Genomic DNA, 63,267 nt, shown 5'->3' on the forward strand with positions numbered 1-63,267 from the left:
GTGACTTACAGTTTTTTTCAGTTGCTAACACACAAACATCTCACATAAAGCCTAATTATTTAAACTCTCACTCAAAGAGCAAAACCTGAGCTCAAATCTCCAAAACTCTAAACACATTTTCAGCTCTGCACCCAATTTGCAATTCAACTTGGCACTTTTTGAAAAACACTGCACACAGTTCACTAAGTAAGACACAGAAATCTGACATATTCACTTGTTTGCCATTTTCAAAAAACTGCCATTAAAAATGCTACACACATGAACCAATCACCAATACACATGCCAAATGAACATATCCACCAAACTGCTTTATTGTTGACTCATCAATCAGGATGTAAGCACTAGAAAAAGGCTTCTTGTAAGAAATGTATAAAAACAACAATGGATATATGGACAGCAACTGTGATATTCATATAGTGACATTCCTTTTTTTGCTATGTTTTGAGTAGCTAAGTCCTGAAGCAACAAACTTGTTTTGCCATAAAACAAAGTAATTATTAGTTTTTGTCAATTAATTCAACATTGATTCACTACTGTAACTCAACCCCTTTCATTCTGCTCTGACAAGTTCATACTGTCTAAAAAGCTGCAGGTTAAGGGTAGCTTTGCTATATCTAAACAAAACAAAAAATTGCTTGCAAATGTATGTTTTCAAAGTTTCCAACAATGCAAACACAACACTTTGCCGCTCCCGTGTCAGTTGTCTGTGGTTCAGGGAACTAATTGGTACCCGGTTGACACTTTCCAAGATGAAGCCTGAGCACCCCTTGAATGTGTAGCTGCAACCAGAGGTCAAAACTCATCTGGCATGGCGTGGAGTATCCAGCTAGCTTTGTTGTTATCGAAGTAGTGGTTATTCACGGCATTGAGTTCAAATGGGTGGATACTGAAGGGCCAGAACCCGTACAGATGCACGTTGGCACAGTGTTCGAGTGCTAGGCTAACCATCTTAAGGCCGGTGCTGAGAGCACCTTTGCGCTGGCCTCGGGAGCGCCAGAAGAGGGTCAGATTTCTTATGTAGTCAGGGTTTAAGAAAACAGGCCACATAGGACTTTCAAAGTCCTCAGCAGTGTATACGGCTCGCAGGCTTCTAGGAACGTCACGAGCAAAGGTGAAGGCAGGAAGAAGCAGACGGGACTTGCCGTAGATACGCAGGCTCTCAACAAATGGACGCCGACGCCCTTCTAGATCCCCGTACCTGAAAATAAAAAGCACACGTCAAGCAACAACACAAAGGGGAACATTTAAGGTTCAATGAGTTTTATCCAATTGCTTACTTTTTCCATATGATGGATGGGTTTGCTGTCACAACGTCAGTCTTCATGCCAACATCTTTTTCATAGCCTTTTCTCAAAGAAGGCAAGTTGCACCTGAAACGTTTAATTCTGTCAATCAATACCATCATCAGCCTTTCAGTCCCCTAATCTAGACAATGTTCTCACCTGATAACAAACTGAGCTGAATCGATCATCTCTCCACAGCTGCTGTTGCTCAGAATCCCTGAGTTCCCAACAACAGCACACATGTCCCATTTTTTATTTTGAAACAGATTTTCCTGGGATTAACACCAATCAAAAATGCATTACAATACAAGAAACATTTATACTGATAATAAGATTCTGTATGCAAAAAACAAGCGCTGTAGCCTCTCGTTATACCCATCCTTAACCATTAATAGTGAAAAGATTTTGTATTTTTCTTTAACCACTGACAACACACATTAGGATGACTCAACATGTAAACTGATATAATGTATTAATGAAGTAAATGTTATAATAAATATAATAAACGATTGTTGGAACACACAAGCACACTGCTCAGCAACCACATCCCCAGCCTACGTGATAGGGCACCTAAAATATGGGACGGAGCACATTTTCTGCACGTTGAACAGAAAGCACCTCCCATTCACCCTACATTTCTCAGCAGCCCGATTGGTTAAAGGACATTCTTAAATGCCATAATATAATTGAACAGTTATCAGGTACAATTAGAAACTTTTTTCCCCCTCTTCAAACTTATTTTTCAATTCCTTTTTTCTGACGATTGTGTCTCAATTAAGCACAAGGGGGACTGGATGGCAATCACACACTAGTGGACATTTAGGCTCTGAGGCTGCCCATCATCACCTGAGACTGACCAATAAACGTTGCATAGTGTAAAAAGAACGCTCTTCAATCCTGTCCAGAACATCAATCAAATCCAGTGGTTGGACCTAAATCTAGGAATGTAACTTAAATCCTAAAGAAGGTGAAAGATAGATGTGGAGAATTTCACAACATAAAAACGTCCTCCTATTACAGTTATTTTCAGTTGCTAACACACTCAAATAAATAACACTCAAAGAGCAAAACATCAGCTCAAATCTCCAAAACTCTAAACACATTTTCAGCTCTGCACCCAATTTGCAGTTGAACTTGGCACTTTTTGCAAAACACTGCACACGGTTCTCTAAGTAAGATACAGAAATCTGACATATTGGCTTGTGTGCCATTTTCCAAACACTGCCATTAAAAATGCTACACACATGAACCAATAAACAAATACACATGCCAAATGAACAAACACCAAACTGCTTCATTGTTGACTCATCAATCAGGATGTAAGCACTAGATAAAGGCTATCTTTACAACAACAATGGATATATGGATAGCAGCAAGAGGAAGAGGTAGAGGGAGGATAAGAGGTAGAGGGAGGATGAATTGAAGTCAGTTATTTGCAGCAAATGGTTGAAGCTGTATGATCGTCAGGCTTATAGGTGCTAGTTCTTCTGTATGTTGATGAGGAGCTGTGGCCAGACCCAGCTAGGTGGCGAGATGCAGCCTAAGCACTTTTCTTTCCTCTTTTTTTTGTAAAATATTTGTTGTATTAATTTTTCCTCAAAGTTTTCCTTTTCATTTACTTTATTTGACAGAGGCATCATTTGGGTTTACACGACTGTAACTATGTGCTGTGCATGAATGTTGCACACATTTGTTTTGGAGAAAAATAAAAGTATAACAACAGTATATTTGTGTTTCTGCACATATTTTTGTAGACTTGAATAATCTTTATATGCAGAATCTCTACAGACAGAACGCCATGAAAGATGAGTGTGCTTTAGATTGAGCACTATGGTGTGTAGTTGGTTGGACAAAGTGTCTTGTACTATAAATGAAGTGTGTGCCATTTGGTGCAAAAGTGTGGTTTTTGTAAGTGTTTATGTTAGCAAATGTAGTGTTCATTTTCACACATGAGTAACAACATACCTTTGAAAAGGTGCTGAAAATCTCCGGGGTCACTCGTAGGGTCTTTTTCCCTTCTAGAGAGAACAAAATATTTGATCCCACTGGAGTGTTGGCCTGGGTAATGATGGCACTGTCAAAACCATGGCACTCACTTCTCAGCTGAGAGCTGGGGGATTACAAGGACTTTGTTTAAAACCGTAAACTTTAATCTAAAAAAATGTACATTAATTATCGACAAAATACAGTTATAGGCGGTTCTTGGGAGTTGAGTGAAATCTGTCTTCAAGTGAAGTCCCTCTGTTAAACCAAACACGACTTTAAAATGTCTTTTATTCAAACCGGGTGTTTGAAATGCGGTTAACAACAGATACTGTCATTATTTGGTCCATGGGCATCTGACTTGTGTTGCATATTTTGTTAAGATTATCGGGTGAAAGCAAATGGATTCAGTTGCTATTCTTTGTACCATATCTTTTAACTACCTTTTAAATTATATGTATTATACTTATACTGTCATCCCGGACTGTGACAATGTTTTAAATGTTCCTTACTTGTTCTGCATGGACAATGATTTGCATTTAAGCTTTACTTAAAGTGGACCTATCATGCTATATTTGAATAATATAGTGTAGGACCATACCTATATAAGGCATATTTATACATTTTTTTTCAAAATACCAAACAGATCATGCATTTTAGCCATGCCTCATTTTGCTCAATTTGACATTTTTTAGCTCTGTTTTAGCAAGGGCAGATTCTGTGAGAACAGCACCATCTACAGGCCTGGCATATGTACTACAGCGTCTCCAGCGCTTTCGAACGGCAATGGCCGTGGCTGTCTCCTCCTGATTGGTGGAGTTGGCCCAATAGCCGTAGCGCCACTGTCCTGACGTCAGGACAGTGTTCAAATCTGGATCAGTTTTTATCAGATCCGTTGCAGCCCCTTTTTTAGAGATTTGGGTATGGAGGAAAATAGAGAGGGTTGTGTTTTCTGACACTTGGTGAGTTCCCTGGAACACCGGGGACACATATTCATGTATAAAAGACGTACAAAAGTGCATTTTGCATGATAAAACATTTTAAAACATTTTTTTTAAAACATATATTAAAATGAATTACCTGAGTTTTTGGGAATTGTCTTTTTGCTTCTTCCAAGGTTTTGAGTAGCCGCCTCTTACTTTTTCGATGAGCGCCCTGTAACAAGCACGCACGCACGCACGCACGCACGCACGCACGCACGCACGCACGCACGCGCGCACGCGCGCACACACACACACACACACACACACACACACACACACACACACACACACACACACACACACACACACACACACACACACACACACACACACACAGTCAGGTGAATCGCCCATGTCGCGATAAAATGACTTGATCTGATGAAGGCATTAACAGAAAGGTCCCTTCAAGGAGAAGCATGAACGGTGTTTCCTCTCACCTGCATCCTGCACAGAGGTCAGAGGGCCATCGGGGGATTTTCTTGGGTGAAGGTGGTCCATGAGTTTCAATATTGCTGTGAAGCCAACAAGAAAGAAACTAGACAGGTGATTAAAGTTCTGATGTCATTGTTATGTATTGCTCTTCAGCGATCGATCCTCCCCCATGACAATATGAATGTGTGTGTGTGTGTGTGTGTGTGTGCGTGTGTGTGTGTGTGTGTGTGTGTGTGTGTGTGTGTGTGTAGGTTTGTGTAGGTTTGTGTAAGTGCGGCACAGCACCTATACAAACCAGTCGGTTTGGTTTCCCCTGTTTGAATGTATAGTTATAAATAGAATAGAATAGAATCTCTTCTGACAGCCATCATAAACACAAGGGTATAAAAAAAACATGGACAGCTGACGCGATATTCCAAAAAAGAAGTATTAAGAAAGTGTATCATCATCACATATAAAAAAATCCTCCCGACTCCTGCCTGTCATCTACAATCAGTACACATCTGCCGTCAAGATGTCTGAGAGCTTCCAGCTGAGTAACAAGTGATTATTGCCAAACATGTTTGTCCTAAATGTATACATATAGCAATTATGCAAATAGTTATTGAAAACCATACAACGTTGGTTAAAAATATATATCTCTGATATAGTCCAGTTTAAGTCTTGTTCAGTCAGACAACTCACGTGTTTCTTTAACATGTTTATTAGAAGCAGCATATAGTTGAGTTTGGCGTCTAGGCTCGGGCCTCATCACTCCACAGATATACATAGCACGATGAGTGATGATTAAATAACTAACCCCCCGAGCCTACAGGTGGAAGCTGGGGTGGAAGCTGGGGTGGTGGTGGGGCAGGCAAGCAGCAGCAACATGAAACACAGCAGCGGTAGCAATGTGAACGCAATAGCAGGGCACGAACGCAGCAGCAAGCAATGCATAGAGAGATATCTGGCAGGTTAAATAGAGCGGCATATTAAGGATACTCTGTTTAATTGGTTGTAGAGTGGCAAGGGGCGTTATGTATGAATGCAGCATAAGTGCTCGAGTTGACTGCCTGAACTAGCTCGCAGGCTTCGCCCCATTTATGGGAGATTCTGCCTAAATCCCAGTTCTCAGTCTTATGTTGTGTCCATCTGTAGGACGATAAACCACAGCATAAAATAGATTGTTTCATGTCAGTGTATCGTGCAAAATATCATTTTATTTCAGGTAGCTTGCTATGGGTGCTCCTGTTGTGCTTAGATTGCCCTTCGTGTCACTTACTTAGGCAAAATAAACTAAATCTGTCCCACCGGTTTTTGGAAAAAGAAATGAAATGCTTACCTGTTGTCCACAATCCAGAAGGCAGTGATCAGCAGGCTTCCCAAACAGAGGACAATGAACATCAAAGAGATGGATAACTTAATGTGCAATCCCTTCATCCCGATCTCTTCCTGCTAACACGCGTGTCCTCTCACCTTCTATCCACACACGCTTCTCTTCTAGATTCTTCTCTGCTTTCCCCTCAGTTTGTAGGCTGGCTTCTGTGTGTTGTTAAACAAGTTTCTGTCATTGGCCCACCCATATTTAGTTTTAGAGTTTTTTTGTGTATATATATTCACATATATATATATATATATATGCATATATGCACGCATATATATATATGCGTGCATATGTGTGTGTCTGTATATATTTATAAACTGTATATTATTTTCCATCATTCAATGGACAATGGAGTATTTGTACTTTTTTAATTTTTACCATCAAACATATGTTCATATATAAAGTGGGTAACTATACAAAACGAAGTGAGATAACTGTTTATGAATATCTGTTCAATTTTATTTAAACGTGTGTAACGCATGAAAGATAAATGAGTGTTTGAATAAAACTATTACATGTAAAAATGTATAGTGCAGTTTTTGTTTTCATTGCAATATTTTTTTTTTATATGTATCAATATATAGCCATACATGGTCCATGCATATATTGCAATATATTTAAAAATATAAGGACTACTTTCCCATATATGGAAATGTATGATCCAGTATATTGTATTATATTTACCAATATATTACAATATATTTTTGTTTCATAAGGTCTGGGTGGGGATTTAGTCCCTGTTGGGGGCAGGCGTTTCAGGGTTTCGCACCAAACTGCGCCCAAAGCAGCTGTTGACACCGCCAACAACTAGGGGACAGCAGGAGCGCCAGAGTGATTGATTGACGTTTGAATGAGAGAGAGTTAGACGGAGACGGAGTGTAAACCAAACTAGATAGCGAATATGGAGAAGGAAAATTATGTTTAATTACTTAAAGGTGGGATAGGTAATTCACTTCAGAAACACTTTTTGTTATATTCCATGGAATGCTCTTAACATCCCGATAGCAATGAATACATTAAATGCTTTGACAATAAATACATTAAAAAAATTCATCTGTGGAAGCCGTAGTACTGTAAAAAGCACGACAAGTTATTTTAGCCGGGCCGTCCATCTGTGCACAAACTTATCTCGTGCCCTCATTGGTCATGTGCGCGTTCGTGTGTATTGGAGGAAGGGCTCTGTCAGGAAGTCTGAAGGAAGGGGCATATTTCTTTCGGCTGCATAGTTTAAAATTCTAGCGCACTCAAGCTGGTTTCTCCATTCATACCTACCCTACCTTTAAAGAAACACACTTTGAGAGGAGGAGACTGGAGGGAAAGCTGAGAGTAAAAGAGCTCGGACCTGATCAGCCTGACATAGGCAGGAGTTAAGGACAGAGGAAGGCAGTATACGTGCTCTTTTTCAAGGACCTTGTTTAGCAAGAAGGCTAACTACCTGAAGCACACAAGTGCTATATTTTGCTTCCCCTGCCTCCTTTTTCAAGCCTCAGGATCAGACCAGTCTATGGACCAGACCCAGCATGGATTCAGACAGATGTGAGTGACTTACAGTTTTTTTTCAGTTGCTAACACACAAACATCTCACATAAAGCCTAATTATTTAAACTCTCACTCAAAGAGCAAAACCTGAGCTCAAATCTCCAAAACTCTAAACACATGTTCAGCTCTGCACCCAATTTGCAATTCAACTTGGCACTTTTTGAAAAACACTGCACACAGTTCACTAAGTAAGACACAGAAATCTGACATATTCACTTGTTTGCCATTTTCAAAAAACTGCCATTAAAAATGCTACACACATGAACCAATCACCAATACAATGCCAAATGAACATATCCACCAAACTGCTTTATTGTTGACTCATCAATCAGGATGTAAGCACTAGAAAAAGGCTTCTTGTAAGAAATGTATAAAAACAACAATGGATATATGGACAGCAACTGTGATATTCATATAGTGACATTCCTTTTTTTGCTATGTTTTGAGTAGCTAAGTCCTGAAGCAACAAACTTGTTTTGCCATAAAACAAAGTAATTATTAGTTTTTGTCAATTAATTCAACATTGATTCACTACTGTAACTCAACCCCTTTCATTCTGCTCTGACAAGTTCATACTGTCTAAAAGCTGCAGGTTAAGGGTAGCTTTGCTATATCTAAACAAAACAAAAAATTGCTTGCAAATGTATGTTTTCAAAGTTTCCAACAATGCAAACACAACACTTTGCCGCTCCCGTGTCAGTTGTCTGTGGTTCAGGGAACTAATTGGTACCCGGTTGACACTTTCCAAGATGAAGCCTGAGCACCCCTTGAATGTGTAGCTGCAACCAGAGGTCAAACTCATCTGGCATGGCGTGGAGTATCCAGCTAGCTTTGTTGTTATCGAAGTAGTGGTTATTCACGGCATTGAGTTCAAATGGGTGGATACTGAAGGGCCAGAACCCGTACAGATGCACGTTGGCACAGTGTTCGAGTGCTAGGCTAACCATCTTAAGGCCGGTGCTGAGAGCACCTTTGCGCTGGCCTCGGGAGCGCCAGAAGAGGGTCAGATTTCTTATGTAGTCAGGGTTTAAGAAAACAGGCCACATAGGACTTTCAAAGTCCTCAGCAGTGTATACGGCTCGCAGGCTTCTAGGAACGTCACGAGCAAAGGTGAAGGCAGGAAGAAGCAGACGGGACTTGCCGTAGATACGCAGGCTCTCAACAAATGGACGCCGACGCCTTTCTAGATCCCCGTACCTGAAAATAAAAAGCACACGTCAAGCAACAACACAAAGGGGAACATTTAAGGTTCAATGAGTTTTATCCAATTGCTTACTTTTTCCATATGATGGATGGGTTTGCTGTCACAACGTCAGTCTTCATGCCAACATCTTTTTCATAGCTTTTTCTCAAAGAAGGCAAGTTGCACCTGAAACGTTTAATTCTGTCAATCAATACCATCATCAGCCTTTCAGTCCCCTAATCTAGACAATGTTCTCACCTGATAACAAACTGAGCTGAATCGATCATCTCTCCACAGCTGCTGTTGCTCAGAATCCCTGAGTTCCCAACAACAGCACACGTGTCCCATTTTTTATTTTGAAACAGATTTTCCTGGGATTAACACCAATCAAAAATGCATTACAATACAAGAAACATTTATACTGATAATAAGATCCTGTATGTAAAAAACAAGGGCTGTAGCCTCTCGTTATACCCATCCTTAACCATTAATAGTGAAAAGATTTTGTATTTTTCTTTAACCACTGACAACACACATTAGGATGACTCAACATGTAAACTGATATAATGTATTAATGAAGTAAATGTTATAATAAATATAATAAACGATTGTTGGAACACACAAGCACACTGCTCAGCAACCACATCCCCAGCCTACGTGATGGGGCACCTAAAATATGGGACGGAGCACATTTTCTGCACGTTGAACAGAAAGCACCTCCCATTCACCCTACATTTCTCAGCAGCCCGATTGGTTAAAGGACATTCTTAAATGCCATAATATAATTGAACAGTTATCAGGTACAATTAGAAACTTTTTTCCCCCTCTTCAAACTTATTTTTCAATTCCTTTTTTCTGACGATTGTGTCTCAATTAAGCACAAGGGGGACTGGATGGCAATCACACACTAGTGGACATTTAGGCTCTGAGGCTGCCCATCATCACCTGAGACTGACCAATAAACGTTGCATAGTGTAAAAAGAACGCTCTTCAATCCTGTCCAGAACATCGATCAAATCCAGTGGTTGAACCTAAATCTAGGAATGTAACTTAAATCCTAAAGAAGGTGAAAGATAGATGTGGAGAATTTCACAACATAAAAACGTCCTCCTATTACAGTTATTTTCAGTTGCTAACACACTCAAATAAATAACACTCAAAGAGCAAAACATCAGCTCAAATCTCCAAAACTCTAAACACATTTTCAGCTCTGCACCCAATTTGCAGTTGAACTTGGCACTTTTTGCAAAACACTGCACACGGTTCTCTAAGTAAGATACAGAAATCTGACATATTGGCTTGTGTGCCATTTTCAAAAAACTGCCATTAAAAATGCTACACACATGAACCAATAAACAAATACACATTCCAAATGAACAAACACCAAACTGCTTCATTGTTGACTGATCAATCAGGATGTAAGTACTAGAAAAAGGCTACATACCTTTACAACAACAATGGATATATGGATAGCAGCAAGAGGAAGAGGTAGAGGGAGGATAAGAGGTAGAGGGAGGATGAATTGAAGTCAGTTATTTGCAGCAAATGGTTGAAGCTGTATGATCGTCAGGCCTATAGGTGCTTGTTCTTCTGTATGTTGATGAGGAGCTGTGGCCAGACCCAGCTAGGTGGCGAGATGCAGCCAAAGCACTTTTCTTTCCTCTTTTTTTTGTAAAATATTTTTTGTATTAATCTTTCCTCAAAGTTTTACTTTTCATTTACTTTATTGGACAGAGGCATCATTTGGGTTTACACGACTGTAACTATGTGCTGTGCATGAATGTTGCACACATTTGTTTTGGAGAAAAATAAAAGTATAACAACAGTATATTTGTGTTTCTGCACATATTTTTGTAGACTTGAATAATCTTTATATGCAGAATCTCTACAGACAGAACGCCATGAAAGATGAGTGTGCTTTAGATTGAGCACTATGGTGTGTAGTTGGTTGGACAAAGTGTCTTGTACTATAAATGAAGTGTGTGCCATTTGGTGCAAAAGTGTGGTTTTTGTAAGTGTTTATGTTAGCAAATGTAGTGTTCATTTTCACACATGAGTAACAACATACCTTTGAAAAGGTGCTGAAAATCTCCGGGGTCACTCGTAGGGTCTTTTTCCCTTCTAGAGAGAACAAAATATTTGATCCCACTGGAGTGTTGGCCTGTGTAATGATGGCACTGTCAAAACCATGGCACTCACTTCTCAGCTGAGAGCTGGGGGATTACAAGGACTTTGTTTAAAACCGTACATTTTAATCTAAAAAAATGTACATTAATTATCTACAAAATACAGTTATAGGCGGTTCTTCAGAGTTGAGTGAAATCTGTCTTCAAGTGAAGTCCCTCTGTTAAACCAAACACGACTTTAAAATGTCTTTTATTCAAACCAGGTGTTTGAAATGCGGTTAACAACAGATACTGTCATTATTTGGTCCATGGGCATCTGACTTGTGTTGCATATTTTGTTAAGATTATCGGGTGAAAGCAAATGGATTCAGTTGCTATTCTTTGTACCATATCTTTTAACTACCTTTTAAATTATATGTATTATACTTATACTGTCATCCCGGACTGTGACAATGTTTAAAATGTTCCTTACTTGTTCTGCATGGACAATGATTTGCATTTAAGCTTTACTTAAAGTGGACCTATCATGCTATATTTGAATAATATAGTGTAGGACCATACCTATATAAGGCATATTTATACTTTTTTTTTTTCAAAATACCAAACAGATCATGCGTTTTAGCCATGCCTCATTTTGCTCAATTTGACATTTTTTAGCTCTGTTTTTGCAAGGGCAGATTCTGTGAGAACAGCACCATCTACAGGCCTGACATATGTACTACAGCGCCTCCAGCGCTTTCGAACGGCAATGGCCGTGGCTGTCTCCTCCTGATTGGTGGAGTTGGCCCAATAGCCGTAGTGCCACTATCCTGACGTCAGGACAGTGTTCAAATCTGGATCAGTTTTTATCAGATCCGTTGCAGCCCCTTTTTTAGAGATTTGGGTATGGAGGAAAATAGAGAGGGTTGTGTTTTCTGACACTTGGTGACTTCCCTGGAACACCGGGGACACATATTCATGTATAAAAGACGTACAAAAGTGCATTTTGCATGATAGGTCCCCTTTAAAAATTTTTTTTTAAAACATATATTAAAATGAATTACCTGAGTTTTTGGGAAATGTCTTTTTGCTTCTTCCAAGGTTTTGAGTAGCCGCCTCTTACTTTTTCGATGAGCGCCCTGTAACAAACACACACACACACACACGTGCACACACACACACACACACACACACACACACACACACACACACACACACACACACACACACACACACACAAACACACACACACACACAGTCAGGTGAATCACCCATGTCGCGATAAAATGACTTGATCTGATGAAGGCATTAACAGAAAGGTCCCTTCAAGGAGAAGCATGGACGGTGTTTCCTCTCACCTGCATCCTGCACAGAGGTCAGAGGGCCATCGGGGGATTTTCTTGGGTGAAGGTGGTCCATGAGTTTCAATATTGCTGTGAAGCCAACAAGAAAGAAACTAGACAGGTGATTAAAGTTCTGATGTCATTGTTATGTATTGCTCTTCAGCGATCGATCCTCCCCCATGACAATATGAATGTGTGTGTGGTGTGTGTGTGTGTGTGTGTGTGTGTGTGTGTGTGTGTGTGTGTGTGTGTGTGTGTGTGTGTGTGGTGTGTGTGTGTGTGTGTGTGTGTGTGTGTGTGTGTGTGTGTGTGTGTGTGTGTGTGTGTGTCTGCATGTTAAATATTAACCCAGGTAGCAAGGTAAAGCTTCATTTGCACTCTGATCCAGAAAAGCACACAGACTGTGAGGAAACTCAGCTGTTGAAGGGTTAATGTTTCAGTTAAGGATACCATACTGTAGATTGATGTCTTCTCGTGCTCTGTAGAGAGAACAGGAGAATGCAGTTTGTTTTCCTCTGGCGGCATCCATGTCTCAGGCCGTCCAACCGGTGCTTCCAGAGTAAACATTTACCTTCTAGTTTCCCACACCCTGTACGTACCTGCTGCCTGATTCACGTACAACTCACCTCAATAGGGAGAAGTGTGTGTGTGGTGTGTGTGTGTGTGTGTGTGTGTGTGTGTGTGTGTGTGTGTGTGTGGTGTGTGTGTGTGGTGTGTGTGTGTGCTTGTGTGTGTGTGTGTGTGTGTGTGTGTGTGTGTGTGTGTTGTGTGTGTGTGTGTGTGTGTGGGTTTGTGTGTGTGTGTGTAGGTTTGGCACAGCACCTATACAAACCAGTCGGTTTGGTTTCCCCTGTTTGAATGTATAGTTATAAATAGAATAGAATAGAATCTCTTCTGACAGCCATCATAAACACAAGGGTATACAAAAAACATGGACAGCTGACGCGATATTCCAAAAAAGAAGTATTAAGAAAGTGTATCATCATCACATATATAAAAAAATCCTCCCGACTCCTGCCTGTCATCTACAATCAGTACACATCTGCCGTCAAGATGTCTGAGAGCTTCCAGCTGACTAACAAGTGATTATTGCCAAACCTGTTTGTCCTAAATGTATACATATAGCAATTATGCAAATAGTTATTGAAAACCATACAACGTTGGTTGAAAATATATATCTCTGATATAATCCAGTTTAAGTCTTGTTCAGTCAGACAACTCACGTGTTTCTTTAACATGTTTATTAGAAGCAGCATATAGTTGAGTTTGGCGTCTAGGCTCGGGCCTCATCACTCCACAGATATACATAGCACGATGAGTGATGATTAAATAACTAACCCCCCGAGCCTACAGGTGGAAGCTGGGGTGGAAGCTGGGGTGGTGGTGGTGCAGGCAAGCAGCAGCAACATGAAACACAGCAGCGGTAGCAATGTGAACGCAATAGCAGGGCACGAACGCAGCAGCAAGCAATGCATAGAGAGATATCTGGCAGGTTAAATAGAGCGGCATATTAAGGATACTCTGTTTAATTGGTTGTAGAGTGGCAAGGGGCGTTATGTATGAATGCAGCATAAGTGCTCGAGTTGACTGCCTGAACTAGCTCGCAGGCTTCGCCCCATTTATGGGAGATTCTGCCTAAATCCCAGTTCTCAGTCTTACTGTATGTTGTGTCCATCTGTAGGACTTTAAAACCACAGCATAAAATAGATTGTTTCATGTCAGTGTATCGTGAAAATATCATTTTATTTCAGGTAGCTTGCTATGTGCTCCTGTTGTGCTTAGATTGCCCTTCGTGTCACTTACTTAGGCAAAATAAACTAAATCTGTCCCACCGGTTTTGGAAAAAGAAATGAAATGCTTACCTGTTGTCCACAATCCAGAAGGCAGTGATCAGCAGGCTTCCCAAACAGAGGACAATGAACATCAAAGAGATGGATAACTTAATGTGCAGTCCCTTCATCCCGATCTCTTCCTGCTAACACGTGTGTCCTCTCACCTTCTATCCACACACGCTTCTCTTCTAGATTCTTCTCTGCTTTCCCCTCAGTTTGTAGGCTGGCTTCTGTGTCTTGTTAAACAAGTTTCTGTCATTGGCCCACCCATATTTAGTTTTACAGTTTTTTTGTGTATATATATTCACATATATATATATATGCATATATGCACGCATATATATATATGCGTGCATATGTGTGTGTCTGTATATATTTATAAACTGTATATTATTTTCCATCATTCAATGGACAATGGAGTATTTGTACTTTTTTAATATATACCATCAAACATATGTTCATATATAAAGTGGGTAACTATACAAAACGAAGTGAGATAACTGTTTATGAATATCTGTTCAATTTTATTTAAACTTGTGTAACTCATGAAAGATAAATGAGTGTTTGAATAAAACTATTACATATAAAAATGTATAGTGCAGTTTTTGTTTTCATTGCAATATTTTTTTTTTATATGTATCAATATATAGCCATACATGGTCCATGCATATATTGCAATATATTTAAAAATATAAGGACTACTTTCCCATATATGGAAATGTATGATCCAGTATATTGTATTATATTTACCAATATATTACAATATATTTTTGTTTCATAAGGTCTGGGTGGGGATTTAGTCCCTGTTGGGGGCAGGCGTTTCAGGGTTTCGCACCAAACTGCGCCCAAAGCAGCTGTTGACCCCGCCAACAACTAGGGGACAGCAAGAGCGCCAGAGTGATTGATTGACGTTTGAATGAGAGAGAGTTAGACGGAGACGGAGTGTAAACAAAACTATATAGCGAATATGGAGAAGGAAAATTATGTTTAATCACTTAAAGGTGGGATAGGTAATTCACTTCAGAAACACTTTTTGTTATATTCCATGGAATGCTCTTAACATCCCGATAGCAGTGAATACATTAAATGCTTTGACAATAAATACATTAAAAAAATTCATCTGTGGAAGCCGTAGTACTGTAAAAAGCACGACCAGTTATTTTAGCCGGCCCGGCTAAAATAACTGGATGGCCTACCTGCCTGTCTGCCTTCCATCTGTGCACAAACTTATCACGTGCCCTCATTGGTCATGTGCGCGTTCGTGTGTGTTGGAGGAGGGGCTCTGTAAGGAAGCCTGAAGGAAGGGGCATATTTCTTTTGGCTGCATAGTTTAAAATTGTAGCGCACTCGAGCTGGTTTCTCCATTCATACCTACCCTACCTTTAAAGAAACACACTTTGAGAGGAGGAGACTGGAGGGAAAGCTGAGAGTAAAAGAGCTCAGACCTGATCAGCCTGACAAAGGCAGGAGTTAAGGACAGAGGAAGGCAGTATACGTGCTCTTTTTCAAGGACCTTGTTTAGCAAGAAGGCTAACTACCTGTAGCACACAAGTGCTATATTTTGCTTCCCATGCCTCCTTTTTCAAGCCTCAGGATCAGACCAGTCTATGGACTAGACCCAGCATGGATTCAGACAGATGTGAGTGACTTACAGTTTTTTTCAGTTGCTAACACACAAACATCTCACATAAAGCCTAATTATTTAAACTCTCACTCAAAGAGCAAAACCTGAGCTCAAATCTCCAAAACTCTAAACACATTTTCAGCTCTGCACCCAATTTGCAGTTGAACTTGGCACTTTTTGCAAAACACTGCACACGGTTCTCTAAGTAAGACACAGAAATCTGACATATTCGCTTGTGTGCCATTTTCCACACTGCCATTAAAAATGCTACACACATGAACCAATAAACAAATACACATGCCAAATGAACAAACACCAAACTGCTGCATTGTTGACTCATCAATCAGGATGTAAGCACTAGAAAAAGGCTACATACCTTTACAACAACAATGGATATATGGATAGCAGCAAGAGGAAGAGGTAGAGGGAGGATAAGAGGTAGAGGGAGGATGAATTGAAGTCAGTTATTTGCAGCAAATGGTTGAAGCTGTATGATCGTCAGGCCTATAGGTGCTTGTTCTTCTGTATGTTGATGAGGAGCTGTGGCCAGACCCAGCTAGGTGGCGAGATGCAGCCTAAGCACTTTTCTTTCCTCTTTTTTTTGTAAAATATTTTTTGTATTCATTTTTCCTCAAAGTTTTACTTTTCATTTACTTTATTTGACAGAGGCATCATTTGGGTTTACACGACTGTAACTATGTGCTGTGCATGAATGTTGCACACATTTGTTTTGGAGAAAAATAAAAGTATAACAACAGTATATTTGTGTTTCTGCACATATTTTTGTAGACTTGAATAATCTTTATATGCAGAATCTCTACAGACAGAACGCCATGAAAGATGAGTGTGCTTTAGATTGAGCACTATGGTGTGTAGTTGGTTGGACAAAGTGTCTTGTACTATAAATGAAGTGTGTGCCATTTGGTGCAAAAGTGTGGTTTTTGTAAGTGTTTATGTTAGCAAATGTAGTGTTCATTTTCACACATGAGTAACAACATACCTTTGAAAAGGTGCTGAAAATCTCCGGGGTCACTCGTAGGGTCTTTTTCCCTTCTAGAGAGAACAAAATCTTTGATCCCACTGGAGTGTTGGCCTGTGTAATGATGGCACTGTCAAAACCATGGCACTCACTTCTCAGCTGAGAGCTGGGGGAATTACAAGGACTTTGTTTAAAACCGTACATTTTAATCTAAAAAAATGTACATTAATTATCTACAAAATACAGTTATAGGCGGTTCTACGGAGTTGAGTGAAATCTGTCTTCAAGTGAAGTCCCTCTGTTAAACCAAACACGACTTTAAAATGTCTTTTATTCAAACCAGGTGTTTGAAATGCGGTTAACAACAGATACTGTCATTATTTGGTCCATGGGCATCTGACTTGTGTTGCATATTTTGTTAAGATTATCGGGTGAAAGCAAATGGATTCAGTTGCTATTCTTTGTACCATATCTTTTAACTACCTTTTAAATTATATGTATTATACTTATACTGTCATCCCGGACTGTGACAATGTTTAAAATGTTCCTTACTTGTTCTGCATGGACAATGATTTGCATTTAAGCTTTACTTAAAACACTTTTTTAAAAAACATGTATTAAAATGAATTACCTGAGTTTTTGGCAATTGTCTTCTTGCTTCTTCCAAGGTTTTGAGTAGCCGCCTCTTACTTTTTCGATGAGCGCCCTGTAACAAACACACACACACACACGCGCACACACACACACACACACACACACACACACACACACACACACACACACACACACAGTCAGGTGAATCACCCATGTCGCAATAAAATGACTTGATCTGATGAAGGCATTAACAGAAAGGTCCCTTCAAGGAGAAGCATGGACGGTGTTTCCTCTCACCTGCATCCTGCACAGAGGTCAGAGGGCCATCGGGGGATTTTCTTGGGTGAAGGTGGTCCATGAGTTTCAATATTGCTGTGAAGCCAACAAGAAAGAAACTAGACAGGTGATTAAAGTTCTGATGTCATTGTTATGTATTGCTCTTCAGCGATCGATCCTCCCCCATGACAATATGAATGTGTGTGTGTGTGTGTGTGTGTGTGTGTGTGTGTGTGTGTGTGTGTGTGTGTGTGTGTGTGTGTGTGTGTGTGTGTGTGTGTGTGTGTGTGTGTGTAGGTTTGCGTAGGTTTGCGTAGGTTTGCGTAAGTGCGGCACAGCACCTATACAAACCAGTCGGTTTGGTTTCCCCTGTTTGAATGTATAGTTATAAATAGAATAGAATATAATCTCTTCTGAGCGATAATAAATACAAGGGTATAAAAAAAAACATGGACAGCTGACGCGATATTCCAAAAAAGAAGTATTAAGAAAGTGTATCATCATCACATATATAAAAAAATCCTCCCGACTCCTGCCTGTCATCTACAATCAGTACACATCTGCCGTCAAGATGTCTGAGAGCTTCCAGCTGAGTAACAAGTGATTATTGCCAAACCTGTTTGTCCTAAATGTATACATATAGCAATTATGCAAATAGTTATTGAAAACAATACAACGTTGGTTAAAAATATATATCTCTGATATAGTCCAGTTTAAGTCTTGTTCAGTCAGACAACTCACGTGTTTCTTTAACATGTTTATTAGAAGCAGCATATAGTTGAGTTTGGCGTCTAGGCTCGGGCATCATCACTCCACAGATATACATAGCACGATGAGTGATGATTAAATAACTTACCCCCCGAGCCTACAGGTGGAGGTGGGGTGGAAGCTGGGGTGGTGGTGGTGCAGGCAAGCAGCAGCAACATGAAACACAGCAGCGGTAGCAATGTGAACGCAATAGCAGGGCACGAACGCAGCAGCAGCAGCAAGCAATGCATAGAGAGATATCTGGCAGGTTAAATAGAACGGCATATTAAGGATACTCTGTTTAATTGGTTGTAGAGTGGCAAGGGGCGTTATGTATGAATGCAGCATAAGTGCTCGAGTTGACTGCCTGAACTAGCTCTCAGGCTTCGCCCCATTTATGGGAGATTCTGCCTAAATCCCAGTTCTCAGTCTTATGTTGTGTCCATCTGTAGGACTTTAAAACCACAGCATAAAATAGATTGTTTCATGTCAGTGTATCGTGCAAAATATCATTTTATTTCAGGTAGCTTGCTATGTGCTCCTGTTGTGCTTAGATTGCCCTTCGTGTCACTTACTTAGGCAAAATAAACTAAATCTGTCCCACCGGTTTTTGGAAAAAGAAATGAAATGCTTACCTGTTGTCCACAATCCTGTTGTACACATATATGCATATATATATGCATATATATATGCATATATGCACGCATATATATATGCACGCATATATGCACGCATATATATATGCACGCATATATATATGCACGCATATATATATGCACGCATATATATATGCATATATGCACGCATATATATATATATATGCATATATATACACATATATATATATATATCTATGCATATATATATGCATATATATATAGATGCATATAAATATATATATATATATATATATATATGTGTGCATATATATGCGCGCATTCAAGGCCAGGGTCGATCTCCTGTTTTCAATAACTCTTTGTCTCAGTGTCTGCACCTGGCTTTTGCTACATTTCTAATACAAGCTAAAACTTTCTTCAATGACTTTTCCCTTCGTTTTGTATCCAACCCATCAGAACCTGGGATTAGTGATTGTGTCTATGTATTCCATAGTCATAGCAACATCTCATGAGCACAATAAACATATAATGTAATAATAAGAATAGGTCTTTTAATGTTATATAACAATAGACTCCACAGTGTCCTACTCTAAACAATAAACAGTCCTTGTTATAATGACCGACGGAAACACAGATTAAAGTAGCTTGAAGTTAAAAATAGTTTTTTTTTTAATACATTAATGTAGCCTTTGTTTCTGCTAAAAGAGGTGTCAACCAGCTGGGGCAACAAGAAAATCCGCGAAATCGAGTGTGACTATTAAAAAATAATTAATTATTATATTAATATTGACAATAACAACCGACCGTCGGGGTAGCATTTGCTTGGCATTTCCGGGTATTTCTCCACTGGTTGGGCCATGTTAACAATACGGTGTAACTGTCACGTTTGAAGGGACGAAATCGTGACATCTTCACGTCTCCCAGCATGGTAAATCGTCACATGTTCACGTCTTGCCGTGATACCGGGTTGGTTATAATAGTCCACAAGTTCAGATGGGTTTTCAGAAAGTGTGTGGGGGGGAGGGGGAGACAGACAGACAGACAGACAGACAGACAGACAGACAGACATCTTGCAGGTAATGGAGGCAGTGATTGCTGAAGGTGAGATGGATTTGAGATTTCTGTAGGTTATTGTGCGTTTTTACTTTTGGGCGGGGATGGGGATGTTGATGTCCATGATGATGGCCTTGTGATCACAGTTGTGGAGATCGAGGCTGGACAGATGAGGGATGGTGAAACCAGTGGAGCAGATCAAGTCCAGGGTGTGACCACGGATGTGTGTTGGGAAGTTGATGTGTTGAGAGAATTTCCAGCAGAAAGCTGAGCGAGAATGTCAGAGAGGTCGGAGAGAAAGGAGGGGTTTGGCTTCGGGGGACGGTAGATGATGGCTGTGACCAGGGGAGTGGGACCAGAGAGTTTGAAGATCAGGTGTTCAAATGAAGAAACCTCAGGGATGGAGATTTTGGTAGTTTTTATTTCCTTTCTGAAAATAGCAGCTATACCACCACCCCTTGTGGGGCGAGGTTTGTCAATGCATGTGAATCCTGCTGGGGTGATTTGATTTAAAGAAAAATAGTCCTGGGGTTTTTGCCACGTTTCGGTCAGATACAGAAAGTCCAGGTTTTTGTCTTTAATGAATTCATTCAGAATGTGGCTTTTAATGTGGATGGAGCGTGTGTTGAGCAGGGCTGCTCTGAGGTGACGTTGCATTGGGAGGGGTTGTGTGGACCGGGGGAGTGGAAGGAGATTGGTCAGATTCACGTGTTGTTTGTTGTGATGGCGTAGTGTGGGCGTGCGACTCCTCTTGAGTTCTGTGGAAAGAGAAATAGTGTTAGATTTAAAAACATTACATTATATGCAATAGGCAATGGATAGGTTTTTGCTTTAAATGTAACGCCTGTAGAATAAGAAAAACATCTTCATTCAGATTGGTTCCCTAGGAGTCCTGTTTTATTATTTTACGAAACACAAAGAAAGCAATGGTGCTTGAGTTTTCACGTTTGAACGTCAAGAACATACCAACAGGAGAGAGTTTTTCCAGTTCCTGGTGAATTTGTTCCATCATGCTTGATATTGTAGTTCTCAGTGACCCAAAGGAGAATGAAGTGTCAACAGTTAAATGTTTCCAATCTCGAGATTCATCCAGGAATGTTTTAGGAAGACCCTGTAGGATAAATGTCACATTCTCAGTATAAACCTTTTAGTGTCCCCTGGATCTGGATATTGTCCGTGCATACTGACATCTAGCATTATAGAGGCCAAATGAATTGTTTAATGATAGAAAAATGCCAAAAGCTTGGATGTCTTACCTGCCAGTCGCCATTTTCTTCCAACTCATCAATGGTCTTCCTGATTTTGTCAATTTCCTTCTGCAGCTTTTTGACCAGATGTAGTCCTTCTCTACTCACTCTCTTTCTCCTAAAATAACATGCAGTAACAATAGGCAGTGTCATTTATTGATTACCTTAACATTGGTGCAGTTAATGTCATAAATCACTGCGATATTTACTGAGCCACACACCTCTCCTCCAGAGGTTGAAGGGCTTTCTTCCGAGAGTCCTCCACGACTTTCATCACCTCTGAGAAAACGCTGTTGATCTCCAGCCATTCGGCATCCAAGCCGCCCTGAAAAGAGTAACGGATGATGAGGATGTTGAAAAAAACCTTACTGAAAGGAGAAAATGTAAATAATCTGCTTCGGCTCACCTTGCAGGCTTTTACAGATGATGTGACTTCAGAAATCTTCTGTTCTCTTGTCTGAATTTTCTGCTGTAAATCAGCCCTTATCATGTCCTGCCTCATCTTGAGTAAAGACACAAAGTACTTTTATTAGAATGCATTATAAGGCCAATAAAAAGTCGCCTACCTGCAAACCAAGGTCATTCCCTTCAGACTAATCTGTGCTTTGCACTGTACAGTTGTAGAACAATGCAGAGTATTGCCCAGATGAAGAATTGCACTGGTTATGTAGTCGAAGTATAGAAGTTATGTCTCAAAGCTGTGTCAGAACTAATATTTCCACAAGTATCAATTCACTTTTAATATGTTGCAAATTACATTACAACGAACTTGAGAGGAATCAGCATATTGTGCCGACCTTTGACCACAGCACATTGCATGATGGGGCAGATAACTGGGCAAATACAGGGTCCATGCATCTGTAGACAGACACAGGACTAGTTGTTGATTAACTTAAGTGCAAATACAAACGTTTGGGGAATCAATGACACCACCTTTAGTGTTTTTGGTCAAAATAAGTTCCAGAAAGGAGTGAATAGGGATATGATTTATTTAGATGCAGACACAATGTTTTATGTTTTTTGTGCTGCATGTCATTAGTCATACCTGTAGTCTGTGTTCTGTTTATGTGCCTGACCATAATCCACTTAGAGTGTTTTTGTTAACATTTCTCTCGGCTGTCAATGATTAACGGATTGCCAGAAAATGCGGTCAATACTATTTTCTTATTGCAAAATAACCCTTTCATCAAAACTGATGTTAAACATTAACAGGTCCCTATAAACAACATAAAAGCAGCCAGAGGGATAACATCATTTAGAGTTCAGGGGACTGAGTGACGTTGTATCAATTTACAAAATGAGATTGACCATTGTGCTGATTGTGTCGCTGTTTAGTGGCTTAATTTTGGCCCAGGAAGGTGATAATGTAAGTGAGAAACTAAAGGCTATGGAAACCAGACTGGTGAACAGTGAAACCAGACTGGTGAACAGTGAAACCAGACTGGTGAACACTGAAACCAGACTGATGGACACTGAAAACAAGCTGAAGGACACTGAAAACAGGCTGAAGGACACTGAAAACAGGCTGAAGGACACTGATAACAGGCTGATGGGCACTGATAACAGGCTGATGGGCACTGATAACAGACTGAAGGAGAGTGAAAACCAGATTCTTGAACTGAAGAACAAAGGTAAAGTGAAACTTTAGTTCTGATTTAAAGACCTCACACGGTAGAATAATGTGTGGTGATGGGATTATCAAATGGAAAATTGTTGAAATGCTACGCTAAATTTAAATGATGATGAGATTACGATGTGTCTTTGTATAGAAAATAAGACGGTCATATTCAGTGCAGCAACAGGAGGAGGAGGGAATGCCATTGGACCCTTCAACACAGACACAACTTTAATCTACAGAACCTTGATCACAAATATTGGAGCCGCCTACAGTCCATCCACAGGTAAAACTACTTCCATCCTGTTTAGAGGTCTTAAAATGCATTGAATGACCACTGATGGTGTGTGACACCCTGTTGTTTCCACAGGTATCTTTACTGCCCCGGTTCCAGGTGTTTATTACTTTACCATCTTCTATCATGCTAGATGGAGCTATGGCACTCACTTACGGATCTACAAGAACAATGAATTGATGATATGGACACAAGATAACTCTTCAACCTCTGACACAGCTGATAATGGAGGAAACGCAGTGTTCCTGCAGCTTGTTCAAGGAGACCAGGTGTACGTGCAGCTGGCTGCAAGCACGCATGTTTGGGGAAGCGACCATCATACAACCTTCAGTGGTTTTCTGGTCACTGAAATGTGAGAATCTGTATCTCTGTAGTAATTCTTGAGGGTGGCTGACACAGTCTGAGCTCTCCAAACATCTATTAACATGACATGTTCAAATGTAATGAAACACAAAGCTGTTGCTCATACAATAAAGAGTCTGAAAATGCCTTCTTTAGTGAATGCTTTTTTAAGTTCGTTATGCCTGAACGTTCACAGTGACTTTTCTTCTTTTACCCAGGACATCTAAAGCAACTGTTAAATCCACTGCTTTAATATTTCCCTATATTACCCTATGCCCTGTAAGTAGTCCTTGGGTGCTGTGAAAGGCGCCCCCCAAATAAAATGTATTATTATTATTATAAGTGAAAGAATAACTTCATAGTATTTGCATCTCATTTTCCAGGCACTTATAGTCAAATCAGGCCTATATAGCTTGCATTAACCACACCCCGTATACCTGTTAGTACTAGAGTGAATGGGATTGAGCAACTTTTCATTTGTAAAAGGAACATTTGCTATTTGCTCTATATTTAACATGTTTGTTCTTGATTTATTCTATAAGTCTTGGCTTAATAAAAGCTACTAATTAACTCAAAGAGATTTAACACGCATATGAACCTCAAAAGGAGCATTACTCTACCATTTACCTACTTTTTAATCCTTGGTATGGTATGTATAATTTCCTGCTGATCCGTTGAGATTTTGAAATATTATAGCGGGAGGGTGTTTTATTATTGAGCAAAAGATCTACAAAACATTTTTTGAAAAGCCACTAATTCCAATATCGACACCACTACAGTTTAACTCTGTTGCATGTTGTATCTTTGTTATAACTAATTATTGTAAGCATCATTCCTTTTCTGAACAGCAAGAACACATACAAAAACACTCTAATTGTACCTCAACGGTATTACAGGTGACACCCTCTCTAGGTATATAAGCCTCATGTGTGTGGGTGTGTGGGCGTGTTAGATCACAAAAGCAAAAAGCATCCGGACTTACGGAACAAACTATTGCAGTAAGATAATACCCTGTCTAAAACACAGCAGGTGAACACACTGGAATTTAATGTTGCAAGTGCTTGACATTGTATAGTAGTATCAGTAAAAAGGTTAACAGAACCTTAAAATGATAATCTAACATTTTCTGGTACTACCTTTAAAACTAACCATTAATAGAAAGTAATTTGATGTAGTATAGTGTGATATTACCTTTCAGCTATTGAAATGCTGTGTATCTCGTAGGTGTCTGTCTCTTTCTCTCTCCACTCCCACCTGGTGTGTGTGTGTGTGTGTGTGTGTGTGTGTGTGTGTGTGTGTGTGTGTGTGTGTGTGTGTGTGTGTGTGTGTGTGTGTGTGTGTGTGTGTGTGTGTGTGTGTGTGTGTGTGTGTGTGTGTGTGTGTGTGTGTGTGTGTGTGTGTGTGTGTGTGTTTAAACAAAATGTTGACATCTTGGGAAATATGCATATTAGCTTTCTGGTGGATGATTAGGTAAGGAGATCAATACCATTGTCACATATGTCTGTTAATTATATCTATGACCATCAGCCAGTTAGCCTAGCTTAGCACAAGGACTGTACACCCTGGGAAACAGCTAGCGTGAGGGTGGGGGCATTACCAGCACATGATAAACATGTTAAATACTTCCCGGTTTTAGGACGCGTCACTGCGGTTCTCTATTGTCGTGTTCTTTTATTCCAGGAAAGACAAACAACTTCTAATTTAACTATTTATTAAAAGAGAGCAAAAGATATATTTCACTTGGCCAAGGACTCCGTCCGGTCCCAGAAATCACAGGCAGCAGAGCTGTAATCTATAACTCTATTTCCGGGAAAAAGCATTGAACCTTGTGCGTGCATACATTTGTATTATTCAGGCCTCCGCCTGTACATTTATGATTGGTTGAGACTAGATGGGGAGGACCGTGGTTTAGACTTTGCACTCCCTTGTTGGTGCACAGACTTAGACAAAGTCTCTTGGCAACACAAACTCCAATCAGCATTCGGCCGGCTTGTGAAGGTTCCCTCCTTACTCTAGTCGCTATCCTACGTAATTTGATTTGCTGAAGCTGCTTTGCAATAGATATTGGGAATTTTCCATTATACTAGTTCCCAGTTATGCGTAGGCGAGGAGCTCGCACACTGTTCAAGGCCAGGGCGATCTCCTGTTTTCAATAACTCTTTGTCTCAGTGTCTGCAGCTGGCTTTTGCTACATTTCTAATACAAGCTAGAACTTTCTTCAATGACTTTTCCCTTCGTTTCGTATCCAACCCATCAGAACCTGGGATTGGTGATTGTGTCTATTTATGTTATAGGCATAGCAACATCTCATTAGCACAATAAGCATATAATGTAATAATAAGAATCACTCTTGTAATGTTATATACAAATAGACTCCACATAAGCCTACTACTGCTGCACCCCCTGTAATCTCAGATGCACCCCAAGTCATTTTTTTCTGGAAACGGGCCTGCTCGTAGGGATACTCATTCCCTTCGGTGTGCATCCCATCTTCCCCTGGTGTGTCCTCAGACCCTGGTAGGAGGTGACTTTGGACTAGCTGCAGGGGGTGCATCTCTGATGGCTCTGATGGCTCTGATTTGATTTTGTGGGCATCTGTAGGTGTCAAACACAGACATTAGGAAAGCACTAGCTCCACATTTGTAGAAGCAACACATGCCACCCAAGATGTTCAGTGTTCACAGGAGGCCTCTGCTTTTTATTTATTATCTAACACTTATTTTCATTTTAGGCAAATCACCTTTTTCCTTAGATTGAAATTAAGTACAGATTTCAACTTTTATTTTGTGTCAAAGCTTAATTTTTATGTGGACTTTTGGAGAATAAATTAAAACCCAATATTAAGATCTTAATGGTCACCTGATGAGTCCCCAAAAGTCATTATTGATGTGATTAAAGATGTGTAGGACTGAGATTAGACAGTGATTAGTCGCCCTCTAGAGGTACTCTACAGTACTTCGTGTTGAATTCACTACTTCCTTCTAATATTATGTATAATAAATGTAACCAAGCATTATGTTAAACCAGTACACAATTTAAAATAGGGTTAGATCAATTAGTGAGTAAGTAAATAAATAAATACAAATATGAATACATAATGCAACACTTCAAGATAGAAGTAGGACATATATGATTATATAATGAGAAAAAGATGTGTTATTAGTCATCATTTCTCATTTATGTAGGCAATAATTATTTCTTATATATACATTGTAACAATTTTTTATCTTAAAAAATGCTACTATCTGTGTAAGATAAGTTTTAACAAACTGGGAAATGTAAAAAAAACCTTCATCATAGGAAACTTAATTTACATCTCTTTGACATCTTAAGAGCAGCCCATTAAATAATTATATTTTCCACACACTCCCCACTGTGTTTATTGCAGTGTTTGCACACGCCCTGAAACTTGTCCACAGCATATTTGCATTGCTGCCCTGTCTCATTCAGAGTTTACTACAGTGGCGGCCGGTCCATAGGGGCGCTAGGGGCGCCGCCCCACCTCTTCCCATATTGAAAAAAAAAAATAATAATAATAATTAAAATTAAAATTAAAAAAAAAAAATATGTTTAAAAAAATATATATGTTTTTATTTTTATTTTTAATGAACAAGGTAAATATTATATAATTGGTATCAGTAAAATGTATAATCTACAATAAAATCTCGTTTAAAATTGTGTTACGATGTCTAAAGTTACTGATAAGTCACATGTTTCCTGCCTGGCCTTGCCCATGCACCTTCTCTCGTCTGGGCGCTAAGAGAGGAGCCTTCAACCAGTGCAGCAGCAGCCACCAGCAGCTGACTGTTGCTATCTGTAACGTGTAAACTATGCCGCGAAAATATAATTTCAGCCAATCAGCGTCGTCAAAGATGATGGTCACCGGGCGCCAATGTCAGCGCCCAGTGCAGTCTGTGAGTAGTTTGGACAGTGACTCGTATCCGGTTGACGCAGTAGTTGATGAGGATGGCTTCGTGTGCAGGTGGAGTCTCCGGACCTCGGTCCCCGGCTAATTCTGTTCAAGAGCTAATCTCCAATCCTTTCGAAAGGAGAAGTTTGGCAGATAAATTGTTGCTTAAAGACCTTGCACCGGACCAACCCGATTTGAATATATCGCAGCAATCTCGTGAAAAAGACAACATTTATACACGAGGCTTCACAAGTAGCTGGTACACAAGAAAGGCTTGGCTAGCTGGATGCAAACAGGTAAATGCTGTCTTTTGTTTCCCATGCTTGGATATCACTTTATATGTAGAGAGGAGGTTTCCCATGGTTGTTAGAAGTTTATTAATAAGTGGGCATTTATCACAGAAGTGATTGTTCTGTCTCCACGTTTGTTGCATTGTCTGTGATGTATTTTCCAACGGTTATAGCTCCTGTTCTGTCCCAGCAACACTACACGGTTTGCAGCTCCACCACATTTTTGGTTTATCTTCGGTGTCGCTTAAAATCTGCTTCCCATCGGACTAAAACCTCCACGTAATCTGAAGACAGATACTTGAAGTTATTTAAACCTTTTGCAAACTTTATGTTCTTTCTTGCTCTAGCCTTGCCAGTTACATTGTACATAACACATATATTATCATTATGCTAAGTGGTTGTTCGTGTTAGACGATGTAGCTTTTTCATTTCTGAGTTATTGCTATATGTAAATAAGCCTGTTTGTAAATAATCCTCAGAGAAACAAAGAAAAAACACAATTTATGACATTTTGTGCTGTGGTTATTTTTTTTTAAATTGCATTTATTCACAGTTCAGTTTGAAATGCTGTAGTGACTTGTATTGAACCACTTAAATATTTATAATTAATGCTACTGAAAAGATGCTATTAATTTTATATCTCACATGCAGTTCACTGTAAAGCTACTTGGTGAAGGTGTTGGTTCATAAAACATGAACAGTTTTAAGAAAGAAAAAAACAGACCAGTTCTGAGAACACAAATTCCTGGTAAAGTAGTAGATGTTCAGGTTGATAAATAATATTTTCCACACTGAAGATTATGGAGGTATTGATCAGTCTTCTCATATTTTTAAGCCTCGATTTCTCCTTTCCCCCCCCCCCTCTAACATCACCAGAAGTCATCATTTAAGGGGTCATTTCTCGAAAAAAGTTTCCGGGGGAAAACCCCCCGGACCCCCCGGGTAGGTCACTTACGGTACGTCAAGAGCCCCACCAAAAAAAAAGACCACCGGCCGCCACTGGTTTACTATTAGTTTGTTTGCACGGTATTCATAGAGTGTAATACAACCTAAACAGCTGTAGATGCTATGGTTCACACTGCAAAAATCAATATGTTTTCATAAAAAAGATCAGTGGTGGAAGTAACTAAGAATTTACTTAAGTACTGTAGCCTACTGTAGGTAAGTTTGAGAAACCGGCTCGAGATCGCTAGAATTTGAAAATACACAACCGGAGAAAATCTGCCACTTCCTTATAGAGCCCCTCCTCCAACACACACGAACGCGCACATGACCAATGAGGGCACGAGATAAGTTTGTGCACAGATGGAAGGCTGACAGGCAGGTAGGCCATCCAGTTATTTTAGCCGGGCCGGCTAAAATAATTGGTCGTGCTTTTTACAGTATTACTTAAGTAAATAACTATTAGCATTGAAAACTACTTTAAGTTCCAAAAGTAAAATCACTCGTTATGCAAAATGGCCATTATAAAGCACCAGATATTTAAAAATCATTTTATTAAAATGGTTGATGCATTAATGTGTTCATCACTTCAGTGTCGCTGTTGGTACAGTAAAGGTGTATATGAATTACTTGTTACACTAATGGGTAGCTTAATCTATTATAAGGTATTCCAATGTGTGTTGTTTTACATGTTGTATTAATAACCTCAATCTGCAACTTTAATAGTAACTACATATGTAAAAGAGATGAAGTAAAAACTGGCCTATAAGTGTAGTGGATTCAAAGTATCAAGCAGCATAACATGAAAATAATCAAGTTGTGTACTGTAAAAGTAACTACATGTTTTACTTAAAGGGGACCTATCATGCAAAATGCACTTTTGTACGTCTTTTATACATGAATATGTGTCCCCGGTGTTCCAGGGAAGTCACCAAGTGTCAGAAAACACAACCCTCTCTATTTTCCTCCATACCCAAATCTCTAAAAAAAGGGGCTGCAACGGATCTGATAAAAACTGATCCAGATTTGAACACTGTCCAACTCTCCACCTATCAGGGGAATGTGGGGTTGGGCCACGGCCGGCCATTGCCGCTCGAAAGCGCTGGAGACGCTGTAGTACATATGCCAGGCCTGTAAGTGGCGCTGTAGTCTGCCACAAAAGCAGCGAAGAAGACTTCCCGCCCATAGTTACCATGGTTACCCTTCTGTTTATTCTCCGCTGTGGATTTTTTTCTCCCTCCCCGAGGCAAGCGTTTGCTCCCGCTGCAATGCAATCCCTCCCCGTCGAGGCAAGCACTGTAATTCTCTCCGGTTAGTCCACCAGCAGATGACAAACACCCACCTCTCCGCCTCTTCCAAGGAACGAGGGGACCGTGCGGCAGAGTTTCAGTTTCAGTTTGTTTCGCCGGTCAAGATGTCCGTTAAAGTTTAAATCTTCCGGACAAAATTAGAAAAGTGCCGGTCAAAGGTCTTCTTTGTTATTTATTGAGCTTTAAAACAAATGAATAACGACTCTATATAGGCTATAATAAAACACGGAGGACGGAGATCTCTTTTTCTCCCCCTCTTCTGACAGCCCAGCAGCTGATCAGAGCACGTCTCCCCTCTCCTGCAGGGGGGCGTGGTCAGCAGAATCAGACCCGTAGACAGCAAACAGCACATAGAGCGAAATGAGGCATGGCTAAAATACATGATCTGTTTGGTATTTTGAAAACAGAAACGTATAAATATACCTTATATAGGTATGGCCCTACAATATATCATTTAAATATAGCATGATAGGTTTTCTTTAAAGTACAACAAATAAAAGGCTAATTCGATAAATGAATCATGAGATTTCCTGTTTCACAAAAATAGTTCCTTTTTTGTGAAACAAGAAATCTCACAAAAAAGGAAAAGAGAAACTTGATTTGTTACCAATTGTTGATTTTTTATTTATTTAATAGTTCAAAAATATGTTATTACAGTATATGTTGTAAATATTCAGGGTACATTTTATGAAGACACAGACTTGACATTTCCTGTCCAGTAAAATAACCCCCCCTCTCCACCCAATTAAAGAAAGTAAATACAAAAAAAAGATATCATTGTTTGTAATTAAGTTGAATAAATCTTAAACTATCATTTATACCAATTTAGTCATACAACAGTGTTAAACCTTTGAATGCATTTAGCCTGTATAATGGCTGTATATGAAAATGTCCCCATTCAGTAGCTCATAAAGCCAAGCTACTGGTATTAAGCTACAGCTTTGTTGAAGGTTGTATATAATAAAGTATGAAAAACATGAATATAGTAAATAAAGACACTTAGTGGTCTTTTCAATTACACCACCACCTACTACGCTACCCTAATGCTAATGGCAAATGTAGCTGAACTAGCATCCCCTAATATTGCATTACTATTCCCAAAGGCTTGTTTTCAGCACACCGTGTTGCTGACTCATCATTTATAGTTCCACCTACAATTTCACAAACCATTTTATAAATTCGAATCCTACAGATTCTTCACAACTCTGCTATTGATTAATTTTTGAAAATTCATCAAGCTTCAATGGGCAGGATTTACCAAACTCCCAGAAAAACACAACATTTGAACTGCTAGTCTTGCACTTTCTTCACATCCTTCTCACAATGTTTCACAGCAGAAATGATCAAAGGACCAGAGTTGTTCTCGTCGTGTTTCACATGAGGACTGAAATATGGGAAGAGCTCGTCACCGAACGAACACTCAGTAAATGAGTGGATGTGAGATTGGGCCTTGATATCGTAAAAGGACACGAGACCTTCCTCGTAGTCAACGAACACCCCAACTTTCTTAGGTTTCTCTTCCAGCGAAAGACGAACTGGCGGCGCTGTCAGGGCTGCGTACTTATCGTCCTCGTAATGTACCGTGACCCAGTAGCCATTTTCTGGGTTCAGCAGGAGTTCTCCCTTGCGCTTTGCATCGCCCCTTGCCACACCGAGGTCCCACCCCGATTTGTTGGTGACCTCGACCTCCCAGAAAGACTTCCCAGAGGTCAACCTGTTGAGCCCCAGGATGCTGCCGAAAATATCAAACCTCTCCGGAGCATCATCCACTTCCTGTTCCTCCCCATCATCTTTCACTTCCTTCCCATCATCAGAAAGAACAAGGTGTCGGTGCGCGGTGGCTGGATCCAGCTTTACATCCACTGTTAACAACAAATTGGAGTTCATTAAAAGATCTGATCACAGAAGTGTATTATTGTAAAGGTATTGTCAGGAAAAAGCTGATCAAATCCCTTACCTGTAAACTTTGGAACTCTCTTAAGTTCTGTGAAGTAAATAAACCGTTTTAGATCAATTTAGTCAACATTTTAGATCTTAACATTCACCGTCATGATTTAAACTTTTACCAATGGAGGTCAGCTTGTCCAGTTGCTGTTGAACTTGTTCCAACATGGCTGTTGTGGTCTTTCTCATGGTGCCAAAAGACACTGATGTGTCAAGCTCTACCTTCGTCGAGTCTTTGAAGTCCAAGTCTTGAAGAGATGGGTAACTCTGAGACAAAGGAAGAGGAAGAATGTTGGGATTTACCAACAGACATACAGAGAATAAGATCAAATCATACAAGCCACATAGCTGGACTGTAGTTGTTGCTCTACATAAGACATGTAAACAAATGACCCCACTGTATTACCCAAACAAGGTCCATTCCTCTCACCTGAAGGAAAAGGATGTGATCCTCAAGCGCAGATATATCGTCCAGCTCAGAGACCGTTTTCTCAAGTTCTCTAATCTCTTTTTCCAAATTCTCTTTGATGTATTTTGCATCTTTCTCCACAACCTCCCCTCTGTCCTTTAGTGGCTTAAGAGCCGCAGCTTGGGCTTCCTCCACAATGGCAATCACAGCGCTGAACACACCGTCAATATCCCACCACTCATTCTCCATTTGGTCCTGAAATGATTCAGGGTTAGGGTTAAAACTTATTTGGATTGCTTCACTGGTCACAGTTTAACTAAATCTGGAGAGAGCAATTCTGGCACAGGTTGGGTATTTTAGAGCTGTACCCAGGGGCGGTGGGTACTGTAGGCTAGGGAAGGCTAAGCCTTCCCAAATATTTGTGTCACTGCATCCTGGTAAAATAAATATATAATGTATAATGTTTGTGTCTTTGACATTAGCGCTGCTATGCAGCCACCTGTGCACTACGAAGCCAGTTCAACATACCCTGGATATGTTTGAGTTATCTTAACTAACCCTAACAAACGAGATCTCGCTAAGCGGTCCTACGATGCTGGTTATCAACTCGGTAAATCAAGCCAGGGTTTCTCTCTCCAGCTGAGAGCGCGTTCATGTGAAAGGGGCGGGGTTAGCTACATTTGACCAATCACAAACAGGGACAAGTGTACTGACAGCGCAGCGTCATACTTCATTAATGAAAAGTAAACTAATATTAGACAAATATGAACTTTAAACATCCATGATTTAAACATATAATCCAGGATACAAGCCACATAGTTGCACCTGCAAGGTGAATATAGAACAACTGGTTAAAAAATAAATAAACGATACCGAGTGTTTGAAAGTGTACAACAGATTTATGATATCACTGCCCCGTCTAAAACACGAGTGGATCTGACTTTAATTACATTTGACTCGAGTGTTTCGTCAACTTAATGTGTTGCTTAAATTCGATAAGCAGGTCAGCAGCGTAGTCAAAACCTGCTTTTTTTAAATACGACTATTAGCCAAGACTAAGTCGTTTTTATCGTTTGAGGACCTGTAAAGGGTTATTAATGCCTTTGTTACCTCGAGGTTGGACTACTGCAACGCTCTGTACGTGGGTATGGACCAGGCGTCAATTAAACGCCTGCAGCTAGTCCAGAACGCAGCTGCACGTCTACTCACTGGCCACAAAAAGCGTGACCACATCACCCCAATTCTGGCCTCACTGCACTGGCTTCCAATTTGGTTCCGAATTGATTTTAAACTCCTTTTATTTGTTTTTCAAGCACTAAATGGGCTGGCTCCGGCCTATATAGCCGAACTCCTCCAGCGCTACACCCCAACAAGAGCTTTAAGGTCTGCTGACCAGCTGTTGCTGATAGTGCCCAAGACCAGGCTCAAAACCCGAGGGCACCGAGCCTTCGCAGCAGCTGGCCCGAGGCTCTGGAACACTCTGCCCCTCCACGTGAGGTCGGCCCAGACCCTAGGGGTTTTTAAATCTACTCTTAAGACACACTTCTTCTCCCTGGCCTTTTAGTCAGAGCGGAGCACGACTCCTGACTTTTCCCTGTTTTTTTTTGTTTTTTTTAAATATCTGTTGTAATTTATTGTCTTTTATTGTGATTATAGAAATGTGTTTTTATGTGATTGTAGTTATTACATGTACAGCACTTTGGCCTGACCAAAAATCGCTTTTAAAGGTGCTTTATAAATAAACCTTGATTTGATTTGATTTGATTTGACTTAAAATAATACTTCTGCATACAGTATGTGACAATGTAAGTGATGCACGGCCAGATACGGTTCAAGAAGCTGACTCAGATAAGGAAATATATGATATATTATGATATTATCTGATCGATGATCTGATTGATGATGTGATATGATATGAATGATAAGTGTGACACGTCGGCGTCTTCTCTGCATACGGCAGTTTAAACTGTATTTCCTTTATCCTGTAATATGACTTGATAGATTTAAACTCCGCACATTGAGCTCTGATTGGTCAGCAGGCTGTGCTTTCATTGAGTTGATCTCTTTTCTATAGACGCCGGAGGCGGGCAGCGTCAGGTTAAAACAAGTGATTTAGCTTTCCCAAACCTAAGACTCACGCGCCGCCTATGGCTGTATCAATAACCTAGATGGGTAAGCTGTAAATAAAGGTCAAGATTTATAGCAACTCGCCCAAGTACCAGCATTTTAATTTGCATGGGAAACATTAAATACCACCATATGTTTCCGCTTAAATGTCACTGTTTGGGAACTTGCTCAGCCAGTTTTGAAGACTGGTCTGATTGGTTGTCAATCCAAGTTAACACAAGGAAGCTAACATTTGTCTCTCTTGCAGCTTACCTTGCAGCTCTTAAGAGATGTATTAATCTCATCCACCCGTGTTTTTCTCTTCTTAATCTTCTCTTGCAAGTCTGCCTTTGTGTTTTCAAGCTTGACCTGTAGTAAACACAAAAAAGCAAGTCAATACCTCAGCAAACCCTGCCTTTGTGTACCTTCTTAAAGTGTGTTTGCATATTGATTTGCACAACATTCAAGCTAAAATATAGCACTGTCAAGACTTTAAATTCACCTTCTTCTGGTCCCATTCGTGTTCAGTAGACACAACCTCCTCCTGATCTTCTTCCAAACAGCTTACACAAATGCATTTCTCCCTCTTTCTGCTGTACAGCTCCAAGGGCCGTCCATGCTTCAGACAGGCCCTCTCATCCAGGTTCTCGACAGGATGCACCAACTTGTGGCCCTTCAACCTTTTAGTTGAAGAATGATTCTCAAGGTGGGTCGAACAATACGACGCAAGGCACACAAGGCAGGACTTCGTAGCCTTGAGCTTTCGTTCTGTGCAAATGTCACAGGCCACTTCGCCGGGCGCTCCGGTGTACTTCTCAACGTCTTCCTCTGGGATCTTTTTCACCTGCTCGACAATGGTTCTCAGGACGATGTTCGACTCTGGGGTTTTCATCAGATGCTGCTTGCATAGTGGGCACGCTTGAACACTGAGGCTAAAGGTACGTTGCAAACATTTCTTACAAAAAGAGTGGCCACAAGCTGTAGTGACGGGATCCTCAAATAGATCTAGGCAGATGGAGCATTGCAATTGCTTCTCCAGTGAGGGGGTAGGTGATGCTGCAGCGGAGGCCATATCTGCTTAAAGACAAAATCAAGAAGTTATTATAAGTATAATAAATCTCACTTCATTATTTAGTTGTTGGAATTTTTCTTTTGCTTCGTCGTCATACCTTGAATACTTAATAACTCAAGGCAAAGAGACGTGTGTACATTTTGTCCAACATTGGGTATTGTTGCCAGATGACAGGATAATCATAAATGCAAAAACATAGCATACATGGAGATAAGTGAAAGAGTAACTTCATAGTATTTGCATCTCATTTCCCAGCCACATCAGGCCTATATAGCTTGCAGCAACCACACCCCGTATACCTGTTAGTGCTAGAGTGAATGGGATTGAGCAACTTTTCATTTGTAAAAGGAACATTTGCTATTTGCTCTATATTTAACATGTTTGTTCTTGATTTATTCTATAAGTCTTGGCTTAATAAAAGCTACTAATTAACTCAAAGAGATTTAACACGCATATGAACCTCAATAGGAGCATTACTCTACCATTTACCTACTTTGTAATCCTTGGTATGGTATGTATAATTTCCTGCTGATCCATTGAGATTTTGAAATATTATAGCGGGAGGGTTTTATTATTGAGCAAAAGATCTACAAAACATTTTTAGAAAAGCCACTATAGTTTTTGATTAATTCCAATATCGACACCACTGCAGTTTAACTCTGTTGCATGCTGTCGTATCTTTGTTATAACTAATTCTTGTAAGCATCATTCCTTTTCTGAACAGCAAGAACACATACAAAAACACTCTAATTGTACCTCAAAGGTATTACAGGTGACACCCTCTCTAGGTATATAAGCCTCACGTGGGTGTGTGGGCGTGTTAGATCACAAAAGCAAAAAGCATCCGGACTTACGGAAACAAACTATTGCAGTAAGATAATACCCTGTCTAAAACACAGCAGGTGAACACACTGGAATGTAATGTTGCAAGTGCTTGACATTGTATAGTAGTATCAGTAAAAAGGTTAACAGAACCTTAAAATGATAATCTAACATTATCTGGTACTACCTTTAAAACTAACCATTAATAGAAAGTAATTTGATGTAGTATAGTGTGATATTACCTTTCAGCTATTGAAATGCTGTGTATCTCGTAGGTGTCTGTCTCTTTCTCTCTCCACTCCCATCTGGTGTGTGTGTGTGTGTGTGTGTGTGTGTGTGTGTGTGTTGTGTGGGTGTGGGTGGTGTGGGTGTGTCCTTCCTCTTGGCCGTCCTTACTCTACTGCTAAGTTTCGTTTCTGTTTAAAGGTTCTGCCAGCTACTTCCTTCTCTCATAGAGGCATGTGGGTGTGCAAATGAGCAACCAAAACATCTGTTTGTCTGCGGAAGACTGAGTTCCCTGTTTGGCAAGTGCAAATAACAGATCAAATATTGGACTTGCCTTAGTTATTCAATTCCATAAGGTTCATAATCAATGTTTTGAGGGAAAAGAGTCACAAAAGAAAGCATAAATAGAGTGTTTTATTAATTTGTCCAAAGGAATATAAAAAAGGAAACACATTAAACATTTTAACACTGAACGATTGCACTGCATTATCCACAAATCACACCATTCACCCAGACATAAATTACATTCAAACAATACAAGCTATTGTGTACACCCTGGATCAAGTTCAGTTCTTTTTTTGATGTTGTTTCGAGGTTTTCTGTTCTGTAGAAATAATTATTCATATTTTATTTGCTCAATATTCTTGTTTTAAAGAAAAGTGGGCTTAACATTTCAACAGGGAATACATTTAAATTAATCTGTTTAAACAAAATGTTGACATCTTGGGAAATATGCATATTAGCTTTCTGGTGGATAGTTAGGTAAGGAGATCAATACCATTGTCTCACACGTCTGTTAATTATGTCTATGACCATCAGCCAGTTAGCCTAGCTTAGCACAAGGACTGTAAACCCTGGGAAACAGCTAGCATGAGGGTGGGGGCATTAGCAACACATGATAAACATGTTAAATATTAAGCTGAAGAGATGATAATAGGTAGATTTTGTTACATGTTGCTAGTGTTTATGCTAAGCTAACAGACATTAGCCCTGTAGTTTACTTTATTGATTGAAAGGTAGTGAGAAGCTCCATACGACTGTCACATGTGTTTGTAAATTAGCAGTAAATTAGCCTAGCGTAGCACAAAGACTGGCAACCGCTAGGAAGCAGCTAGCATCAGGCTGGGCATGTTAAATATTGAGCATTAGAAATTATAATATGTAGATTATTTTTACAGTTTGATAGTCTTTATGCTAAACCACGCTAACAGACTTTAGCCTTATATTGTACGGTCAAATGTGTAGGTGGTACTGATCCTCTAATCTAACCCTCAACCAGAGAGTGAAAACAATCCTATTAAGCAAACACATGGTCCCACAATATATGCTGCTGTAGATAATCAATAAATTATAGAAAATAAATAGAAAAAAAAACTTTGTTCAGGTCCTCTTTAAGGTGAATCGTCCACATGTTCGTCCATTCATCACGACCAAGCAGTGCGTAGAAATGACTGTAAAGAAGAGAAACAACAATAAAGAATCAGTGGTTGTTGACCATTGTTTGACATCACAAATATTGCTAATGAAAGAGAATATTGAGATGGTGGTGCAGACCTGGAGGAAGTGGAGGTCGTCTTCAATCTGTGAGAGCTGCTCTATCTCCGAGATTTCTTCCTCTAGTTGTTTGATTAGCTGTTCATTTTGTGCCCATGCCTCTTTTGGATTTCCTCCACCGAGGTCTAACGCTTGAACCTTCTCTACTTTACTCAGTGTCTCTTGAATCGCTTGCTGAAGTTTCATCCTTCTCCACTTTAGTTTGACCTGTCAAAAAACAAAACCGTTATGTTACGGTATGCAAGACAGACCTGCGTTTACATCAGTGAGAACATGTCAAGGAGTTCAATGAGTAAGTGATGTTAATATAATTTTCAAAGATGCTTTTGTGCTTGTTTTGTATGAACTTGTGACAAAAGTATGTTTGAATTAATTGTCGTGCCAGGGTACTTTTTTGCATTTGTTTCACACAATCAAGACAAGATTCAAAAGCAAAAAAAGTAAAGCTTTCTGTCATAGAAGTGGTCAAACACGCACCGGTGGCATTACGGGAAAAATGTTGCTTAGCTGTTGTTTTTTTAGACTCTACCTTCTTCTTTGTAGCTTCCTTGCTGATAGAAATGATGTGATGGCCCCTGTGTTCTGTGTGGGCGCACATGGAGCAGATGCATGTTCGATCACTCCTACAGAACCTGTTCAACTGCTTCCCATGCAGCCTGCAGACAGAGTCCTCCAGGTTCTTCACCACACTGATCAGAAGATGGCGCCCAAGCTCTTCACTCCGGTAGTGCGGCTCCAGATGAGCGGCACAGTACGAGGCCAGGCACTTCACGCAGGACTTGACTGCTCTGTGTTTCACTGGGCAGAAATCACACAGAACCTCTCCAGCTTTTAATGGCAAATCTCCCTCTTTATTCAGGGCACCAGCATGCAGTGTTTGGTCTGTTTTGAGCTGTGGCCTGCTGGGAAAAAAGGCCTTGCAGAGGGGACACTGACAGGCCTTGCTGATCCTCCAGTATTCCCCTATACAGCCCAGGCAGAAGCAGTGTCCACAGGGGAGGGAGGCGGGCCTGCTGAACTCATCCAGACAGATGCAGCACTGAGGAGGCTCGGACATCACACTCTGCATGTGTGTGTTCGTAAGCATGCAACAGGACGTCTGATTTGATGGTGTATCAGCAGGCACAGATGATGGTGTATTCCATTGGTCGTTGATTTACGGTATCTGTAGAGTGAACAAATGTGTGTTAGCATATACATGAGAAGGTTTCTCTTATAAACAATTTTGCAATTTACTTTTCATTTTGGTAGAATTTATTTTCAATTTGGTAATGTTACCTGCTCCTCTAATCATTTTGAAGTTCAAAAGTGTTTGAACTCATGTAATGCTTGACAACACTGCTGCTGGAACAAAAATAATTTCCCAATTTGGGAGGAATAGAGTATCTATCTACAGATAATGTTGATTACCTGACGTTGGAGATGCTTAAAGAGGTTATTTTCACTCTTATCGAGGCCAGAAGTAACACAATAGTGTTGGAGGACACATTATATAGAAATACATACTGTAAGAGGAAATACATAAATACATAAATAATATGTGTGTTAGTGTTGTTTTCGTATTGTTGTTTTAACATGGACATGCCATGAGTATGGATGATACACTGGCATCCATTCAGAAGAGTTGTGAGGAAACTATGTCAAAGTCATGTGGTTATTTCCAAAATATTGCACACCCCCTGGCCAAATAAAAATCAAGATACAGATTAAGATTAGTTCCAGAGAGCAATTTGATTGTTACTTATACCGTCAAAGTATTTACAGTAAAAATATATTTCTGGTTGTTTATTTATCCTTTGACATGTCAGTGTAAAAGTGAAACTGACTCTTAATGTAAATGTAGTATAAACAATGTAGTAAAGTAATAGATAGTTGATCAGCCCACACTGTCACTTCCATTTAAAGCACAACACTTTAGCCTACTTATAGATACAGCATTTAAATTCAATTTTAAAGCTCACATACCTTTCTTGAGCAGTTACCAGCTTGTGTCCCCTAAGGCTCTTACAGTGTTGTGTTGCACTCTTATCAGCTGGTTCCTCCTCTGTAGGTATAGACACACCTATCAGTGCTGGGAAGGAGGGCTGTCCTGTTGGACTCTGTCATTTCCTGAACACTCAGGTACGCCTGATAAAGCAGGTGATGTTTACTCATAAAAATGTATCCGCAACTCCAAAAAAGGGCAACGAAAAAACAAGAGACTCTTAGTAATAATGCAACGACACACTATTCTCCTAAAGGAAGTCAAAAATGTTTATAGAATGACGTAATAATGAAAGAAAACTATTGTTGTCATGCATTGTGCTGTTGTGAAATCAGTTATGATATACTGTAGTTGATTACACATTCATCCAAGCTCTGTTGGTGCACATTGTCACGTGAATTAACTATTCGCTATACCCTTTCTCGGAAAGCCGACTTGGTAGGACAGGTCTGTGCTTCGGGTTTCTCCACATGTTAAAGTTGTGCGAATCATGCACTAGTAGTGGAAGTAGTACAGTAGTACTAGAAGTTATTGTCAACATTTGAAGAGTCCGATTGGGGTTTTATTAGCCCACGAATCAGTCTTGTCCAAGTGATGAGCAGCAGCTGAGACAGGTCTTTGATGATGTTCAGAGATATCGGATAATCCTCCGGCATTGATGCCATTGTGTGATGACATTATGGGTTCTCTGAAGGGGAAAATGTGATCAATATGCTAAAACATATATCACATATATTTCTTGTGATAAGAATAGCGATCATGAAACAAATGCCAAGGAATTGGCTAAAAGATAATAACTTAATAAACTCACAATGGATTAACCTAGTAATTGAAATCTATGGAATGGAGGAAACAACTATGAGAATTAGAAACCAAATGCATAACTTTGAGGAAAGATGGGAAAAATGGGTAAAGTGTAGAACACTATAATGAAGACTTATAAGGAACATAAGAATTTACATATACAGTGTTAATATTGTTTCCATTCTTTTATTTGTATTATTATTACTATTATTACTATTATTATTATTATTATCTCATTTCGGATTTGTCAACTATTATGTAGTTAATTCATATATATATGTGTTTATTTTGTCATGTATGCTTTGTGAATAATTTCTTAAAATGCAAATAAAGAAAATAAAAAAATAAATGCAGAACATAACATTTGTAGGTGGAAAAGAGCCCAAAAGTTAGATACATCTTGAGAATCAGGTCAATATGTATGGCTGTTTAGAATAATAGGAGTCATTTGCACATGAATGAACTAGCAGATCTTTTTCCTTTATCACATTACTACATTTCTGTATTTCAAAATTAAAACCAAAAGAAAAACAGCTAAATTATGTGTAAGAATGACACCAGATTTTCCATGGTTCTTCAATATTTTCCAAAGGACTGAACTACTTCTCACGGAAACATGATACACTGTAATTTAACCACAAACAATGCAACAATCATCACTCATCACGAGAAGAGCCCTGAAGGCGCTTTGGTTACTGTAAGTGGGTGTGGTCAAGAGACAGTTTTTTTCAAGAAAGATAAATACTGAAATTTCTTCAAGGAACATTTATTGTTATAAATCATGAACTCATGTAGCAGACAACCTTAGCCACATCAATCACACTTAATTAAAAATCAACATGCAATCTTGAAATCTGGAAACTACACTTTCTTTAGATTTTATGAAATGTCATGCGGTTAGAAGCTTAGGTAATTAGAGAAACTACGCGTGTTGATGTTCTTGCTGAGAGTTACATGAGGTAAATATTGTAAGCATGGCATAAGTACTGGAAACAGCTAGCCTGCGTCTGTACAAGTTCACTTCTTATAAATCATATTAGTTGTGCAAAACAAAGAAGAAATATTCTTGAACATACTGTAAAACCCCCATTTATGCTAAGCTAACTAACTGCTCTATTCTGTGTCTTTCATGTTGTAGGCTACACTGTTAACTTGCTGGTATATACATTTCAAGCTAGCTAGCTAGCATTGGCGTTATCGTTTGCTGTACCAAATAATTACAGACTGCTTAATTAACCAAATAAACATACTGATGGCTTAAACCTGATAACAGAATTGGGGTATCTAGAGAAAAAATCAAATATGTGTTGCTTAACAACTGCCATCATTACTTGTTTCTCCCCTTTTGCTAAGTAGACAAAATGGCGACCATTAAGGGATGAGAAGTGTGAGTACACCTTCCCGCTACGCATAACGCAAAACAGTTTTCAAGTGAGAGAAAATTAAAATCAATAATCAATACAGAGTTGTATTTTATGATGTATTTTTCCCAAAATGTCAAACTATCCCTTTAAGGCTTCATATAACATGAACAGATATAATATGTAAGTTGTTGAATCAATATATTGTAGGGCTACACCATACATGTAATACATATACAGGATTTGATCAGAGCAAGTATGGCGGCTACAACATAACACAGTCAGTTTTCACTCTCATACATATTTTCAGTGCTATTTTTACTGTCAAATGTGTCCTTAGCTTTGCTTGATCGGGCTCTTCTCAATCACAGGAGATATCACAATGGTATCAGAGGCTTTGTCGCAGCAGTACAGGTAGAAGAAGGGCAAGATCTTCTCTGTGAACGTATCTTTGAATGTGTAAATGTGGGTCAAAGCCTTCACATCATAAAAGGACACTTGCCCCTCCTCGTAGTCCACGTACACGCCCACTCGCTTGAGCATGGGGTCGATGGCAAGCGGTAACGGCGGGGATGTTGACACACGATACCCCTGGCCTTTCTTCATGGCCAGAGCCCAGTAGCCTTGGGAAGTACTTATCGCAATTTTGCCCTTCCTGTTGACTGAAGACCTTGCCACACCCATGTACCAGTCGTCCTTGTCCCCCACCTGGACCTCCCAGTAATGTCTTCCTGAGGTGAAGCCCTCGCGGCCCAGGACGACGACCACGGTGTCGAAGCGTTGAGGATGATCTGGGAGGTCCTGCCATGCGCCCAGGTGTCTCACCTGATGCCTGTCCTGAGAAAGCTGCAACCAGGGGTTGGCGGACTCAGGGTCCAGGGTTACGTCCACTATAGAAACACGAGACATAATGAAAGATTTATTTTGCATGACAGTTTCAAGATGATGAAAAGAAAACCACACTGAGTGCCAAAAAAATACCTGTATATTTCAGAATCTTCTTGATCTCTGTAGAAAAACAGAAGAAAACTATAAGATAAAGTGTCCATCTTATCCTGGCGATGCTCTCAATTCACTCTCAAACAAAAACAGATCAAATCTGTATTTCAATGTTAAAGGAAATCGTACCACTTTCCGCCAGTTTGCGGATCATTTCCTTTAATGCTACCTCCAGTTTGGACAAAGATCTCCTGATCATGCCGACACACATGGCAGTGGGAACACTGGTCTCAGACCAGTCTTTGACAGGAGGAGGAGTGCTAAGGGCTGGGAAGCTCTACGGAGAGATAAAGCATAAGAAATTAAATAGAATTAGGTTAGTCAATACACAAATATATCCAGAATTTCTATTCAAAATAGAACATTTTGCAAGCATGCACATATGTATTTACAAAACCTTCAGTAATAATCCAATTTATTTCTATTTTGGAGTACTCTTTAAGGCAGCCTGCAGTCCATTTTTTATGATTTGCCTTTGGTTTGCACTGCATTTTAGAACAGGGCACTGTTGTTTGAGCACAAATCAAATGGTGTAAGAAAAGGAAAGGAAAGGGTTTATTTTACCAGCATATACTCCTAACCTATTTTTCCTTGCAATCGAAAGCTACCGTGGTGGTAACTGTAGCTCTCGTTCAATTTCTAAATTTAGCATGAAACATAAATGCCAAACATCCCAACATTAGATGATTTGGAGTCCGAAAACAAGATCTTAAACCTTTAGGTGGTCGTCAACTTCTCTTTACACAACAATGCTCTTTCACCTTTAAGAAGTGAATGTGGTCTGTCCGAGCCACGTTTTCCAGGTCTGTGTTCCTCCTCTGCAGCTCAGTGATTTCCCGCTCCAGTCCAGCGATGAGGCCGTCAGCCCACCTCTCAGTCTGCCTCTGCTTCTCCTCTATGCCCAAAACCAGCTCGCCCTGAGTCTTATGGATGGAGCGAACCAGCTCTGAGACGACCTGCATGCTCTCCTCGACCTCCCTCTGAGCGCTGGCCTGGAAAATACACAATACACTGCTCAACGTTGGATAACTTTTGTTTAAATGCATCATACTGGAGTTTAATGGGCCATTCTGCGTTTGAGCTCAGCAGGACTCACTTTGTTTTCTTCCACGCAGAGTTTGATCTCATGCAACTTTTTCTCTCTCTCCTGGATCATCTGCTGGATGTCTATTTCTGTCATCTTCAGCTGCGCCTGTACACACAAACAAAGCCGATGGCAGGCAAAAACATGACACCAAAAACATATCCGTCTTTTCTTTTACTGTTGTAGTTTTGGTTTTGGGGGCAAAAGCATGTAGCATTGCCCATGCTGATATAAATACTTTGTTCCAAAAATGTCGTGGGGACATGTTTTAAATGATCTTCAACATAAACACTTTTAGGTAATATAATGTGGTTGATCAGTAAGAGGTCAGAGTAGATCAATTCCAAGATTGGGAAAAAAAACAATAAACCTTTTTGAAAGTGTTATATTATGGTTAGTTCAAATGTCTTTTTTACAAGTAAGAGGGGCAAAATCAAGTGATGGTTCCCAGTGTGTATATGACAACAATCCCCAAGCGTCTAATCAGGAAATCATTTTCGTTTTGACAGTTGAAAGATCACATTTTCTTTGGCTTTCTCAATCAAACAAACACCACCAATGAGGTTTCTACCTTGAAAGCCCCTCTATTAAAGTGGACCTATCATGCTATAATTGAATAATATAGTGTAGGACCATACATATATAAGGCATATTTATACTTTTTTTTTTTCAAAATACCAAACAGATCATGCATTTTAGCCATAGCTCAATTTGCCTTTTTTAGCTCTGTTTTTGCAAGGGCAGATTCAGTGAGAACAGCACCATCTACAGGCCTGGCATATGTACTACAGCGTCTCCAGCGCTTTCGAACGGCAATGGCCGTGGCTGTCTCCTCCTGATTGGTGGAGTTGGCCCAATAGCCGTAGCGCCACTGTCCTGACGTCAGGACAGTGTTCAAATCTGGATCAGTTTTTATCAGATCCGTTGCAGCCCCTTTTTTAGAGATTTGGGTATGGAGGAAAATAGAGAGGGTTGTGTTTTCTAACACTTGGTGAGTTCCCTGGAAAACCGGGGACACATATTCATGTATAAAAGACGTACAAAAGTGCATTTTGCATGATAGGTCCCCTTTAACTGATATAAGAAAACTTGGATTGATTTTTTACCTTTTTCTCCATCCATTCCCTCTCCACGGGGACGGTGTAGTGCGCCCGGTGGTCGGTCTCGGTGCAGAGGACGCACACACAGGTCTGGTCCTTCTTACAGAAGAGCTCCAGGAGCCTCTCGTGCTTCGGACACATCCGGTCCTCCATGTTGGCGACGGGCTCTATCAGCTTGTGCTTGGTGAACCGGGCCGAATGAGCCTTCAGGTGCTCCTCGCAGTAGGAGGTGAGACACACGAGGCAGGATTTGATGGCTTTTGGTCTGCCGTCGCCCAGGCAAACATCACAGAATACCTCCTCCCAAGCAGGAAGTGGGAGTGAAGAGGAGGGAGGTGAAGAAGCAGGGATTTGAGGTGAAGGTGGGGGGGATCTTTGGGGCAGTGGAGGTGGTTCCTGATCTAGTGAGGGTGGAGGAGATCTTTTGGGTGCTGGCACAGGGGGGATAAGCGGTGGTAAATCCTCTGGGAGAAGCTTTTTCTCTTCCTTACTTCTCACCTCCTCTTGCTCCACCCGAACATCTTGCTTCTGCTCTTCCTCCAAAAGCCTCTCCTCATCCTCCTTTTTCTTTCTTTCCATCGTCCACTTCTTCTCCCTCACGCCTTCCACCTCCTCGCTCACCTTTTCTTCCGCACTTCTAACCCTGATCTCCTTGAACTGATCTGCGATTTCCCTCAGCACCGTGTTGATGCTAATGTCCGGCCTCTTGCAGAAAGTCTTCTTACACATAGGGCACTGGTACAAAGGGCTGGTTTTCCAGTATCCCAGGATGCAGCCCTGGCAGAAGTTGTGTCCGCAGGGGATGGACACGGGGTTGGTGAAGACGTCCAGACAGATGGAGCAGTGCACCTGCTCTTCAGAAAGGTTCCCGGTGGAGGCCATTCCTGCACAGCAGATTGGCAGGGTCATTTTCAGCGCAAGCAACCAGGCTCTGAACCGGGCATCAAACCTGCTGTGATATTAAGGGGCGCTCGGGTTAGATGGCATGACTTTAGGTGAGGTCATTTCATGCAAAATTATGAAGCAAAGCATGACAGGACTCATTTATTATCTCAAACTCAAGCCAGATATCGGAAATATCTCGGTTTGTAATAAATGAGCCCTTGCAAGATTTGGGGACTGTTGTTTATATTATTAACCCTTTTATTCATTTTTAAAGGAGACATATCATTGTCGTTTTCAGGTTCATACTTGCATTTTAGGTTTCTACTAAGCATGTTTACATATTTATTGTTCAAAAAATACTTTATTTTTCTCATACTGTCTAATTAAAAACAAGGCCTCGGTTTAAAACGCTCCGTTTTGACGCCTCTCTCTTTAAGAATGAAACTGCTCTGATTGGCTTGCAAGATAAAAATGGAGCAGCTTTGCAAAGATAATGAATTGGTATTTAATTTAAACACATTACAAAAGCATTTTTAGAATATATTGAGTGGAATATATAAGAGTCGGAAAAAAAACTTTTCAGCATTCTCTGGCGGACGAACAACATTATGGCAACACTGTTTTAAAGTTACCTCAAACATATTTTTGGCCATTTTGACCAATAAATATCTATATATTTGTGATAATCTTATCCTTATCCTGCATTTAATATTTAAATAAGATCTGCTTTCTGAACAAGTCATGTGTCTCTTTACTTAAAGTGGACCTATCATGCTATATTTGAATAATATAGTGTAGGACCATACCTATATAAGGTATATTTATACGTTTCTGTTTTCAAAATACCAAACAGATCATGCATTTTAGCCATGCCTCATTTTGCTCAATTTGACAATTTCTAGCTCTGGGCAGATTATGTGAGAACAGCGCCACTTACAGGCCTGGCATATGTACTACAGCGTCTCCAGCGCTTTCGAACGGCAATGGCTGTGGCTGTCTCCTCCTGATTGGTGGAGTTGGCCCAATAGCCGTAGCGCCACTGTCCTGATGTCAGGACAGTGTTCAAATCTGGATCAGTTTTTATCAGCCCCTTTTTTAGAGATTTGGGTATGGAGGAAAATAGAGAGGGTTGTGTTTTCTTACACTTGGTGAGTTCCCTGGAACACCGGGGACACATATTCATGTATAAAAGACGTACAAAAGTGCATTTTGCATGATAGGTCCCCTTTAAGCTGCAGCTAAATATATCACGCTTGTTGATTTATTTTGAGTGTGTATGAAGCCGTAAGTGAGTTTGACTTTTAAAATAAGCAGCTCTCTGCTCGAGACGAGGCCTAGTGCACTTATTCACAGCAGGCCGGATTAACAACTTTCCAAAAATATTAATTTAGCCAGTGACCTGTTTAGCTGTACTCTAAACAATAATCTGGATTATGCTGACATGGAAACAGAAAAACAAAACTTGATAGAAGGGTTTATTCTGTATAACTACTACAGAGAAAAGTCCTTAGCACAGATCATATACACTTACTGCCAATCAGTAATACAAATTATACAAACAACACTCCCCAAATAGATCTACTGGTGCACAGAGATGTGATGGTAAGGAAATGAAAATGCAGTGGAGGGCAAGAAGACGAAAAAGCAGAAGCACTCACCAGAGAGCAGCTGCCTCAGAGCTCCGCTGTACACTGACACATGAGACAGGCTATAACCACTGCCACCTCCACTGCCCCCTCCAAAAGACCCAAAATATATCCCCCCTCCTCCCCTCTTTTTACCCCAGATACAAATGTATACCCTCTGGCCCTGGCAGGAGTAATGGCTTCAAACTCTTCTGCAGTGGAGTTATGGTTGATCTGTTCAGGCCATATTTGTAGTTTTTTAAGGCATCATGTGAGTTTTGTAATGTAAGATGACAATAAAACTATTTTGGATTTAACTACTTTTGTATTTCCTGGCTGCTTTCAATTTATTGTATGGGTTTTTTGCTACTTTGTTTACCACTTGTAGGTGGTAGCTGAATGCTAGTTAGCAGCTACTTAGCTTAGCTTAGCATTTTCATATATTATGTTTATGAGTGCAGCATCAAGGAGGACAATTCTGCATTATTTGTGATTGATAATCTTTATTAGAAAGTTAGGAAAAAGGGTACAAAAGCAGACATTTGATATAAAAATACAGAACATGGTTTCAATGTCGGAACATGTTTAAAAACAGCCATTGTTAACAATGTCATACAGAGTCCTACAGTTTCAGTATGTACAAAAAAAATCTGCAAGCAAGCAGATCCTGGATTTTGGCTCCTATTACAGTACGTCATTGGCGACATCCGGCACACGTGACACGTCCCAACCTATCGTCTACGGCACACGTGACACGTCCCAACCTATCGTCTCCGTATACAGTCGTCTAGCTGAATCCCCTCTCGCAGCTGTGTGTCTGTGAATTCAGCAGTCTGCAGGAGGCACTTAGAGTAAAGTTATTATATATAATACATATAATGGCACTGTTCTAGCGGTAAACACTTAAGAAAGAGCATGTCAAGCTATGTGCTGTATCAGAAACAATGCACGGCGTGTTTTGGGAGTAATATCTTCTGTTTAAATTAGCAAGCATGCTAACGCAAAGCTAACGCTGTAGGCTACTGGAGAGAATATGTGTAACGTAATGTCCTTGCGGTAAACCCTGCGAGAGAGAAACGTTTGAGCTCCATACTGTTTCAGAAATAATGCTTCAAGTGGTTGGGAGCATAATATGGCATTTAATCACTCCAGCGTTTAGCTGAGTTTCTCCCGGTAGAAAACTCTCTTAGCAGGGGAAAGCTGCGTGACGCTACAAAGGGGGCGTGGCTAGCAGCAGCCGTTCCATTTAAAGCAGAATCAGCCTTTTTGGAACAGCGCTGGAATAGAGGGGTATGAGCAGTATGAGGCATGGCTACAATGGGTGATCTGTTTGGTATTTAAAGCAAAAAACTTCACAGACATGTTTTGTATAGGTATGGCCCTAAAATATATTTTTCAAATATAGCATAATAGGTCCACTTTAAGATAAGGGTATACAGGATGAGGCAACAATTTGTAACTTTGAAATAACCAAATTGTAAATACATCTCTTACATTTTGGTTTCCTGGGATCCAAACACACCAAACATTCACAATGCTTTGGTTGTATTACTTTGAAACAGTCACTCTGTTAGTCATTGTCCCTTAAAATATCTGTATTGAGCCTAATTTAGCTTAAACTAATGCAATAACGTGCCCATACTATGAGAAAATGTTGTACTGGGTAGTTTTGACATGAAAAATGTCTTGCTTTGAGGCTTTGTTATTAAGATGATCGAGATAAAGTGCGATAAAAAGTATGGGCACTTAACCTGTTGAATTGATCTCAGGTGTGTTTAACAGAGCTTATCATGAGAGGCGCAGAGTTCTTCCCCTCCTGGGTGAGGCAGGGGCTGAAGATCGGGTACAGACTCTCGTTGAAGGTATCCACGAACGTGTAGAGATGCAGACGCGTCTTCACGTCGTAGAAGCAAATCTGGCCCCCTTCGTAATCCAGGAAGATTCCCACCTTACTGGGCTGGGACGGCAGCAGCAGAGGGAGGCGGGACGAAGCCAAAGCCTTCACCTCCCCGTTCTTCAGCCACAGGCACCAGAACCCCCCCTCGGGACTCAGCTTGATCTCCCCCTTGCGTCGGGCCGAGGCGCTGGCCATGCCGAGCGTCCAGGCCGTCTTGCGCCCCATGTCCACCTCCCAGTAGTGGCGCCCGGAGGTGAGGCCTTCTCGACCCAGGACGAAGAGGGCGGGGCTGAAGCGCTTGGGACCCTCGGTGTGGGAGGACTTACGCTCTTCGTATCTCACCTGGCGGCCGTCTTCGGACACAGCCAGGTTCCTCTGGGCCGTGGCAGGGTCTAAAATCACCTCACCTGGAAATCGAAGAATAATAAAACATTATATAACAAAATGTACAGTTTCATAATAATGGATTGTCTGTCACGTGTCTGCTTGGTGCAACAGTAAACATGTATAAAGACTGTCAAAAATGTCCCTGTTACAGTTGTTATGGCACTCTTAATTTAATGATAGACCAATGTTATCAGTTGATTAAATGGCCATTATTATTGGGTGCATAGATTTAAGGTGGTATGGCTCTATTGCTCCTAATTGACTCAGTAGTCTGATTTCCACAGCAGAGGTTTAAACCTAGTTCATGTAATGAACTAAACTAACACTTAAGTTACGTAAAAAATGTCTTAATTCAACCTTAACCTTGATCTTTTCCTAAGGCTAACCATGTACAATTGGTGTCTAAATCAAACCAAGTACTGTTATTCCAATTCACAACCTTAACCCTGTGTTAATAACCCCAACAGTAGGTGCAGTATGTCCTGTATGTAGCATTATAACCGTAGTGGTAACAACTGATAACGGTCATATAATGAACTGATAACATTCAAAATGGGTGGAGCAGAAGTTCTTAGATCCTTAACTCCAGTAAAAATTGCTATTGCACAATGTTGCATTACAAGTAAAAGTCGTGGTAAATGTTTGCTGAAGCTTTGCGCAATTCAAACTTCCCAGTCAAAAGACTTGTGTGGGATTGCAAGACATTTAACTGGTATTATTATATTTTATAAATAATGTATTTAATGATTTTATGTTAAATCAAGGTATCTAGATTCCAGATTCAAAGGCTTTATTGTCATATGTCAATGAAAATCTTAAATTTATATTTAAAATATCTGTAGAAATGCATTTACTGGAATAAAAAGTACAATATTTCCATTTTAAATTATATTGTCCAATGATTACAGTACATTTGACACTGGCTACATGCCTCTGGATTGCGTTTGGATCTGAAGAAGTAGGGCCATCTTGTGGGCAATTTAGAGAACTGAACATCAAGTTTTGTACTTTCAAAAATCCTTTATAAGAACAAACCAGCCTTGGAAAAAAAACAAAAATAAATGTACTCACTTGAATAGTTCTGTACCTTCCGGAGCTCTGCGAGAGAGAAAGAGATAGAGACCGTGTTAGCGAGTCATTCGTCTATAGAGTAATGGTGTCAAAGTGGAAGCAGATGGCACGTGTGGGTGGTAAACATGCATCTGATCCAGAGCTATAAACGCTGAGAGACATGTGCTGCTGTCACTCATCTCTCGCTGATTCCAAGTGGCTGAACTGTGGCATCAACACTATCTCCATCTGTCCTACCATCTTGTGTGTGTGTGAGCGTGTGGCGCAGTGATGAGTCACATTTCTATTTCAAAGTGCTCGTACACTGACCTACAGTATATGTCGCTGTTTTAGGATTTTGTGCAGGATATGTGGTGTATATCAGACGAGGAAGGGTGGATTTTGTTTTCACTTTGCATTTACAATATAAAAAAGGGGCCTGCCGAATGCTTTTATTTTGAAATTACAACTTTTGAAAGGCTTTTATTTTCCAAATCAAAGTTTGAAAATGGCACATTAAACTGCATTTTCATCCATTTATGTATTTTTTTTTAAATACGAGTGTTAGTATAAAATCAGCCATGTGGAGTTTTGTTAAACAGGGGGTGGACAAAATAACAAGAACAACTTACAATACAATCCAGTACAACAGCTGTTCAATATATGCTTATGAGCTTTTTACAGCCATATTTTTGTAGGATAGTTGAATTACAAAAAGGTGTTCCTTTTATTTTGTACAATCCTATCAGTTTGTAATGGGAACTTGCACATTGTCATTAGGTTTGTGACACATTCCTGTTTATTTCCCTACTTTATTTCCTGACACTGTGACGCAATTTTCAAAAATGACAGCAATGTATCGTGAAATAGGGAAACATTCATTTTCGCCCTCACCTTTCCCGTACAGTCTCTTGAGCTCCTCGTGGAATTTATCCACGAGGCCGCTGACGGAGGAGCGGATGGTTCCTAGGTAGAGGTCAGTGTTGATGCTGACCGCCGACCAATCGGTGGGCTCGGGTGAGGGTGTCAGCGTCGCCAGGTTCTGCAGGAAATGGTTAAGTCAGGCAATACTCAATGAACATGTAAATATCCATCCGCGGAAATACATTTTTTTCAGTGAAAAGAACACCAAATATGATTTCTACAGCTTTATGGGGCAAACATCTTGACAGTATGCAGATTTTTACACCAGGCTGTCAGGAGGCTGAACTCTCTCTTCTCCCTACCCTCCCCTCTCTCCCCTGCCCCCACTGGACTATACTTTACTGTGTCTGTAAACACAAACTGAGTAAGATTGACATTAAAGTTGACTTTGACTGCGATGTATCTCTTAAAATCAAAGTAAAGAAGTGTTTAACAGATACAGATTTGTCTGCAATCTTCATGTGTAGCTGTATGCCTTATTTGCTTCCTCTCATACTATCTGGAATAACTTCAAAGACGTCTTTCATGAAAGAAAATCCACTTTATATCTACATAAACAGTCCAGGGTAAATGCACAAGGGGGGGACTTCCATAACAGCTGGCTCTGTTCCTGGAGGCGTTTGATGTTGTGTTACAAATCTCCTAGCAACTGCGGCTAACGCAACCATGGAGGTCTGCGAGATAATTGGTTATTATGTGAGAATAATAGATCATTTTGAATATATATACAGTGCCAGCTTGGTTGGTAACATTATCAATAATCATAAAGTGTGTTTAGGTGGATGTCTTTGCATTACTGTAAGTGGAGCATCAGCAGCAGCAGCTGAGTCTCGAGGATTTAAACTTAATTAGCTCCCTTGCTGTCCTAAATGCATAATAAATGCTGTGTATGTAGGCTACACACTGGAAAACTGACTAATGAAGTATTGCTCAATATGCCAGCATGCATTTTTAAAATGTCAGTTGCAGCGTGGTCCTGATTTTAAATATTGATCATCATTAGTAGTGAAAGGAATGGAAGCGCTACACCAAAAGATGAAGAAGAGGTGAACATTTGAGCATTCTGCCTTATTTCCTGTGTTTAAAAACAACAAAGAATATGTGACCGACAAATCCTTCAGAAATGTTTTAACATTTGAAATTAGTTCATCTGAATATGAAAATAAAAACAATGGGTATGGGTACTTTTCTTTCCTTTAACAGACAAATTGTCCTGTACTTTATATAATGTACTGAAAGTGCAATGTCGGCAAAAAAAAAACACATCTTCAGGACTTTACCAACATGGCTGCCGCGTGTCACCTGAGAGTGTCACCCACCTGCAGGAAGAGCACTTTGTCCTGGGTGTGAGCGTACGCCTCCAGCTCGTTGCTGCGGCTCCTCAGCTGGCTCAGCTCGTTCTCCAGACCTCGGGCCAGCTCCTGCGCGTGGCGCTCGCCCTCGCGCTGCCTCTTGGCGATCAGCTCCACCAACTCCGCCTGACTCTGCTCCACCAGGCGCTGCAGCTCAGCGTACACCTGCCAGCTCTCCTCCAACTCCTTCTGAGAGCTGGCCTGCAAAGGAGGGGACATGAAGGAGAGGAATGTGAATAAGTCTCCTCAAAATACTGTATGTATACTTTCTTCTGTAGCTCTGAATGAGATTTCTAAAGGCTTAGAAAAGAATCCCAATGACGTCAAGATTTGTGTTTAGATTTGACTTGAATATCTACTAGAAAGTGTGCATTGCAAACTTTAGGTCCAGCCAGAAAGGGTTTAATGTAAAAAAAAAAAGAAGGGTTGCATTGTGGGAAACATAGGATGGAGCACTTTCTGGAGTGCAATCTGTTCGGTAGACTTAAAGGGGCCCATTATGCTAATTTCCATGTTCATATTTGTATTGTGTCTGTCTAATCCTACCTCGCCTTAAAGCTTTTGTTGTCTACATTCTTCCCATATCTGCAAATTACAGGGTTAGCCTAAAACAAATCATTAAAACCAATTACAGTACAACATGTTAACCTGTTAAACCTGCAGTTTCAGTAATCACAGCTCTTTTATCATGCGGCCTTTCCTGAGTGTCTGTCTGCCGCCTCTAAAACTGGACCAACAGGTTACGTTTTCCCCCGCCAATCGAAGGAACTGCCAAGCATTGTGTCTCAATCTTACCCTGCGAAGGTTTGAAATTCTATTCTCAATTTCCTGGTTTTATTTTCCTAAACAATACACACTACTGACTGGAATAAAGTCCACACACACACACACACCACACACACACACACACACACCCACACACACACACACACACACACACCACACACACACACACACAACACACACAACCCACACACACACTACACACACACACACCACCACACACACACACACACCACACACAACACCACACACACACACACACACACACACACACACACACACACAAACACACACACACCACACACACAACACAGCCACACACACACAGCACACACCACACACAACGACTACACACACACACACAGTGGTAACATGAGCCTCATTGTATTTATAAAAGTAGATTATAATGTCACCAAGCAGGTAACCAAGAACAACACTCAACATGTGCGTATATGCAAATAAAAAAAAAATATCATTCAACTGAACAAAGCACTTGATTATGTAATGTTTTCATTTCTCCCTATTGAGGTGAGTTGTACGTGAATCAGGCAGCAGGTACGCACAGGGTGTGGGGAACTAGAAGGTAAATGTTTACTCTGGAAGCACCGGTTGGACGGCCTGAGACATGGATGCTGCCAGAGAAAAACAAACTGCATTCTCCTGTTCTCTCTACAGAGCACGAGAAGACATCCATCTACAGTATGGTATCCTTAACTGAAACATTAGCCCTTCAACAGCTGAGTTTCCTCACATTCTGTGTGCTTTTCTGGATCAGACTGTTCTTGAAGTGCAAATGAAGCTTTACCTCGCTACCTGGGTTAATATTTAACATGCAGGGCGAGACGGGAAGCGACAGAGTTAAAACACAAGACATGCAGGTTTAAAACGGCTCAAATGACTGATTTACAAGTCAGGCAGTGCCATCCTTTCATAAGACATCCAGGCATATTCAGATTAGATGAGATGTAAGAGGGATCAATGTGAGAAGAATAGCTAAACTGTCACACAATTGTTGTTACCTATTTTGGATTAGCTGTTATAGTGAATCCTATAGCTATAAGTCCAATGTTTTACTTGTCATGCTACTAAATGCACTTCTTTTGAAATGTCAATTTACATGTATACTCATCATGGTAATATGTCTGTGGCTCTAAATTTGCTGTCTCCAAAGGATTCGGTTTTCCCTACATTTGCAAAAAAACATTTTGAAGCTGCCTTTCACTAGGATAATTTACAGTTAAACTTGATTCAGGGTTCATACACTTTTTCACCAATGATTTTCAATGACTTCTCCATGACCTTTACCTAATTTTCCATGACCAAAGAAATTACTCTTTCTCAGCGGTACCACTGAAAATGGTTTATTTTAACATGGAACAGTAAAATAAGGTCTGCATATGAAACATGTCGTGCCTATCTAAAACAAATCCAATAGTAGGCTTACTAGCTTCTACAGACTTGAGCAACTCAAATCTCTCACCAGCAAAATACCTCATCAGTTAAATGCCATTTTACGTTTCATTACTATACGATACAGTATTTATTATCATTATAGTATTACTATTTTGGCGATTAGATAAAATATAAATTATATTTGATGCAACTTTAGTTACATTTCCATGACTTTTCCAAAACTTTGGGAAAAATATTGTTTTCCATAACTTTTCCAGGGCCTGGAATTAGCATTTTGAATTTCCATGACTTTTCCAGGTTTTTAATGACCGTAAGAACCCTGTTGATTATGAATTCACAATGTGACAATGCTTTTGCCATTGATTGGTTCACAATTTGTCATGTTTTTGTTCGTGGTGTTGCACGTTTTCTATGATGTATGTCAAAAGGCTTAACTTTTAAACAATAAATGCCTTCAAATTTAAACTTGAAATCAGTTTTTTTGCCTTATATTATCTATGTGGATGTGATCAAATTGGGGCTACTGTACACACATTGTCAGAATAGCTGCTGCTCTCACTTAAAAGAGTTGAAAATTGACACCAAAACTGTCTGATTGTCTGACAACACACAGCAGAGATCTGTGTTAGCCCTCAGCCGACTCACCTTGATGACCTTGATGGATTGTTTGATTTCGTCCAGTTTCTTGGTTCTCTCCTTGATCAAATGTTTGAGCTCCGACCTCTTCTTTCCCAGATTACTCTGCAGGAAGAGAATCAGGATTGTGGATAAGTGGAATTAATATCAACGCATATGGCAGGAGAATCTAAATCCATTGACATAAAGCCATTCAATCAATCAAAAAGTACACTTAGTTTTCGTAATTGTTTGTCCCTTATCGTTACTTCAGAATCTTTAGCTACAGCTCACCATCTTCTTCTTCCACTCGTGCTCGGCGGAGACGAGGTCGTGTGATTTGTGCGAGGCCTCTGCGCAGGCCGTGCAGATGCAGGTGTGGTCGCTGCGGCAGTAGATCTCCAGGAGACGCTCGTGTTTCTTGCAGATCTTCTCCTCCAGGTGGAAAGTGGGTTCGATCAGACGGTGAGACGTCAGAGACTTCACCTAGGAATTAGTGCAAAGAGAAAGAGAGTTGTGAACACAAAATAAATACAAAAAAAGAGTATTCCGTGTGCACATTTTTGCAAAAGATATGTAAAAGGTAACCCTAAAATATATACATGTAGAATAAGTAATGGATGATTTAGAAGCTCCAAAAGAAGACATTGAATGGGATTGCTGTCAACTTTTACATGAATAAAGTGGAAAACTGTTTAAATAATAAGATAACAACTGCAAAAGAAACAAACAGGCATTGCTAATGAAAACCATGAAAGTGCCATAATCCTAAAGAAGCAAAAAACAGACCTTTTTATGATGTCTGAGGTGGACTTCGCAGAACGATCCAGGACAGTTCAAACACGATTTGAGAGCCTTCACCTTCCTCCCGATGCAGGCGTCGCAGGGAACCTCCCCCGCCCGGGCAAACTCCCCGTTGTCCGTGGTGCTGGGGCTGCCGTGGCTCGTATCTGAGCTCAGATTCAGGGTGGATCCCCGCGATCCTCCTCCAGCTCCTCCAGTTCCTCCGGCCAGCATCAGCCCCTGGAACTGGGAGGAGATTTCGGCCAGGACCCTGTTGACGCTCATCTCGGGTCGTCTGCTGTAGCTCTTCTTGCACATGGGGCACGTGAACTTCTTGCTGTGCGTCCAGTAGCCCAGCAGGCAGGCCTTGCAGAAGCTGTGGCCGCATGGCGTGGTGACGGGCTCCACGAACACCTCCAGACAGATGGAGCAGCTGAACTGGTCCTCAGAGAGCGCCTGGCCTGGGGTCTGAGGGCCTGCAGGGAGGAGGACCAAATCACGAGGGACGTGATTAGATGCACAAAGCTTGGGTACAATCAGAATCAGAATCAGAATACCTTTATTAGTCCCAGCAGAAAAAGAGACAGCTTAATGTTAATGTTATAATGCCAGAGATGAACAAGTCCTGAGTCAAGTCCCAGTTCCTAAACTTTGAGTTTTGAGTCCTAAAGTAGTAGACCCCACACACACACACACACATAGAAAAAGTCTATGTACATGTAGATAGAATATGATATGTACAAGAACAGAATATGAAATAAAATAATGTATTGCAATCAAAAATGAGTACACTAACTATTTTGTTGACACTTAGTTTTGTAAGTGAGCTAAGTTATAATTGGTCTAATTCTTTTTGTTTTGGCAACAAGTGCCTTATTGAGTGTTTTTATAACATGATGGACACTGTTTGGATTCGGGCAAATAAAGTGGTTCTTGGAAATGAATGTTGACTTGCTGGGTTAAATAGCACTAATGTAAGTGGATACGTAACATACTTTTTAAATTATTGGGATTGTAGAAATGTATTTAGGTCAAAATACACAAGTCATTGGTTTTAAAGTCCAAGTATGGTTAAAATATTTAGGATGTTGTCAATTTGGGTAAAGTAATTTGACCTGAGTCCATGCATCTGCTAAAATCTCTATAAATGTATGGAGGGTTTTTCCAAGGTGAAATTCCACCACTTTTCAAGGAGAATGTTCAATGCCAAACAGCTGTTATAGACTACATATACAGTACACATAGTACACAGAATAACATATAGTTATTGTGCTATTTAAATCCAAAATGATGTTTCTTGACAGAGTTCTACACAAGGGTGACAAAAGGAAAACACAACAAGGTTTCACGCTTCAAAATGAACCTCCTTTCCACATGTGTTTGCAAAGATTTCCAGCACTCTTACAATATATCTAGAAATACTACATTTGGATCTTTTTGTGCTTTTTTCGCCACCAGCACAAGAGGGTCGTTCACGCCTTTCATGTCATGTATGAGCCACTTAAGTGTCATTCATGTCAGGGGCATGAGAGGAGAAGTGTGAATTGCTGTGAAACTGCCTCAGAGGGGATTTCAGGACAGCATAGCTATTGCACTTACTGATTAAGTTTAATATTTGACTGAAAACAAGGGTATTGGTTGGGTTTTGTGCACACTATCCTGATATTGGATGGGAACCATGAGTTAAACCCCAACAGTGTCAATGACAAATGACTAAAGTAAAGCTCTTTACTTCCCAGAGAGAGAAATGGCCTTGTTACCCTTAATTACATTACATGACATGTCACTTGTTAGATGCTTTTATCCAAAGCGACTTATACTCAATACTGTGGGCAATCCCCACAGGAGCAATTTGGGGTGAAGTGTCTTGCCCAGGGACACAACGACATGCTGACTGCAGTGGGGTTTGAACCTGTGACCCCCTGATCCGAACACCAACGCACAAACCACACGCCTTAATCTCACTCCAGAGTCAAAGGTCAGTGTTATTGTTCCCTTGGCACTATGAGTTTGATCATAAAGAGCCACATAGGAGCAGAGAAAACCGTTTATATTCAGCACCAGTGAACACAAGGCTGTTCTACTCGAGCAGGAAGTATGTTTAAGAGCGTCACTCTGTCCTGTGGTAAGAGAGTAGCTATCTGAGGAATGCAGAAACTCAGGACCTGCTGCCTCACAGTCACAGCACCTGCTTCAGGTTTAAAAGAAAACACAAATCCAACAAAAACAACAACTGCTGATGGCATTTTTAATTAGGTTTTAAAAGGCTTGACTATATTTAACATCAGTATTCAGTAATGGGAATATTTGTAAGATTTATTTTATATTACATTTGTCAACCGTAATGTTTATTTTTTGTACTTTTGCCGCTGGTAAAAACTGAATCAGACACATTTTTATGACTAATGTACAGGTAGCATCATTCCAGGACATTAAGTCAGCTAAAATAACACAAGTGTTTTCTCAAAAATGCCTCTTTTTCTCCAAGCAAACACATGCTCATAGCTTTACAGACATTTAATAATAATTGTACAAAATAACACAGGGTACAGCTTTGTCAAAGTAAACATTTGCTATGGTTTGTTACTATTTAACAAGTAGTGACTTATTATTGTTGAAAATGTCCGTAACAAATCAAACACCGAGATGTACTGTATGTCTGTTTGTGACTCTTCTATGGGACAACCTATATAAACTGTTAATAAACGTATACACTCAAGGCATACCACGTGTAAAGAAGAAGTAATCATTAGTTAAAAACATGTAATATTAGGACTTACTCTGCATGTTTTCCTGTGACGTGGAGCAGTGCAGTCCTTCACTCTGCTGTGAGTCTCACTCCGACAGGTGCTGCTCTCTTCCTGAAACTCAAAGTGTCCCTCCCACTCTCAGTGCACACACCCAACATCCACACATCCCTCCCATTGTTATCACACTCTGATTTATATGGCTCTGCGCTGTAGATATGCAGAACCCGCTGCAAGGGCCTCCTTAAAGGTCACCTATTATGCAAAATCCACTTGTTCCTGTCTTTTATACATAAACATGTGTCCCCTCTTCTTCATGTCTCTTCTACATCAACATCTGTCCCCTCTGTGTAAAGAGACTCTGAACGTTTCAGGAAAAAAGGTTCTCTCACTTTTTGTCCTGATCCATTTATATAAAAACCTGTCTGAAAATGAGCTGATCAGATTTTGGCCACTTTATGATGTCATAACGATTTTTTGGCTTGTGTAACCATTAGCCAATCACCCCCCCCCCCCCCCCCTTATCACCTGAATCTCCTCTTAGAGCACCATTGTGTTCTTTTTAACCAGATATCTCTCAGAGGGGCGTGGGGAGTGGCTCCTTATTTTCATCTAAAGTAACAGATGGAGAATCAGCACTTTTGAAACAGGGCTGAAACAGAGGGGATTATGGGATGTTGCAATGATCTGTTTGATATTTCAGCCAATCAGAGACATGTTCTGTGTATATCTGAGACCTACAGTATATTGATGAAAAACAGTATAATAGGGGACCTTTAAAACACACACACAGTTTTCTATTTTTAGTACCACATCACTTAATAAATCCACTTTAAATGTCTATTTTGCATTTATTTTACTTAATCGTCATTACACATATATTAGGTGCTTGTTTTAATATCATACATCGGAATTTTATATGCACTTTTATAATTTATTATATTATATTTTGCACGTTCTTTCTTTCTTGCACGTTTATTATTCATTTAATTCAAAGGTTTGTATTATCTGCTCTTATGTGCTCTCAGGTTCTGAATTTGTGCATGTCATACAGGGGGGGGTTACTTTTTTTCATTTTACTCTACATTTTGTGCTTAGATATATACAATTATAATTATTATTATGATATATATATATAAACTAATATCACCAACTATTCCGCAACAAGGTTTTGTAGACAGGTTTATGGCGTCATCAATTCCCTTTACTCACCTTATTTATTACTCTGATAAGTATCAATGATATCACTATCTTCATTTAAAAAGGACATGTACTGTAGGACTACTTATGACCTATTCTTGTTGAACTGGTTAATTAAACCGACACCCCTTTGATTATTTGTACTCATTTTATTTATTAAATTCTCTGACCTGAACCTTCTTCTGGTGAAATTCATGAAGTGTACAGGAATTTTTCTTAAAAATATATATAAAGATCATTACACAAATATATAAACACACAAAAAAAATTACACAAAAATAATGACACATCATGACTAAAAAGTTTACTTAGTTAAGTTTAAAAACTGCACTTTCTTAAGATATGAAGATAGACCTTAATTAGTTATGTGATAAATGAGGATTTGGAAGTGATAAATGACAAGAGTAGTTACATTAATAAAAATAGCTCAATTAATCAAATCACCCCAGAGTTCATCATCTTTAGTGACAGAATAATTTATCACTTTATTTTTAACGTGCAGCGTTTTCATCCAACAGCCCTTTACTCATCAGACTGTCAATGACACAGAGTCAGATTTTCCAGGGTAACAAACTCCCTTGCATTAATCACAAATGGCCACATATAACCCTAACTTAGTCCAATTCTCATCTATTGTCCATGTACCACAAAGTCCCCAAAAAGTACGGCATTTACTTAAAGACTCTCCTATGCAGTTTTAATGACATTATTGCCCAACTTCAAGGTAATACTTTGTCTTTATATGCTTTTCCAATCTAACTTTTAATGTAAAACAAATATCAAGCTGAGATACAAGTGTAGTTACTGTAAAAGCATGGCAATGTCTAACAATGAATACTATGACTACAAACATGTACTCTTTTAGAACCGGTATGCAGAATATAATTTTTTAGGAGCATTGCGGAGGCTGTGGCTCAGTGGGTATTGTGCTGGACTTCGAATCAGAGAGTAGCAAGTTCGAGGCCCACTGCAGTCAGCATGTCGTTGTGTTCCTGGGCAAGACACTTCACCTCAAATTGCTCCTGTGGGGATTGTCCACAGTACTGAATGTATGTAAGTCGCTTTGGATAAAAGCGTCTAACAAATGACATGTAATAATTGCTTCGTGTAAAAGAGACTCAGGTGTAAAGAGTGGGACTATTTAAAGCGGATTACTAACAGGTCTGCAGAGCTAATACATAGGATCTGAAGTTATTTAAACAGAAGTTTTAAGTGTGTTTTCTATTGGGTGGATAGCAATATATTATCTACATTTAAAAATAAGTTAAAGTGTGTTTTCTATGGAGTGGATAGCAATATATTAGCCTATTATATTCCACAACCCCTAATCTAACTCAAGACGAAGTTGAAGAACCAAACAAAAACTACTCACTTTTAATACATTGGTAAGTATCTTTTATTAACTCTTAAATTACTTGAAATTAAGGTACTCTGGAATAGTAATGCTGTCATGCTCATTTCTGTATGCTTTAGCCTACCTCTTTTTGTAAATAAAGTTTTTGAGAAAAAAAAAAGGCTAATGTTTGTTGGTGACAGTGACACAGCTGAGCAGTTAGCCTACAAACAAATACACACCAATTACATGAAATTAAGGACCACGTTTTATGGTTAGCATCATTTTGGTTTACCTTTTAGTATGGTTAATCTTCTTTAATTAATCACTGATACTGTATGTTTACCAACTGGCTAGCATGCTAATTGACCCAAATGCAGCAACAGGTGTATGTGTAGCTAAAATGCTAACATGCTAATGGTGGATTTTTCAGGTGACTTCTGCGTTTACCTTGATATGGCTGAGAAGTTGATCCTGGAGAAGATTGAGGAATAATTCACGGTGAGGAAGACTTGAAGAGTGACGTTCAGACGTGAGTACAACAACACAACATGTCTATGAACTCTCCTGAAAAAACGTTGACAACCACTGTGTATCAATGTAGCATTGTGTGTGTGTAAACTATATTTATAAAACAGTGCCTCTCCGCTATGGAGATTTTCGTGGTTTAATGTTACTGTTGATTCTATAAGAAGCGTCAGAATGTTTAATGATAATGGCTTTATAATAATTGTTGGAGTGTTATCTCTTTTAACCAGTGGCGAGCCGTGAGCTTTATACCTAGGCCCTCTGACCCCCACCCCTTCCCTCGAAAAAAAGGAAAAAAATAGTTATTACGTCACAGCGTATACTTCAGCGGAATATCAAAACAACGGCCCAGGGTGCAAAACGCATCAATGACAGCGACCCTCTACCACACAAA

The 63,267-nt window shown here is 40.0% G+C and overlaps 8 protein-coding genes across 10 annotated transcripts; 1 reads left to right on the plus strand and 7 right to left on the minus strand.

Moving 5' to 3' along the window:
- Positions 1 to 287: 287 nt before the first annotated feature.
- On the minus strand, positions 288 to 6,100 carry LOC117498088 (alpha-2,8-sialyltransferase 8F-like). The gene is made up of 7 exons (XM_034150156.1): positions 6,003 to 6,100; positions 4,687 to 4,761; positions 4,347 to 4,421; positions 3,249 to 3,393; positions 1,443 to 1,555; positions 1,278 to 1,370; positions 288 to 1,198 (listed from the first exon to the last, which is right to left on the minus strand). The coding sequence occupies exons 1-7, from the start codon at positions 6,098 to 6,100 to the stop codon at positions 793 to 795; spliced, it is 1,005 nt and encodes a 334-aa protein (XP_034006047.1). The 3' UTR covers positions 288 to 792.
- A 2,077-nt stretch (positions 6,101 to 8,177) lies between these two features.
- Positions 8,178 to 14,272, minus strand: LOC117498086 (alpha-2,8-sialyltransferase 8F-like). Its single transcript, XM_034150153.1, has 7 exons — positions 14,077 to 14,272; positions 12,230 to 12,304; positions 11,936 to 12,010; positions 10,835 to 10,979; positions 9,025 to 9,137; positions 8,860 to 8,952; positions 8,178 to 8,780 (listed from the first exon to the last, which is right to left on the minus strand). Exons 1-7 carry the CDS (start codon positions 14,172 to 14,174, stop codon positions 8,303 to 8,305), a joined length of 1,077 nt encoding a protein of 358 aa, XP_034006044.1. The 5' UTR covers positions 14,175 to 14,272; the 3' UTR covers positions 8,178 to 8,302.
- A 5,479-nt stretch (positions 14,273 to 19,751) lies between these two features.
- On the minus strand, positions 19,752 to 24,711 carry LOC117498087. Its single transcript, XM_034150155.1, has 6 exons — positions 24,627 to 24,711; positions 21,590 to 21,685; positions 21,405 to 21,508; positions 21,193 to 21,301; positions 20,903 to 21,047; positions 19,752 to 20,694 (listed from the first exon to the last, which is right to left on the minus strand). The coding sequence occupies exons 2-6, from the start codon at positions 21,683 to 21,685 to the stop codon at positions 20,135 to 20,137; spliced, it is 1,014 nt and encodes a 337-aa protein (XP_034006046.1). The 5' UTR covers positions 24,627 to 24,711; the 3' UTR covers positions 19,752 to 20,134.
- Positions 22,413 to 23,582, plus strand: LOC117498089 (collagen alpha-1(X) chain-like). Of its 2 annotated transcripts, none has more exons than XM_034150158.1 (3): positions 22,413 to 22,814; positions 22,953 to 23,084; positions 23,227 to 23,582. In XM_034150158.1, exons 1-3 carry the CDS (start codon positions 22,481 to 22,483, stop codon positions 23,271 to 23,273), a joined length of 513 nt encoding a protein of 170 aa, XP_034006049.1. In that variant the 5' UTR covers positions 22,413 to 22,480; the 3' UTR covers positions 23,274 to 23,582. The 2 variants fall into 2 exon arrangements, with proteins under 2 accessions (XP_034006049.1, XP_034006048.1); XM_034150157.1 differs by having other exon boundaries at positions 22,414 to 22,814; positions 23,169 to 23,582.
- A 5,821-nt stretch (positions 24,712 to 30,532) lies between the features above and the next one.
- Positions 30,533 to 36,573, minus strand: LOC117498083 (E3 ubiquitin-protein ligase TRIM21-like). Of its 2 annotated transcripts, none has more exons than XM_034150150.1 (7): positions 36,483 to 36,573; positions 34,849 to 35,423; positions 34,620 to 34,715; positions 32,262 to 32,495; positions 31,954 to 32,098; positions 31,845 to 31,871; positions 30,533 to 31,749 (listed from the first exon to the last, which is right to left on the minus strand). In XM_034150150.1, the coding sequence occupies exons 2-7, from the start codon at positions 35,416 to 35,418 to the stop codon at positions 31,178 to 31,180; spliced, it is 1,644 nt and encodes a 547-aa protein (XP_034006041.1). In that variant the 5' UTR covers positions 35,419 to 35,423; positions 36,483 to 36,573; the 3' UTR covers positions 30,533 to 31,177. The 2 variants fall into 2 exon arrangements, with proteins under 2 accessions (XP_034006041.1, XP_034006040.1); XM_034150149.1 differs by having other exon boundaries at positions 30,535 to 31,749; positions 34,849 to 35,420.
- A 287-nt stretch (positions 36,574 to 36,860) lies between these two features.
- On the minus strand, positions 36,861 to 40,046 carry LOC117498091 (E3 ubiquitin-protein ligase TRIM47-like). The gene is made up of 4 exons (XM_034150160.1): positions 39,985 to 40,046; positions 38,549 to 39,184; positions 38,020 to 38,226; positions 36,861 to 37,916 (listed from the first exon to the last, which is right to left on the minus strand). The coding sequence occupies exons 2-4, from the start codon at positions 39,104 to 39,106 to the stop codon at positions 37,890 to 37,892; spliced, it is 792 nt and encodes a 263-aa protein (XP_034006051.1). The 5' UTR covers positions 39,107 to 39,184; positions 39,985 to 40,046; the 3' UTR covers positions 36,861 to 37,889.
- A 1,309-nt stretch (positions 40,047 to 41,355) lies between these two features.
- Positions 41,356 to 47,951, minus strand: si:dkey-46i9.6 (E3 ubiquitin-protein ligase TRIM21). Its single transcript, XM_034150031.1, has 7 exons — positions 47,895 to 47,951; positions 45,358 to 46,303; positions 44,264 to 44,359; positions 43,929 to 44,159; positions 43,297 to 43,444; positions 43,150 to 43,176; positions 41,356 to 43,058 (listed from the first exon to the last, which is right to left on the minus strand). The coding sequence occupies exons 2-7, from the start codon at positions 46,258 to 46,260 to the stop codon at positions 42,505 to 42,507; spliced, it is 1,959 nt and encodes a 652-aa protein (XP_034005922.1). The 5' UTR covers positions 46,261 to 46,303; positions 47,895 to 47,951; the 3' UTR covers positions 41,356 to 42,504.
- A 1,242-nt stretch (positions 47,952 to 49,193) lies between these two features.
- On the minus strand, positions 49,194 to 59,926 carry LOC117498127 (E3 ubiquitin-protein ligase TRIM39-like). The gene is made up of 8 exons (XM_034150212.1): positions 59,846 to 59,926; positions 57,072 to 57,541; positions 56,577 to 56,768; positions 56,313 to 56,408; positions 53,439 to 53,672; positions 52,090 to 52,237; positions 51,217 to 51,243; positions 49,194 to 50,165 (listed from the first exon to the last, which is right to left on the minus strand). The coding sequence occupies exons 1-8, from the start codon at positions 59,850 to 59,852 to the stop codon at positions 49,627 to 49,629; spliced, it is 1,713 nt and encodes a 570-aa protein (XP_034006103.1). The 5' UTR covers positions 59,853 to 59,926; the 3' UTR covers positions 49,194 to 49,626.
- Positions 59,927 to 63,267: the final 3,341 nt, after the last annotated feature.

This window comes from Trematomus bernacchii, unplaced genomic scaffold (genome assembly GCF_902827165.1).
Source record: "Trematomus bernacchii unplaced genomic scaffold, fTreBer1.1, whole genome shotgun sequence".
NCBI classification, from domain to species: domain Eukaryota; kingdom Metazoa; phylum Chordata; class Actinopteri; order Perciformes; family Nototheniidae; genus Trematomus; species Trematomus bernacchii.

Bases quoted from the DNA above. Each gene is read 5' to 3' on its own strand.
- LOC117498088 (XM_034150156.1), bottom strand. From the start codon at position 6,100: ATGAAGGGATTGCACATTAAGTTATCCATCTCTTTGATGTTCATTGTC. The intron at 4,762-6,002 runs GTAAGCATTTCA...TTGGCTTCACAG, and splicing joins TTCTGGATTGTGGACAACAG to CAATATTGAAACTCATGGAC. The intron at 1,556-3,248 runs GTATGTTGTTAC...TGTTAATCCCAG, and splicing joins TTTTCAGCACCTTTTCAAAG to GAAAATCTGTTTCAAAATAA.
- LOC117498086 (XM_034150153.1), bottom strand. From the start codon at position 14,174: ATGAAGGGACTGCACATTAAGTTATCCATCTCTTTGATGTTCATTGTC. The intron at 10,980-11,935 runs GTAATTCATTTT...GTAATCCCCCAG, and splicing joins GACATTTCCCAAAAACTCAG to CTCTCAGCTGAGAAGTGAGT. The intron at 8,953-9,024 runs GTGAGAACATTG...TAAACGTTTCAG, and splicing joins TCAGCTCAGTTTGTTATCAG to GTGCAACTTGCCTTCTTTGA.
- LOC117498087 (XM_034150155.1), bottom strand. From the start codon at position 21,685: ATGAGGCAGGACATGATAAGGGCTGATTTACAGCAGAAAATTCAGACA. The intron at 21,509-21,589 runs GTGAGCCGAAGC...TACTCTTTTCAG, and splicing joins CATCTGTAAAAGCCTGCAAG to GGCGGCTTGGATGCCGAATG. The intron at 21,302-21,404 runs GTGTGTGGCTCA...ATGTTATTTTAG, and splicing joins CTTCAACCTCTGGAGGAGAG to GAGAAAGAGAGTGAGTAGAG.
- LOC117498089 (XM_034150157.1), top strand. From the start codon at position 22,481: ATGAGATTGACCATTGTGCTGATTGTGTCGCTGTTTAGTGGCTTAATT. The intron at 22,815-22,952 runs GTAAAGTGAAAC...GTCTTTGTATAG, and splicing joins TCTTGAACTGAAGAACAAAG to AAAATAAGACGGTCATATTC. The intron at 23,085-23,168 runs GTAAAACTACTT...TTGTTTCCACAG, and splicing joins CGCCTACAGTCCATCCACAG to GTATCTTTACTGCCCCGGTT.
- LOC117498083 (XM_034150150.1), bottom strand. From the start codon at position 35,418: ATGGCCTCCGCTGCAGCATCACCTACCCCCTCACTGGAGAAGCAATTG. The intron at 34,716-34,848 runs GTGAATTTAAAG...TGTTTACTACAG, and splicing joins ACGAATGGGACCAGAAGAAG to GTCAAGCTTGAAAACACAAA. The intron at 32,496-34,619 runs GTAAGCTGCAAG...GAATCATTTCAG, and splicing joins CATCTCTTAAGAGCTGCAAG to GACCAAATGGAGAATGAGTG.
- LOC117498091 (XM_034150160.1), bottom strand. From the start codon at position 39,106: ATGCTTACGAACACACACATGCAGAGTGTGATGTCCGAGCCTCCTCAG. The intron at 38,227-38,548 runs GTAGAGTCTAAA...GTTTTTTGACAG, and splicing joins AGGAAGCTACAAAGAAGAAG to GTCAAACTAAAGTGGAGAAG. The intron at 37,917-38,019 runs GTCTGCACCACC...TCTTCTTTACAG, and splicing joins ACGACCTCCACTTCCTCCAG to TCATTTCTACGCACTGCTTG.
- si:dkey-46i9.6 (XM_034150031.1), bottom strand. From the start codon at position 46,260: ATGACCCTGCCAATCTGCTGTGCAGGAATGGCCTCCACCGGGAACCTT. The intron at 44,160-44,263 runs GTGAGTCCTGCT...TGTATTTTCCAG, and splicing joins TCTGCGTGGAAGAAAACAAA to GCCAGCGCTCAGAGGGAGGT. The intron at 43,177-43,296 runs GTACGATTTCCT...GTTTTTCTACAG, and splicing joins CCGCAAACTGGCGGAAAGTG to AGATCAAGAAGATTCTGAAA.
- LOC117498127 (XM_034150212.1), bottom strand. The intron at 56,409-56,576 runs GTGAGCTGTAGC...CTCTTCCTGCAG, and splicing joins ACGAGTGGAAGAAGAAGATG to AGTAATCTGGGAAAGAAGAG. The intron at 52,238-53,438 runs GTGGGTGACACT...CATTTCCTGCAG, and splicing joins ACAAAGTGCTCTTCCTGCAG to AACCTGGCGACGCTGACACC.